The following is a 69,874-nucleotide window of genomic DNA, read 5'->3' on the forward strand; positions in this document are numbered from 1 at the left end:
GGAGGCGGTGGAGATGGCACCCCGGGACTCTGAGGGCGGTTCTCCTGCCCCAGGTTGTCGGAGCAGATGCGTGGCCCGGCTGACAGGGGAGAGGACTGCCATGCCACCTCCTCTTTCTGGAAAGGAGTCCTCAGAGTCCTGAGCCATCGAGGGTGTCCTGGTGTGTTAGCGATGTGCGCAAGGGTCCTGCGGGACTCAGAAAGTGACACGGGGCATAGCTCATAGAGAGGCCTGAGCTCAGAGCTCCCCATGCAGCCCCTCCCTGCCCTCCAGGCAGATGTCAACTAGTATTAGGGCCTTTGTGGAAGGTACTGATGTAGGAAGAGGGGCTAGAACTGCTGTAATGGGCCGAGTCGGGTAACGCACGCCTGCGATCCCAGTAACTGGGAGGCTGATGCAGGCAGGACAATCATAGGTTCATGGCCAGACTAAGCAACTTAGCAAGACACCAGCCACTTAGCAAGACCTTGTTTCAAAATAAAATAAGTCAGGTGTGGTGCTGCACACTTGTAATCCCAGTGCTTGGGAGGCTGAGACAGGAGGATCAAAAATTGCCTGACACTGAAATTTTGGGGAGAAAATAAGGGGAAGGAGTAACAGGTTTTTGTTGTTTTGTTTTGTTTTTATGGTACTGAGACTTGACCCTAGGGGCATTCTATCTCTGAGCTACACCCTCAGCCCTTTTATTTTTTATTTTCAGGTACTAGAGGTTGAACACAGAGGAAATCGAGCTATACCTCCAGCCTTTATTTATTTATTTATTTATTTATTTATTTATTTATTTATTTTGATGGTACTGGGATTCCTGGAAGCCCTTCTACCTCCGGGCTACACTCCCAGACCCATTTTTACATTTTTATTTGGAAACAGGGTCTCCTAAGCCAGCGCGCGCTGCTGGCTTCGAACCTGCGCGATCCTCCTGTCTCCGCCTCCCAAGCGCGGGGATGACGAGCGTGCGCCACCACGCCCGGCCAGCCTTATTTTATTTTATTTATTATTTTGAAAGAGAATCTTGCTGAGTCTCACTTTTGTTGAGGCTGTCCTCTAACCTGCGATCCTCCCGTCTCAGCCTCCCAAGTCCTGGGGTTACAAGCGTGCGCCACCACACTGCCGTCTCTCTCATTTTTAGTGCATATTTTCTAGTCAAAGTGTTTCCCCATCTTCACAAAATGGCTGACAGGGCACCAATTTCCAAGTAGCCACCAAAGGCAGCATCGAAGAGTGAATTCCAGCTCTTTCCTCTCACTCTTCAAACCATTTTGTTCTTCTGCCCAGCAACTACTGTTTGCACTGAACTAACCTGTGATCCCTTCAAGGGAGGCTAAGACATATAACATCTTAGCCAGACACCTTTGCTGCTTATAATAAAATGATTAGAGGAAAGAAATAATAGGTACTGGGTAGGTGTGGTGGTTTTAAAACATGGTCCTCCAATTGGGAGGCATTTCTCCCTTCAAAAGGCAGAGTTCAATTTCCTTCCCTCTAATTTAGGCCAGACTTAGTGTAATGGTTTGGAAACAGAGTGCCCCCATCCCGCACAAAAATGGGGTGGAAATGTTGGAAATGAGACTTGGTTGTAATATCAGCAGATTTATAGATGGATTTACCTAGGCAGTGGCCTAGGCCAGTTTGTTGTGGCTGGAGGGGGGTCCCTGGGGCTGCAGCCTTGGGGGTTATACATGGTTCCTCCTCCCCTCGCCTGCTTTCTTGCTTCTGGTCTCCATGATTTGAGGAGTGCAGCCCATGTGCTCTCTCTCTCTCTCTTTCTCTCTCTCTCTCTCTCTCTCTCTCTCTCTCTCTCTCTCTCTCTCTCTCTTCCACTTCCTGCAGCCATTCCCTGAGATCTGGGGCCCCCCTGGCCTCACATTGACTGATCCTCAAGCCATGAGCAAATAAATCTCCCTTCCCCTAAGTTACATAGTTACATCTTTGGAGTATAGTGGTGAGAATCCTGGCCAAGACACTTAGAAACTCAGAACAGCTGCCTGTTAGAATATGGCGATGCTCTGACACTTGAAGCTCTGCTGTAAGAACACCCACCACCTGGCTCTCCTTGGTCACTTGCCCTCCATCGGGCAAGCTGTATGTTATGAGGACACCCAGGTGACCCTGTAGAAAGGTCTCAGTGGGCAAGAATGGAGTTTTTCAACAACCACAACCAATGTGCCAGCCATGCAAGTCACCACTGTGAAGGTCAGTTCTCCAGCCCAGATCAGGCCTGTAGGGGACTGCACCCTAGCTACCCTCCTGATGGCTACCCCAGGAGAGACCCCAGGCCAGACTCCCAGCTTAGCCACCCCCAGACCCATAGAAACTGTGAGCGTGGCGGTACGTGTTTATCATTCATGCGAACCACTAACTTTGGGGGTGTTTTGTTACACAGCAATGGCGGCTTAACAGTCATTAATTATCCACGGCTGTCATGATGCATAAGAAGAGAAAAAAGTGTCCCGTAAGTGGCCGAAGAGATGGCAGAGGAACGGTTCTTCTCCTGAAGCCAATGGAGATCATCGGCAAAGCTCTACTTTTTATGATTTTTAACACATCTCAGTTTAGATAACGGTGCCATCAGAAGGCTGGCAAAGCATGGGGTTTTGGAGAGTGTAAGAGGGCCCAGGTCTTGGTAGCCGCAGTCTCTATCATCTTCCAGAAGAGAAGGCTGGGTTGCAAAGACCCCAAATGGCAGTGACCAGATAGCATAAAAATGAACACCGCTCCTCACCGTGGAGGAGGCCGAGGAGAGGCAGGGAACTCACTGCCAGGCGCGCGGGCAGCATGAGCCAGAAATCTCAGGTGTGTCCTAAGTCCAACATGGGACTGAACAAATTGCCTTGAAATTTGGAGTACGGACCCCAGACCGAAGGCCATCCTCAGTTCTCCATCCCCCAGGGAAAGAAGGGATCATTTTCCTTTGATTGAGCACTCGACCGGTAGCTTTTTGGCTTCTAGGGTTCATGTTGGTCCAGTTACAATTGCTGCGTGTGTTGGTCTGTTTTCTGTCACTGTAACTGAGTACCAGAGACCGGGTAATGGATAAAAATTAGAGGTTTATTTGGCTCACAATTCTGAAGGCTGGGAAATTCAGGAGCCTGGCACCCGCATATGACGTGGGCCTTCTTGCTATATCACACCATGGCAGAGGGCATCGTGTGGTAAGACAGAGCAAGCTAGTCAGAGAAAGGCTGATTTTATAACAAAGTCAATAGCCCACTAATTTGTTAGCCCATGGTTACTCATGAATGGATCAACCACCTCCTAAAGGTCCCACCTCTCAGCGTGATGCATTGGGGACCACGTCTTCAACCCAGGAAGTCTGAGGTCCCATTTAAATTTATAGCGCTGTGTAACAACCAGCCCCAAAGGTAAAATGGCCTAAGGCATCAACCACTGCTTCTGTGTATACGGAGCCTGAAAGGGGTCTCTGTGAGGTGGTGTGTTTCTGGTCCACCTTGTTCAGGGCTTTGGCTGGGAGACTTGAGCAGCTATGGACGTCTGACCCCCGTGGAGAGGCTTTATTCATGCCCACACACCAGGGGCTGAGTGCAGAGCACTCCCAGGGCCTTGGGCTGGGGTTCCCAGTGGGAATTCCTTCTGGACTTCCAGGAAATGACTTCAGGTGAGAGATGGCAGCTTCTTGGTTGCTCTCAAGTTACCTGAAATGTGATTAAATGTGACCCGTTTTCAGGTTCTCTTTTCCCTTTCCTTGGGGACCCTAGAATATCAATAGCCTTGATCATGTAGCTATGTGACATGTCAACAAAGTTTCAAACCTCAGAGCCAATAGAAAGCTCTGGAACAAAGAGCCTCCAATAGGGAGAATTGAACGTATTTTGAAGTTTTGAAAGTATTTTAAATCAACTCATTAAACTATAGAATCATGCTGAATAGATACCGACTCATTCAATATACCCTCCTACAAAAGCAAGCACAGAGCTCAGAACACCAGGTGAATATGGAAGCTTTGGACAGACAGACCCAGGGTGCTCCAGCGACGCGCTCCACCTGACTTCCAGGTCCTGGAGTTCACGTCCAGCTCCGCCCCCTCAGACCTCAGGAGACCTAAACAAGACGGTCGGTCGGCGCTCACGTCGACCTGAACAAAAAGGAAAACTGCTTCGCTTGTATCTGCCCAGCTCACCCCGGCCAAGCTCAGTCCCAGCTGCGGACGTGCAAACAGCCAAGGACTGAAGGGCGGCAAGCCGACGTCGTCCATGGCAAATCCTCCCAATTCCCCTAATGGGAATGCTCATTAGACGGAATTCCCTGGAGAGCCCCAGTGGACCGACCTCGCTCTTATTTAATTGATTTGATAAATCCTCGCATTAATTAGCTAGCTTCCCGTTGTTGGCGGGAGTGAGAGGGCTTCGTGGGAGGGGAAGACTCTCTGTGTGCGCTCTGCATCCTGCTGGGCCCGGCTCTCCGGGAAAGTCTCTGGGCCTGAAGGAGCCTCTGTTTTCTCTCCCATAAAATGGGAGGGAGCATGGGCACCTTCCACGCTGAGTTCCTCCGGAGTTGGGGGAGCACTGACGTGCTGGGGCTGATGGCTGTTGACCCCGGGCTCAGCAAGAATCCAAGCCCAGAGTGAAGAGCCGCATTTGACCCTGAGCACCCACCCGGGGGAGGACCGCAGCCGTGAATGCAGATGACCAAGGAGTGGGAGGGGGAGGGGGCACGCTTGTCGCTGTGACCCTCCCAGTCCATCCCGGAGGCGGGCGAGAGCCCTGGTCAGGGTGGGGCTTGGGAGTGCAGCCATCTGCTCTCTCTGGCGAGCCTGGCTGGGACCATCCATCATCCTAACAAGCTCCGTCAGCGCGGCCATCGCAGACACTCTAAACATCTCCGCAGCCCGTGGACGGCTCCGTTTCAGAAGCATTTCTGGTTTTAATCTCTCCCCATGTAAACGTGTGCCAGATGTGAAGGCGGCCTTCACCACTGAGGATTTGAATTACTTTGCGCTCTGGGGCACTGGGAAACGGGACACACGACTAGCATGCCAGCCCACCCCCATGACTTTAACAGAGCATGGGTGTTAGTGTCAAGTCACCTGGGACTGAGATCCAGGCTGCGCTCCAAGCCCCTTGCCCAACAATCTGATTCTGAAATGGTCTGATTTCAGAGCAATAAGCCTTGGGCATCAAAGTCCTCTGTGGATGGGATGATCCTTAGTGACATTATGAGTAACTCAGGTGACAGGCAGGGGAGTGGGGGAGCGCGTGAGCCTCAAGGCCTGATAAGTGACCTCCAGGCAGAGCGAGGCCGCGCTGAGACGCTGACGCCCTCGACACACCCAGCCACTGTCCGCTGCACGCCGCCATGGGCCTGAGCAGAGGCAGAGGCAGGGTGGCGGTCGGTGGGAGCCCTGGGAAGAAGGGAGGGCAGTGCTGAGACCTGGCATCTCGCAGCCTGGCTGCCATCGGGAAGCCAGCTCTGTAGAATAAGACTCCAGCACAGAGTCCAGCCCTCGCCCCACCTGTCGCAAGGCCCTCACTTCCTACACTTTCTGTCATTCTAGTTTTTCTTCCCTACCCCCGCCGTCATGTTAGTTAAGGCAGGCTCATCCCCAGTACAAGCAGCCCCCACAGTGACAGTCCGGGTGAGTGGCCAGATGTCTGGGTCCCAGGCTGCTTCTACGTGGTGGTTGCCCTGTCCCTAGAGTTGGTAATCAGAAGCTTCCGGGTGCCAGAGAGGAAGGAGATGTGGAAGGGGACTGCTGTAGTTTGAATCTTGACTGTCCCCCAACAGCTGATGTGTTAAGGCTTGGTCCCTAGGGTGGTGAGATTGACAGAGGGTGAAAGCTTTAAGAGGTGGGGCCCGTGGGAGGTTCTAGATCTTGGCAAGAGTGTAGACTCCGGCCCCTCTCCTTTCTCTTGCTTTCTTGCTTCCTGGACACGGGGTGAGGGATTTTGCTCCACCATAGACTGCTGCCAAAATACGCTGCCTCCCCACGGGTCCAAACAAAACAACAGTGCCACCCGCTCCTGGGCAGGAACCACCAAAACCATGCGCCAGAATACACCTTTTCTCTTTGCCTGTCTCAGGTGTTTGATGTAGCGAGGAGAGCTAGCCCACAGACATAGACTCACCCTCACTGTAAGATGAGTCTAAGGATCGAACCCAGGCGTTCTACCTCCAGCCCTCTTCTACTTTTTATTTTGAAACAGGGTCTTGCAAGGTTGCTGAAAGTCTGATCTCGAATGTTTGATACTCCTGTCTCGGCCTCCCAAGTCTGGGGATGACAGGCAAGCACCATCAGGCCTGTGAGACCTACCTGCTTTAGCCCAGAGGTGGTGGAGCCTCTCCGTTCAGGTGCAGATGTTGGGAACTCAGTCACCATGTGTCTCAGTCAACATTGTCCCTGCAGTAATCGCAAACAACTGACCACCCAACGCAGAGGACGAAGATTTCTCTGAACACAGTTTTTTGGGATTCTGGGTTCAGTCCATGTGAGGCTGAGGTCTGCGGATCTCACGGACTGGGGTCTCCAGTTCGTGTGAGAAGCAGAGAGATGAAAAAGCAAGGCTCTGCCCACACATCGCGGAGAGGGAGCGAGCAAGGGCATTAAAACACACAAGCGCAGCCCCAAGGCCACACCCCAAGGACCCACTCTCTCCAGTCACATCCTACCTGCCACGTTGCCACCCAGTAAACCCACAGTGGACTGGCCCACTGGAGAGCTTATAAACTTCATGGCTCCATTGTGCACGTTAGTACAGAAGCTCTTCAGGGGGCCATTGCACATCTAACCTTAACACCTAAGGGCAAAGGTGTCCGCGAGGTGGAGACAGTCACCACTATAGAAAGAGGGGATGGATCTCAGTGGACAGCTAGTGGTCTCTGACACTTTCCACACTGGCTTTTTTTTTTTTTACATCAAAGTTACATAGATATCCCTCAGGATCTAAAGGGATTTGGTTCCAGGAGCCCTTATGGATGTCAAGATCTGAGGATGCTCAAGTTCCTGATGTACATCCTCTATTCTTGAAATTATCTCTAGATCACTTATAATATTAAATGTGACATTAAATATTAAATATAATATTAAATATGACAAATAATATTAAATATCACATTACTTATAATATTAAATACCATGTAGATGTTATGAATATTGTTGGCATACTATATTGTTTAGGAAGTAGTGGTAAGAAAAAAATCTGCACATTATCTGAAGCAAATTTAATTTTTTTCCCAAAATGTGTGATCTGCAGTTAGTTGAATACACAGATATGGAACCAGGGCACACTGAGGGCCAACTGTACATGCAAATGGCACCTGCCTCTCGTACCCAGCAATTTCCGTGACGGCGTGCATGTTGGTTTGCCCTGGTGTCACTATCTGTTCAAGTCCCACAGGACTAAAACCAAGCCGCATGGCTGTGTCCCTTGCTGGGGCCTGGGGTCTTCGTCCACACCCGTGTCTGTGGCAGGAGCCTCTCGTGTGTGATGGGGGCTGGGTCCTCATTTCTAGTTGGCTGTGAGCCAGGGACCACTCTCAGCTCCCAGAGGCTGCCTGTGCTCCTTGCCATGTGGCCCCTCCAGCGTCAGCCAGCGCAGGGAATCTTTTGCAGCACATCGCCGCTGGGCCTCCGCCTCTCGGACCTCCGGGTCTCTGACCTGTGGACCCAGACCGAAAGGCTTCCTTTGAACACTTGGCTCCACTGAGACGGGCGCCCCACCTTCATGCCAACTGATTAGGAGCCCTAATCACATTGCAAAATCCTGGTACAGAAACACCTCGGTTATTGATTGACGCACTGGGAGGAGGAGTGTGTGGACCAGGCGCAGGATGTTGGAATCGTCTCAGAATTCCGTCTGCCACAGAACCATCACTGCATTTTCATTTTGTGGTGCTATTATTTGACTTTTTCCTTACACAGATGTGGTCTTAGCTCATCTTCCTCCCACCTGACTGCACGTGTCCCTACCCTAGAAGAGCCCATTCCTATATTAGAACCATGCAGAAAAGCTGACTAGGTTCATAGTCAGGGTTCAGTACCATCACTAAGAAACATCATCTGAAGCTGGGTGTGGTGGTGCACATGTGTAATCCCAGCATTTGGGAGGCTGATACTGGAGGATCGCAGTTCTCGGACAGCCTCAGCTACTTAGTGAGGCCCTCTGCAACTCAGTGAGACCCGGTTTCAAAATAAAGAATAAAAAATAGAGCAGGGGGTATATCTCGGAGGTCGAATGCCCCTGGGTTCCATCCCCAGATCCGCAAAAAAAAACCAAAAACAAAAACAAAAAAACACAAAGAAATGTCATCTGCAGATGGGCACAGTGGCAAGGCCTCTAATCCCAGTACTTGGGAGAATCAAAGGTCCAGGGCCAGCCTCTGCAACATGGAAAGATTCTCAGCGACTTAATAAGACACTGTTTCAAAATAAAAAGGGCTGGGTGTTGAAGTTAGAGTGAGAGCGCGCCTGGATTTGATCCCTCGTCTCACACACACACACACACACACACACACACAGAGTTCAGTTTTCTATCCACTTGTTATATGGATCCAAGATTCTTTGCCAGTTTTCTTGGTTTTCTCGAGTAAGATCAGGTGTTGTGGAAACCATTGTTACTTCACAGACTAGCTCAGCTCCTGCCCCGCAGAGACCATGTGGGTCTACTCCTGGCTTCCTGTGAGTTGCAAGGTGTGTCAGGCTCTGTGAGTTGCTATGACAGAACACCAGACTGGCTTGAAGCAACCATTTATTTTTCCCAGTTCTGCAGGCTGTAGGTCCAAGATCAAGGTGCCGGCAGACTTGGTCTCTGGCGAGGGCATCCTAGTCTACAGATGGCTGTCTAACTCTACCCACATCTGGCGGGAGAGGCAAAGGCATTCTCTGAAGTTTCTTTTTAAGGGCACTAATTCCATTCGAGAGGGCTCCACTCTCATGACCTGATTACCTTTCAACACATCACCTTCGAATATCGTGACATTGAGGGTGAGGATTTCAACATAAGGATTTGGGGGCACATAAACTTTGTCTATGGCAGATGATCCTTGCAATCGGTTAGGCGTGAAAGGGATGAGCGTCCATTCTGCACCATGCGTTTGTTTACCAGTGAGAAACCTTCTAGGAAGTCCTATTCCTCTCTGCCATGGTGAATCAGTTTTCCAGAAAGTGGGTACTTGGTCAATCTGGGCACAAGGGCAGTCTCCAGCCAGCCCTTGATACACTGAAAATTAAAGTTTTGGCATGTTAAGTGCCTATGAACTTAGTGTCTATGGAACTACTTGTTACCGTTGTATAACTTAGCTGATCCTGACTGATATAGAGATTGGTAACCATAAGTGGGGCTGCTGCTGCAACAGAAGACAAGACAGGGTGCTGGCTGAAACGCAGACCGAGCAGGCAGGGAGCAGCCAACGACCTGGAAGTCTGGTCACCAGGTATCCAACGGTACACGATTCGGCAAATTGTCACCTGGGAGAAAAGTTCAAAGAAAAGAGATTAAATGTATTACTCTGTCATCAAACAGAGGGTCTCAGAGCAGCTGTGGGAAGCATGTTTTTAAAAGCACTGAGAGTGGCTAATTGGCAGTGCGGCTAAGTAGAATAAACAGACCAGGAAATTTCTCTCTCTCTCTCTCTCTCTCTCTCTCTCTCTCTCTCTCTCTCTTTCTTTCTTTCTTTCTTTCTTTCTGTTGGTGATGAACATGGACATTCTACCTCTGAGCAACATTTTTCCAGCCCTTTTGTAAAAAGGGTTTTTTTTTAAATTTTTTGAAATAGGGCCTCACTAAGCTGCAGAGGCTCTTAGTGTTGCCGAATCTAGCCTTGAACCTGCGATCCCCGTCTCAGCCTCCCAAATACTGGCATTCCAGGCACGTGCCGCTGTGCCCAGCTAGTTAACTACAATTTTGAGAAACTATAATAGTGCCAAAGAAACCATGAACCTGGACTAATACAGTCTGTGGCTGAAAACTTAAAATCACCTTGGCTCTCTAACCGTAGAAACAGAGAAAGTGGGTTGAGAAAACCACTCAGCCCTGGAGTGAGCACACTCCCCAGTGTCTGCTCTCTGTGAAGCAAAGGGGGGTCAGAGCTCCCCCATCCTGGAGAGTGGAGAGAGGGACCAGGAACCACGCCGCGGCTGGGCCTCCCCAGGAGGCAGGACAAGACTATTCAGCTACAATCTCAATCCAGGGAGGAGGGCAATATCTACCCAGCAAGACTTCATGACTGCTTTCAAGGCTGCTGTATGTCTCCCACTCCTCCCCTTGCTGAACTGGGCTGTTTCATGTTTGTTTGTTGCTGTTATTGTCTACTTGAGCCACTGTGCATTGGGAGTGTACATGGGGAGGTGTACTAGTTCTTTTTTGGTTATAACAAAATATCCAATGCTGGGTACTTTAAAAAAGAAGTTTATTTCGTCTACAGCTTTGAAAGCTTAAGCTGGGGTGGCCCCATTAGGAAGAAGTGTGTGGATGGGGGGGTGACATGGGGAGACAAAAGACAGGGTCACTCAAGGGTCAGGTCTGCTCTTTTTATAACAACCCATTCTCCAAGGAACTATTCTGTGAGTCCAGCATTAAACCCTTCTGCATTTGCTACCACAATGACCTCACCACCTTCTTACGATGTCCCCCATCTCAAAGGTTTCTCTCTTAATAACACCATATTAGGGACCATGTCTCTGGCTCATAAAATCTTGGTGGAAAAAATCCATCCAAACTATAGTGAGGGTTGAAGGAGACAGATGGTTCCTGTAGGTCATAGGTCTCTAGGTCAACAGGAGTGACATGACAAAGCCACTGAGCCCTTCACAGAGGTCCTGGACCCCACAGAAGCCTTGGCCTTGCCGGGCGTGGTGGCACACACTTGTAATCCCCGCGCTTGGGAGGCGGAGACAGGAGGATCGCACAGGTTAGAATCCAGCCACGCTGGCGTAAGAGACCGTTTCCAAAAATAAAAAATAGGTCTGGGAGTGTGGCACGGAGGTAGAAGGGCTTCCAGGAACCCCCGTACCACCCAAAAAAAAAAAAAAAAAAAAAAGAAGCCCTGGCCATGAATTCTGGTCACCCTGTCTCTGGCCTCTAGATTAAAAAGGCACAGATGTTAGGGTCAGGCCCGCTTGGGAGAGGAAGATGTGTTTTGTGTGGGGATCGATGCTTCCTTCTCTTCCCCTCTTGTCTTGGCCAGCATCCCCACTGTTATAATCCAAAGCAACTGGCTACACAACGTAGAGGAAGATTTATTTGCTCACAGTTTCTTGGAGATTCTGGGCTCAGTCCATGTGAGGCCGGGGTCTGGAACTCAGAGCGTGGCCGTGAGAAGCAGAGAGAGGGGAGAGAGCGCGGCTCTGCTCTCACGTCACAGAGGCTGGGAAGAGAGCCTGCCAGCAGGGGGAGCCAAGGACACAAGCGCAGTCCCCAGGCCACAGCCCAGGGCCCACCTTCTCCAGCCACAACCCACCTAGGTGACCACCTCGTGAAGCCATTACAGTGGATTTACATGCTGATGAAGGTATAATCCTCATGGCTTACTCACATCAACTCTGAACCTTAATACATGAGCTCTTCAGGGGCGTTCCATATCGGGTCTTAACACCTCTGCCATAGTAACCAGCACGTTCTACAGAGGCCGCTCCATCCACCTGGCGTGCTCAAGCATCCAACTACGGACACACAACATGGCCAGAGATAAATCTCCGAGACTGCGGCCTGGCCCAGTGTCTCCTGACTGGTACAGACACTCTATTACCCTGTTGTGTGTTGCTAGGGATTGAACCCAAGGAAGTTCTACAACTTAGCTATACTCCCAGGCCTGTTTTAATTTTGATTTTGAAACAGGTCTCACTAACTTGCTCAGGCTTGTCTTAAGCCTGTGATCCTCCTGTCTTAGCCTCACAAGTACTGGGATTATAGGCATGAGCCACTCGAACCTCTGGAAGAAGCATCTCCAGGGCCGACTTGTGCCAGCCTGGGCTGCTGCTGCTGCTCTGCGGGGACGGCAGCTCTCACTGGGGCTTCCTCTCTGCTCAGCCTTGTGCTGAGTGCCCCGCTTCCTGGACTGCAGCCCCATTCTTGTTTGGCTTCTTCATATTGGTGAGCCATAACCTCCGGTAGCTTCCTACCATGGGAATGGGTGCACAGAAGGGGAACTGAGACTGTGTGTGCTGCAGAGACAGCAGGTGTATGACGGTGATCCCAGATGACTGCACCGGAGCTGAAGACTTCCTGTCACCTACGATGTGGTCGCTGTCGCATCACGATAGCACAATTCATTTCCCACGTGTTTGTCTAAACCTACAGTGCTTCAATTACAAACAGGGCATAACATTTGATAGCCACAATAAACAATTATGTTAGTGACTTGCGTGTTTACCATCTATTTGTATCATTACTTTAGAGTATATTCCTCCTTCTAAAAAGTTTATCATAAAATACTGTTAGTCAGCTTTGCTACTGTAACGAAATGCCTGGGACAATTTATAAAGAGAAAAGGTTTGTTTGCGCTCATAGTTCTGGAGGTTTAAGTCCAATACCCGTTGGCTTTGGCCCTGTGGTGGTACCGGACATCACAGTGGGAGCGTGAGGTGGGGGAAGGAGCAAAGAGAGGAGGAGCGCGGGCTGGGGTCCCAATGTCCCCTCAAGGGCACACCAGTGATCTAAGACCCCGTGAAGCCCCACCTCGTTAGGGCTCGCCTCCTAGGAGCCCCGTGAGCTGGGAGGAGACATGCCCAAACCACAGAGGTGGCACGCCACCTCCGGAAGCTTCCTGCCTATGTCGACCCTCATTTTCATCCGAGAGGCCACAGGAGTGATTGGCTTTGGCCATCCCCATCCCCGTTTGCATAAGCTCCTTCTGCGATCGCAATGAGTTTCAGTTAAGTGACTGAGGACTGCATTTGGTGTGGTGTACGGTCAGGTCAGGTGAGGGTTGGAAATTTTTCCTTTGGATTCCAGTGCTCTGCTCCCTGGGCGCCTAACTCCCTCTGGTTGCTGTGGGGAAGCCTATGGCTGTCCTGATTCCGGCTTGTATGTGACCTCCTTCTGATGTTAGGACATTTTTGTTCCCAGTATTCCTTTTTCTTTGTGGTACTAGGAGCATTCTACATCCAAGCTACACCCCGGCTCTATTTTTTTATTCTTTATTTTTGGAACAGGGTCTCACTCAAGTTTCAGAAAGCCTCATTAAGTAGCTAAGGCTGTCTGCAAACCTGCAATCCTCCCGTCTCAGCCTCCCAAGTGCTGGGACTGCAAGCGTGTCCCACCGCGTCTGGCAGTTCTCTACTTTTTTTAGTGTCCCTCCTATTTGTCTTTTTGTTGTAATGTTTTGTTCTGCTTTCATGGAGGTCTTTTTCAACTCCCCCTTTCAATCCTTCACTGGCAGTTCTGTCTTTTATACTTTTGATATCTTCTTTTAAATCTCCAAAGACTCTCTCTCCTTCCTTCCGCATGTTTCTTTGTACATTCTCCCTTCGTGGGCTGTGATTTCTATGTAAGCATTACCCTAGAGCCATTACTGGTTGTAGTTTCTTTCTTCTCCTCCTCCTCCTCATTCTTCTTTGACATGAACTTCTCTCTGCCTGGTCTGTTTCTTCCAACTTGCTTTTAAAAAATCTATTGTAGCTTTATATTTCATGACCCAGGCTTTCCTGAGGTGTCAGGTCAGCTCCGGCTGCCCGCTCTGATCTGCCTGGGAAGGGCTGACAGCTGAGAAGTCCGGTGCACACGGGGCCTGGGGGAGGGGTGGGGTGGACTGCGGCCATCCCTAGAAAGGCGGCTGCTCACCTGGGCAACTGCAGCTGGCAGGACATTTGGGCGTTTCCCTTGATCTGGGCGGGCCCCTCCAGAGACTCTCCCGAGCTACTGGAATCCTGAAATCCCAGAAAGGGGCACGTGGGTCTCAGTACCAAGGTGAGTACTTGCATGCTATCTAGTCCTGATCCTAGCATATTGTCTCTGCCCTCTATTGTCCCTGGTTCCCCCCCCCCAGCTGAAGCAGACACTCCCTGTTATCAGCTTCAGATAATAAACCACACGTCCTTTGTCAGGATGGAGAGGAGACCCTTGTGAGGCTAAACAGGGCTGAGAAGGGGATCTAGCACCTGAGCGCTCCTTAAACTGACTTGATCATTCTTTCTTGTCTTGTGCGCCGCGATTGAACCTGGGTACATTCTACCACCGAGCTACACTCCCAGCTCTTTATTTTGAAATGGGGTCTTGCCCAAATCCTGGGATTGCAGGCATTTGCCACCACACCCAGCAGTCCTCCTACTTCAGGCCCCTTCTTGCCCACATCCACGGCTTTGAATACCATGGCGGGAGCTTTCCTTCCTGGCTTCTATCTCGGGATTTCATTTTTTCTCAGCTCGGCCAAATGTTTTAGCTTCAAAAATTTTATTACTGTGACTTCCTTTCTTGCGCCCCCTAATCAAGTGAATTTCTACTTGGTAACAAGTCAGTGTTGTTTCTGATGCCCCAAAACGGAGCTAAAGTCAACACATGCTGTCCACCGACCACTAGCTTGAAGGGGGACCTTCAGAGCCTTTAATTTCTTCGCTGCTGGGACATACCCTGACCTACTTGCCCTGCCTGATCTCTTCACTCTGCTTCTGCCTTCTCTGTCAAAACACATGGTGGCACACGCCTGTGAGCCCAACACTTGGCCTGCTGAGTGGAAGATAGAAGTTCAAGGCCAGCCTCAGCCAGCCCTTAGACTCCCAGCGACCTAGTGCGACTCTGTTTCAAAATAAAAATAAAATGGGAGGTATGGCTTGGAGGTAGAATGCCCCTGGGTTCAATCCCCAGAGCCACCCCCAACCCCCCAGAAAAATCCTAGGTATGAAGGAAAACATGACAAGAAGGAGTAGGCATGGGGAGGTGTTCCCTGGTGGGCTTGAGAACACTGAATCATCCCTTGGTCAGGACACAAGTCTCTCAAATGTCATCAACACAATCTGCCTGGGAAAAAGCAGCCCAATTTCTGCCGAGTCGAGACCCTCCTCCAGGGACTTAAGCCAGCTCGGCAAGCTTTGGAGTCCCCCCAGAGGGCTCCATGGGCTGGGGGGAATTTCTGGGTTTTCCTTTGGAGACATCCACGGTGCTCCTATGCGGGTTCAAGTAACAGCTAGCTCAGCACACCGTGCACCCAGAACGACGGTTCTTCTTGTTACCTGTAAGTCTTTTCCACCTATATTTCAAATTAACTCGGGGAGAACTTGAATTTGTCCATCACTCTTCAAATGCCTAGGTGGCCCTCACGTCCCCACTCCTTCGGGATCCAGGGCAGGTGGCCTACTGGTTCCAGGGCCACTGGGTCAAAGGTTGCGGAGCCCGGTGTCAGTATCCCCAGGTCCGGGGCTCACGGCTGACACAGATCTGGTAAGGGCGACACTGAAGGGCTCGCTAAACTCGATCCCAAGTTACGCAGCGGGCTCTCTGCTGATGGCCTCAGCCCGTAAAACGTGGAGAGGGGGCGGTGAGAGCCTAGAGCAGGCCGTCCCAGCCCAGCAGGGAGGCCGCCCGCCGGCGCAGCCAAGCATTTCCTCCCAGGCGCAGACAGAGGGTGGGTGGGGCGCTGTGGGCGGGGTCCTCGCAGCTGGTGGCGTTTGAAGCCTGGGCGACCGCGGTGGGAGAGGGGCAGCCTAGAGACGTTGGCAGCGGGCCTGGGCAGGAGGGGGAGGAAGGGCCCGTGTTCCTCGCGCAGCGGGGCCCGCCGCCCGGCACGTAGAGCACTCCTGCGAGCTGGGGCCGCGGCCGGGATCGAGTCGGGAAGAGCCGGGTCCCTCCCGCAGGAGTCACCGCTCCTGCTGCTCCGGCCCGGCCCGGCCGCGCCCACGCCCGAGGCTCAGCCCCCCAAGTGCGCGGAGGTGGCGAGGGCCCGAGGCTGCCGGCGCGGCCACCCGGGAAACCGGCGGCGGGGCGGGGCGCGGGTCCCGCCCAGGGCGAGGCCGGAGCCAGCGCCGCCGCAGGCACGCCCCCTCGTCCGCGCCCCTGGCGGGCGGGCCGGCGCGGCTGGAGGACAAAAGGGCGCGCTGCGGAGCGCGGCGGGGCCCCGGCTGGCACCGCACAAAAGCCTCGGCGGGGAAAAGCCCGGCGGGGTCCCCGCGGAGGGGGACAGGGGCGGCGGCCGCGCGCGGAGAGACCCCGACCCGCCGCCCTCGGACGCCGTGCGTCAGCAACGCCCGCGCCCGGCTCTAACTTCCGCCCCTCCTCCCGCCGGCCAGGGGGCACGCCCATTGGCGCGCGCAGGCCCGGCGGCCCGCTAGGCCCCGCCCCAGGCCGGGATTGGGCGGACCCGACGCCCGCCGGCCAATGGCGTCCGCCCCGGCGCGCGGCCACGCCCCCTTCCCCGGCGCGGGCGCGCGGCCGCCCCGCCCCGCCCCGCCGAGGCGCGCTCCAGGCGCCCCGCCCCCTCGGCGCGCGCAGCCCCCGGCCGCCGGCGCCTGTAACCTGCGCCGCCAGGATGTGGCTGGGGGCTGACGTCGGGTCCAGATGTGGCCCCGGCCCCGCCCACCCCCGAGGCCGGGCCGCCCACACGGAGCCGTCCCGCCTGCCACAATGCGCGGCGGAGCGGCGGCCGCCACTTGACGCGGTCCTCCCCGCCGTCGCCGCCCGCCACCCTTAGGCCAGGCCGCGCCCCCCATGCGCCCCTCTCCGGCGCCGGGCCGGGCGGACGCGGAGCCGCGCGGGTGACGGAGAGGCGGCCGCGCGCCGGCCCAGCCCAGCCCCGGAGGAGAGGGCGCGCCGCCCCGCCCGCCGCCGCCGCCGCCGCCCGCCCAGCCGCGGTGCGGATGCGCCGCTGACGCCGCCGCCCGCCGGAGCCGCAGCATGGCAGCCGCCGCCTATGTGGACCACTTCGCCGCCGAGTGCCTCGTGTCCATGTCCAGCCGCGCGGTCGTGCACGGGCCGCGGGAGGGGCCGCCGCCCCGGCCCGAGGGCGCGGCCGCCGCCGCCGCCGCCGCCGCCGCCGCCGCCGGGCCCGCGCCGCCCCGCGCCGACGAGCGCCGCGACGGCAAGGACAGCGCCTCGCTCTTCGTGGTGGCGCGCATCCTGGCGGACCTCAACCAGCAGGCGCCCGCGCCCGCCGCCGAGCGCAGGGAGGGCGCCGCCGCCCGCAAGGCGCGGGCCCCCTGCCGCCTGCCGCCCGCGCCCCCCAGCCCCGCGCCCGGCCAGCCCGAGCCGGCGCCCGCGGCCGAGGCCGAGCCCGGGCCCAGACAAAGGGGCCGGCGGGGCCGCGGCCGCGCCGACCTGGAGTCGCCGCCGCGCAAGCACAAGTGCCACTACGCGGGCTGCGAGAAAGTTTACGGCAAGTCCTCGCACCTCAAGGCGCACCTGAGGACGCACACAGGTCAGTGGGCGCCCCCGCCCCGCCGCGGCCGCGCCCCCGGCACGCCCCCTCCCGGCCGGGCCTGGGCGGCGGGCAGGTGCGCGGGGCGGCGGGGCGCGCGCCCGGCCCCCTCCCCCGCCGTCGGGCGCGCGCGCGGAGGGGCGGGGCGCGGCGGGCGAAGTTCGCGCGGGGACCGGGCTGCCGCCGCCGCCGCCGCCGCACGTTCTCGCCCCTCTTCCTGCAGCGTTTCCAGCGGCCTAAGGTCCGCTCTGTCGTGCCCGGAGCCGCCCGCCGGCCCGGGGTGGGGCCCCGCCCCTCCGCGGCGGGCGCGGGGGTGGGCGCGGTCCGCGGGGGCGCGGCACCTGCAGGGCCGGAGCCCGAGCGCGCCCCCGCCGCCCGCCGCCGCCGCGGCCCGATACTTTGTAGTTATTCATCCGCCCACGGTTTTAGATTTCCATCCCACACCCTTTATCTTTGGTTTTAACCAGGACGCCAGCGTTTAGGCGCTGGTGGGGTCTAAAGACTGGCCCGTCCCTGGAGCGCTGGTGAGTGCTGCGCGACCCTCGGCGAGGCCCGCGCACCGACCCACTACTTAGTGCCGTTACTTTGTTGCCCAGCCTTGAGCCCTGCCAGTTCCGGCGCGGACTAAAAAGCATAAAAACAAACTGGCTTTCAGAGCCTAGGGCCACGGGCCGCTTCTCCCGCTGGTTTGGAATTGAGCCGCGGAGCGCTGCGGGTGTGCAGCCGCACCCCCTCGGAGGCTGCCCTCGGGATCCCGGGCTGGCCCCTGGACCACGTGGCGGGTGACGGGGTCGAGGGTCGGGCCGGGCCGCTCGGAGGCTTCGGAGTCCGGATCGGGTGTGTAGAGGGATCCGGGCTCGCTGGGGACGGCCGTGGCGTGGGTGTGGCCGTGGGGGAGGGGCCTCGCCAGGTTCGGGCCGTGGACCGAGTGCGGACTGGGGCAGCGCTTGGGGCGTGGCTGGGGCTCAGATCCCGGGGGATGGGGGAACCGAGGCCAGTGCCGGGGAGGAGCTCGATTGGGAAATCCTCCCGCAGCCTGTTTACTGCGCCCGCCCGGGAGCTGGCTAGTAGGATCGCGGAGGGGCCGGCCCCGGGGAGGGGCTCCTGTGGGCGGGGCGGCCGGGCGGGGGCTTCAGCCCGGGTGTTTTCCTGCTTGGCTGGCCCGCCCATCTCGCGGACTGCAGGCCCTAGGTTAAACCTTTAGGTCAGAGCCTTGGGCAAGGGGACACTGGGGCCCGCCGCCGCAGTGGAAGGGGGCCGTGCTGTCCTTAAGACTGGAAACCCCAAGCAGGTAGAAGAGAAGAAGCCGAGCCTCTTTGGGTGTCTGTGGAGTTCCTCGAGATCCATTCTTACAATAGGAAAGGTGTGCGGACATCAGAGGGGGGGGGGGTGAGAATGCCCTTGGGAAGTGGGGTCCGCCTTGACTGTGGGGCGCCCAGCATCCCTAGACCCGCCCGCCGCCTCCGCCCCGACATCTGCTTGCACGGAGCTGCCCCGCCGCTTGGAGTCACCGTGGACAGATAACGCTCTGTCAAAACAGATGCGCAGTAGAACCAAGAAACAAAGATCTTGGCAGCTCAAGCCACGTATCGCCTGGACCTGGGGAGTTTGCTGAGCCTGGCGTTGGAAGGCAGCATCGCGAGGGGCGGATTTGGTGGAGGCTGTGAGGGGCTTTGATGTGGAAATTCAAAGAATTCCAGAAGGCCAGGAAAGGCTGGGACCCTCTTGCAGCCCCCCCCCTCCAGCCTCCTGCATCTGGAGACTCAACCTCAGTTTCCAAGAGTGGGGGCCTTTTGTGGAATGGCCATTCAGCCTTTCTTGGCAGATACCCCAAATACATTCCTACCTATTTTTTCCCACAAAGAATTGTTTTCAAAATGACTCTGTGCCCACAGGCGCGGCAGGGCCATCTCAGTGGTTGAGGGGTGAGAATGGCCCCTCTCCTGCAGGCCCCAGAGAGGCCTGTGGCCTGGTGTGGGGTGGGGGCGGGAAGTCCAGGGAACTTGCTTTCTCACCTGTGCTTATTTGGGAGGGGTTAGTGTGAAGCGGTCCTTCCCCACTGGAGCGGGGATTAGACTCTGACTCTGCAGGAGGTGCTTGGGCAGGATGCTTGGCCCCTCCCTCAGCCAGTTTCTAAATGCACTGCCGCACCAGACCTCACAGGTGCTGCCAGATCTGGTGGTGCTGTGGGAGACTCGTGTCCAGGCTCATGGATGGCTCATCAGTGGTCCAGGGTTGTGCCCAGGCCAGTGACACCCCCAGTCCCAGACCGCCTCGGGAAGCTCCTCAGAAGTGCAGAAGCAGCAGACAGAATGCCTGTAAGCCCGCTGCCTCTCCCTTAACCACCCTGCCCTAGGCTACAGTGTCTCACCAGGCCTCCGGAAAGGATTTGCGGCATGCGTCCCGGTGCGTACACATCCACACAGATCCTTTCAAAATACGTAAGACCAGCAAACATTCCGCCCCACCACAGGTATTTGTTGCCTGTGTATACTTAAAGAAGATTGCTTAGCCAGGCATGGTGGTGCACACCTGTAATCCTGGCACTTGGGAGGCAGAGACAGCAGGAGCGTAGGTTCCAGGACAGCCTTGGCAACTTAGTGAGGCCCTAAATAAAGTAAAATAGAAAGGACTGTGCTGTAGCTTGGAGGTGGACTGACCCAGCGTGCAGTCCCCAGTAACAGAAAAATAAGAGCTGCTTGATTTTTTGTGGCCGTGGGGTGTTTAAAGACGTGGTTGGCTGCAAGACTAAGTCATCTCTCATTTAACCTCTTCCCATCTGTTACAAGGATGGCTTTCTTGCTTTGTTTTTCTGCATGTGTGCATACATGCGTGCCTGTGTCTGTCTGTCTGTCTCCTGGGGATTGAGCCCTGGAATATTCTACCTGAGCTACTCCCCCAGCCCAGTTTTACTTTTGTTTTGAAACACACTCTCACTAGGGTGCTGACAGTCTCTCTGTGTTCCCGACTCTGTCCTCGAACCTGTCACCCTCCTGTCTCAGCCTTCAACTCTTGGGATTATTAGGTGCGTGGCACAATGCCTGGCCTGGTTTTTGCTGTTTTAAGGCACGCAGCAGCGGACTCTTGGCATGTGTCTGTCTTGGTGTCAAGGAGCAGCATCTCCGTAGGGTGGAGACGTGGTGGCATTCCTGACGGTGTCCTTGAGTGTTGATTAGATCAGGTGTGGAGTTACCATGTTAACTTAAAAGTATGTTTTTAAAGGAAATGGACTGCAGGTCCTGGTCTCTCCTGTGTTGTCACCTCCTTGCCTTTTAAAAAATCATCACTTCTAGTTTTCCTTCTACAGGTGTAAGTCCACTGAGGCCCACCCCGGCAAGACCACCCTCCACGGGCCTTTCGCCCTGCTCTCCCGTGGTCCTGGGTTCTGGCTGTCTGGGGCCCGAGGAGCGGGCGTCTCCTGGCACAGGGGGCCTGGGCAGCTCTGCTCCCTCGCTGAAAGGCTGGAGCCTGCCCTATGCACCCGAGCTGCTGGGCCAAGTTCCTCCTCAGACACCCTGTGCTGAGACCCGAGGAAGGAGCGCCCCGGCCCGCAGAGGAGGCCCCGACGTCCCTGGGCAGCCCGAGTCTCTAGGCTCCTCCACCCTGCGCCGTACCTCGTGCTCATCCTCTTGATGGCTGGGTTCCTAGATGTGGCAAAGCAAAAGAAGGGTGGAAGTCACTGATAGCAGCTCAAAGTGAGGGGGAAGCAAACCAAGACACGCGCGTGTGAGTGTGTGTGTGTGTGTGTGTGTGTGTGTGTGTGTGTGGCTGAAGGAGGCCCGCCATGCCTTCCCGCTTACAGAGCACATGCTGTTTTTCCCCTGTGCCCACATGTGGAGACCCCGTAGTGACTCACGTTCCACCTGGCAGTTTTGAGAGACCAGCACTCTGTGTGTGGCTTTAAGAAGGCAGTTAAGATGGTCCTTAAGATGCAGCTTCTAGAGGGGCACGTGGCGTCCCGCAGCCATATCTAAGACGTCCAGACTGCTCGCTAGGGCCAGGCTTTGTTCTGTTAGTTTATATGTAGTTGTTTAATCTTCAAAAGGACCCAAGAGATAGGCACGTTATTACTATTACTATTTTTAAAATATGGAGACTAAGTCCCAGATGGGTTGAGAACCATGTCCTAGGTCATAGCAGTGAGGGTGTCGTAGGGCTCACCCCCGAGCAGCCGGTGCCCAGCGAGCCCTACGCGCCCCTGGGGAGCTGCGTGTCCCAGCGCACTCACTGTTCTCTTCAGAGCTTTGTTCTTTGGCAATGCAAAGGGCCGTACAGGGAACAGGTGCCTGCTTTTCCCAGATCCAGTCTCTGGTATTTTGCCACTTTTTGTCCTTTACTTCCTTGCGTTGTCTCTCCTCTCTTTAAGTATTATATATTATCTAATGTATAGACTGTATTCAGTTTCCCTAGTTATTCCCCAAACGACCCACGTGGGACCAGGATCCTGTTGATCATACTGTGTGTTTGGACCACCTGTCTCTCTACTTTCCTTTAGTCTAAAATAGTTCATCTTAGCTGGGCGTGGTGGCGCACGCTTGTCATCCCCGCACTTGGGAGGCTGAGACAGGAGGATCGCACAGGTTCGAAGCCAGCCTCAGCTACTTAGTGAGGCTCTCAGCAACTTAGTGAGACCCTGTTTCCAAATAAAAAAATATAAAATAGGTCTGGGTGTATAGCCCAGAGGTAGAAAGCCTCTGGGTTCCACCCCCAGTACCACCCCCAAAAAATAAATAAATAAAATAAAAATAAAATAGTTCATCTTCTGGGTGCTTGTTACATTTTACATTTGGTCGTTGTTACATCATTTACTACATTTTAACATCCCGCAGTGTGGATTGCTCTGATGATACAGCTTAAACAAGCCCTGATGTAACACAGTGATCTTGGGCATTTGAGGATGCCCGCCAGTCCCCCTTGCTGGGTCCTGTGATTAAGATGGCGTCTGCCAGATCCCCATTATACAAGGACATTTCTTCTCTTTTAATTTTTTTCTTTTCTTTTTTTTTTTTGGTATTGGAGATTGAACCCAGGGGCATTTTACCTCCTAGCTCTCACCCCCAGCCCTTTTTATTTTTTATTTCAAATCAAAGTCTTAAGTTGCGGAAGTGCTAGTTCATGTAGTTGCTGATGTCAAACCTGCAGTGTCTCAGCCTCCTAAGTACTGCCATTGCGGGTGCTCTTCGAGGCTTTCTCCTGCGGCTCTTGGAGGGCTGGGGTTCTCCCGGCCCTGACAGCCAGGCTCTGGACTGGGCGGCTGTGCACCGTTCACCCCCACTTGCCCCTTCTGGGCACCTGGTTGGTTTCTGTATTATTTTCCAACTTCCTTTGACTGGTCAAGTGTTGGGATTTCTGCTTTGAAAGTCTTTTCAATTCAGAGGCCAACAGATAAAACACTTTAATTTTATTGTGAACAGAAAGGCACCAGGGGGTGTCTAGAACCAGCTCAGAAAGCTGATACTGCCTCCTTGGTCTGCGCCACGGCGGTGGCTGTTCCAGTCAGTTCTTCTCACCAACTCTCAGTCCTCCTCTCTCAAGTAAATATCGACCCATCCATACCCTTGAGCCCGCTTTTTTCTTCTTTGCGCACCCCAGGTGGGATCACTTTCTTGAGAAGTTCGCTTCCTGGCTTCCTGTGCCAAGCAGGGATGAGCTGCTCAGGCAGGGGCTGTGCTGTTGTGGCTCAGGCAGTGGGGCCATGGCCCGGGCCCAAACAGAGGCCACAGAAGCTCTGACTTTTTACTTTTTTTGTCAGTGAGTGGACACTAGGCACTTGCTGGAAAACACAAAAGTCTTTACCTGACCTGAAGCTCTGTCTTTTGTTGCTGTTGTTTTGAGGTTCTGGGGATCAAACCCAGGAGCATTTTGTCTCCAAGCTACACCCCTGGCCCTTTTTTAAATCTTTATTTTGAAACAGGGTCTCACTGTGTTGTGGAGGGCCTCACTAAGTAGCTGAGGCTGGCCGTGAACGTGCGATCCTCCTGTCGCAGCCTCCCAGGTCCTGGCACTAAAGGCCCCGTCCCGGTGCAGCGCCACCTTTCCACCACAGGCACACAGAGCCTGCGTTCTTTCCTGGCATCTAGAATGAGGCGGCGGTGTGGACCGGCTGATTCCTAGTTCAGTTTGAGGTCTTAGGGTCCCCATGCACCCCAGCAATTGTGAGCTGTTCATGAGTTAGGCTGTGGGTGGAGGCAGGGAGGCCTGCCATTGGAGCCTGGAACCTTGGTAAAGAGCCCTTTGTCTGCTCCACCCCCGCCCCAGCCCCGTTTTCTTTGCCACCTTTCATGGTCTGGCTCTCGTCTGTCTTCTCCTCCTCTGCAGGGCTGTTCCCTGAGCACCATTTTGCTGTCAGGCCGTGTGTGTGTGTGTGTGTGTGTAAGAGGGTGTGAGACACAACATGGCACCACAGCCCAGAAACAGCCTCGACAAGTCCCTAGCTCTTACCAACATTGTTTGGGACAGAGTGAACAGAAGCCACATATCCACAGGTGGTGTGTGTGTGTGTATGTGTGTGTTGTCCCCTGGAGGGGGTGCTTGTCTGTTGTTCTCCTTACTTGAAGTTCATCACACACAAAGCTTGCTAACCAGGAACTTGGCCGTACACTGTGGCCCTCGGCCAGTGTGTCCCAAGGTGACCTGCTTGGAAGAGCTGAGGCTCGAAGCCTTAGATTAAACGTCCCCGTGCGGTTGGGCTGCCCTAGGGGTGTGGCCTGCTCCATGGGCGGTGACCCTTGGTCCCTGGGCACAGGGTGCAGGCTTATCTCCTTGGAGCCACAGCCGAGGGGCAGCGTGGAAGAGCCCTGCAACCTGGGGCCCCAAATTTAAAGTCACTTGCCAGGGTTGGGGTGCAGCTCAGTAGTGGAATACTTGCATAGCGTGCATGAAGCCTTAGGTGCCACCAGCCCCAGCATCATGTGCAAAAAAACAAAACACAAAAAACAAAGTCACTTGCCCCAAAGAATATGTGTCGCGGCCAGTCCTGGGCTCTTGTCTCAGGACACTTGAGAAGATGGAGTCCGGTCACTGGCCTGTCTCCTGTGGGCCAGTGGGGGGCAGGCAGGCAGTGGCCAGAGCATGCTGTGGACTCACCATGTGGCCCATCCAGACATCTGCACAGACATGGGGGCTGCGAGGGGGCTGCGCAGCCTGGCGAGGGCGGGGTGGCCCTTCCTCCCGCAGTAAGGTGAGCCTGTGAACACAGCAGCGTCCCCGAGGTTTATGGCCCTCAGGGGCTGAGGGTCTTGTGGCTCTGCAGTGGGACTTCGCGTCTCCTCGTGGCCAGCTGCTCTCCGTGGGGGTGGGAGTCCCTGCATGGGTGGGTCTGAGCTGGGGAGCTTCCCAGCAGGCCCGCGGCTCAAGGAGCCCTCTCCTGCGGACTCCTCCTCTGAGCCTTTTCTCTCAAGGAGCCCTCTCCTGCGGACTCCTCCTCTGAGCCTTTTCACTCAAGGAGCCCTCTCCTGCGGACTCCTCCTCTGAGCCTTTTCGCTGTCCTTAGCTCTCTATGGTGTATAAATGCTCGCTGAAAAGAAACAGAACAAAGGGAAGTTGGTTTGGGGCTAGAAGTTAAAGCCAGTGGCTGAGCACAGTAGAGGTTGTGCAAGGAGGCGTTGGGAAAGAGGAAACGACATGTGCGTCCCTGCGTAGCTCCGGCGTCCAGCAGGAACCCAGGGCCCGGCCCGCAGCTGGTTGGCCTGTGGTCAGGAGAGCTGAGCCCGCCCCAGGCCCTTGGCTGGGCGAACTGCCCAAAGTCTAGGCTGCCGTTGAGGGTCTGGGAGCTGGTGGACACGGGGTGCGCCTGGATCCTTCCAACACCAGCCCTGTGTTTTCTTTGAACAGGGATGATAAATGTGGGTTAATTACCTAGTTGCACAGTCATGTGAGCCTTGTGTAGTTTCAGGGAGTACTGGGGGTGTGGGCTTAGAGGTTCACGGGCCTCCCTTGGTCCTCGTACCTCTGCCCACTCCTGTCTGGTCTGCCAGCTGGCCGTTGATGGCACCTGTGTCCCAGTGGTCCTCCCCCCACCTGGTGGGCGGGGCCTCGGCTCTCATCCGTCCCATCACAAAGGGTTTTCCTCCTGGCGTTCTGCTCAGTTGCTGTTTTGGGGACTCGGGGACTCTGGTCCCTGCAGGCTGCTCTCTGCACAGGGCCAGGTTGTAGTCTGGCTGTCTTTTCCTGGCTCCATCTTCGTGTCTGCACGTCGCCAGGTCTTTTTTCTTTCCTAGAATTACTCCTCGGCTTGGCCTCGGGCACAGGCATCCTTGGTGGGGCCAAGGGGCTGTGCAGGAAGCAGCCTTTGCTCAGCAGTGATGTCCTGTTAGCCTCTTGGCCGTGTCCCTTGTGGAGGAGACCTGGCCCCAGAGGCAGCTCCTGAGAGTGCTCCCTGTCGCCACGCCTCCCAGGCTCCGTCAGGAGCTGCGCCAGCGCTGGGCTGGCCGCGCGGCCTGGACAAGTACTGCCATTCTGAAGTTCCCTCCCACTTCACCTTTGAAGAGTCTCAACCTTTAATCAAATCCTTTCCTGATCGTCTTTCTTGCCTTGAATTACGAGCCATGGGTTGATCTGCTTTGCACACCCAGTGTTGCACATGGTCTCAGAGGACAGCTCTTCGTATACTTAGCATGTTTCTCTGCCTGCATGTGTGTGTGCATGTGGTCAGCCATGTAGCCAACGTTCGGGACCGTTGTTCCTTGGATGAAGCCAGCAGGCATGCCTGGCAGAATGGTAAGGTCACAGCAGCGTGCTTGTTGCTCCGGGCGCCATGAACCCCATCGGGGCTGCGGGGCTGGATGGCCAGTGCCCAGCAGTACCAAGGTGGAGGGAGCTGTGTGCCTGTGTCTGTGCGTCCCTGGTGCCCGGCCTGCAGGGTGGAGGCTTGGAGCTGAGCCGGAGCTAGTTACTTTCTCCGTTCCTCCCCGCAGACCCCGGTTCCTGGGGCCTGACATGGGGCCTGGCCAGGTGAATGGATGGGGCCCAAGCGCTTTAGCTGCCAGCACAGGGTGTAGCCGATGCCCAGCCTCTCCTCATCTCCTCTTTGGCCCCTGGGATCCGAGCTGTTTCTAACCTGCCTGTAGTTTCCAGCCCATGGGGAGTGGTGCTGGTGCTGAGGAGGGAGGTACAGGCGCCTCTCCTGTGCTTCGTGGGCAGCTCAGCCTGGAGACCCGTGGGGGAGACTGCGGCTTCCTCCTTCTGTCCTCTGGAGACGCCCTGGCACCATCCCATGGGGTGTTGGGAGGAGGTGGCTTGGTTGTTCCTGGTTGCCAGCAGTCAGGGTCCTCCTACACAGCAGAACAGGAGGTAAACACTGGGTTGTCTTGACAACCGAGCTGAGCCAGGCTCCAAGTACTTGTGGCTGGAGAAGTCCTCATTGTCTCAAGTTTCTAGGATGGGTTTCTATTTTGAATTTTTTTTAATTAGCTAGTATGACTAAGATATCAAAATGCCTGACCTGGTTCCTATAATTTCTTAATAAACATATATATTCCCTTTATAGGAGGGACAGTTCAGTGATTCATTGACTCCTTTTTTTCAGAAGTGGTGAGGCAGGGTGGGGACAGCACAGAGAGCCTCCCCCTCCCCGGCCGACAGCTGGCAGGGCCACGGGGCCGTGGAGTGCTGGCTGAGGGCCAGGGCCTGGGAGCGCTTACGTAAACACCACACCAGGATTTTATTGGCTTTGAGGCTGATTAATTTCATGGAAAATTTTGGGGGGCTGCTTCTCTCCTCCTGGAGTGTCCATTTGCCATAAGTGGACCTTCTGTGAGCCACCAGAAAGGCTGATGAGTGCCTGAGCCAAAGGGTGCCCTCCCCACGCAGGGCCTGCACTTGCTCTTGAGGTCCAGACGGACTTGTTCTGCACCTTGGTGTAGGTGGCGTTTCTGTTTGCTGTTAAGCTGTGTGTGCCGGCAGCCTGGGCACTTTTTCTCCAACTCTATAAAATACACTCCTCAGCCAGGCGTGATGGCCTTGCCTGTAATTCCAGTACTTGGGAGGCTGTGACACGAGGATCGCAGGTGCAAGACCAACCTCAGCAACTTAGAAAGGCCGCTCAGTAACTTAATGAGACCCTGTTTTGAAATAAAAATAAAATAGGGCTAGGGGTGTACCTCGGAGATAGAATGCCCCTGTGCTCAACCTCTGGGCGGGCGCGCCTGTACCCTCAGTGGGGATGGGTGGAAATGCCCAGGTGGAGCCGGGGCCCAGCAGCAGGTCTTCCCACAGGCCTGGCCTTCACCTTGTGTCCCTGGGCTCCCCTGCCAAGTTGCCTCCCCTTGCAAGAAGCATGTGAGCACCCGCAGTCAGCATCAGCCCTGCTCTCCCAGGCCGTGCAGGTGGCCTGTGGGCTGCCCTGCAGAGCCAGCCTGGGGCCTCTTCCTGGAGCAGGCTTGCTGAGGTGTGCTGGGGTGCCTTGTGGATGGACCTGTGGGACATGCCTCCCTACAGCAGCGGCTGCTTGGTTGTGGGGCTCATAGCCCACCAGCGCTAAAGACGGCCTTGGTTTTGGAGGGAGGCCCTGGTGCCTCCTTCCCACACTGAGCTCACCACCTCTCCTGGCTGCCCCGCTGGGCCTGAGCTGGTGTCCCTCTGCATGGCGCTGCGCCCCGTGGACGGACCAGTTAGTGTCCCTTTCCCGTTACTGGGGGCATCCCTCTCTTCCTGTTACTGGGGGAACCAGTCCTATTAGCACGACCCCTTTCAAGGATGTGTATAAAATTTAATGTTTTTATAAAGACTTGCCTTTTTTTTTTCTTCATGGTACTGGAGGTTGAGCCCAGAGGCATTCTACCTCCGAGCTACACCTCTAGCCCTATTTTATTTTTATTTCAAAACAGGGTCTTTTTAAGTTACTGAGGGGCCTTTGTAAGTTGCTGAGGTTGGCCTTGAATTTGTGACCTTCGTGTCACAGCCTCCCAAGTACTGGAAATCCAGGCAAGGCCATCACTCCTGGCTGAAGAGTGTATTTTATAGTGTTGGAGAAAAAAATATGTATCAACGTGACGTTGAATCAAGAGTATGAAGAGTGGCAAGCATGAAGGGGGTGCGTGCAGCCTAGCACCCCGCCCTCCAGGGCTTGCACTTGGGGCCTGGAGCTGCGCCTCCCTTTCCAGTCAGCCGTGTGGGAACTGGACTCCGTAGACACTGTTTTAGTAACCTTCCTTAAGAGCCTCTCCATGTTTTATTTTTGTCAGAGAAAGGTCTTTCTGTTAGATTGTGCCCTGTTATTTAGAAAGATAGGATGGCATATGGATGGGGGTGTTTGGCTGTGGAGTTGGAACAGGCTGAGCCTGGCCCAGGGTTTCCTCCTGTAAAGCGGGTCTGTCTGGTCACGTTGACCTCTGAGGACCGAAGGAGGAGGAAGATGTGGACGGGCAGAACTGGGAGCAGGGGCAGGTACATGCGCGCGTGTGACTGCCTTGGGATGAACCTGGACCCTGCTGTGGAAAGGGGATGAGGACCCTGAAGTCTGTGAGCATCCTGTTGTCATGACAGCACATTGCTGGGTGCCAAGGTGTGCTCAGGGAGTGGCAGCCCCATCTCAGGCAAGCCTGCCTCGTTACCAGGTAACCAACCCCTCCCAGGTGCCAGTAAGTTGTACCGGCCAGACTCTAATTGACAGGAACAGCTGGCTGAGACCCAGCTGCAGGGCTTGGTCTCCAATCACGGCAGCTCGACACAAGCTCAGGTGGGCCTGGGTGGCCAGGCAGTTGGGCGGTGACAGGTGGCCGTGCCAGACTCACTGAGCGACTGCACTGAGCAGAGGCCTGGCACACTCTGGGCAGGACCTCCCCAAGGGTCTGTCTTGAGCAAGGGAGCCCCTCCCCCCCAGCAAGACTCCTGGTGCAGAAAGACTGGAGAAGGCCCAGGTCCCCGGGCGTGGGAATGGAGCGCACTCACCTCCACTCAGCGTCCACCCCACCGCAGCCTGGGAGCCCAGCAGGACCCAGGCTCACCGCTTGTACAGCCGCCTGGGCCTCTCTGCTTTCAGCCGGCATGCATTCTAGTTCTCATTGACGGGAGTAACTGCTTTCTTGAGCTTTGGGCCATCTGCGGATATGCTTCTCTTGTTTTTTCCTTTTGTTTTGCTGTGGGGGCAGTAATTCTGTGTTTGCAAACATGAGAGCTGTTTCCTGAGGGAAGCAAGGGGCCTTCGTAGCCCTCTCCTGCTCTCTCGTCCTCGTGAGTGTATTTGGCATCAAAATACTTCCTGTGTGGTCTGAGGCATATTTGGAGTGACTTTAAGTAAGAGTGCGGCCTTCCTGTCTCCCTCCGCGCATGTTTGTTCCAGAGGATGCCCGTGAACGAGCCACCCCACAGTGCTGCTTGCTGGCTGGGGCAGAGGGCGCCCATGTCCGCCCACACTGGCCAGGCCCCCGTAGACAGAGGAGGACACACGGAGCTCTGGTTCTGCTCTGAGCTGCCGGGTGCGGACAGGTGTCTCCTTGGCACCACGCTGGGAGAAGCCTCAGCAGGCCATATTCAGATGTCCTGCATCTGCAGAGGTGAAGCCTTTGGGCTGTGCTCTTGAAGGGAGATGTGAGGCTGGACTGTTGGAGCAGACGTGGAGGAGGGGCCAGGTCTCCCGCAAAGACCACACCTGCCTGCACCCACGCTGTCTGTCCGGAGTGCACACTGGCCCTCTGCACCCGGCCTCCCGCTGCGGGGAGAAGGCATGGAGACCAGCGGGGTGGCCAGCCTTCTGGGAGGACTGGCTGGCAGGGCGTGGGGGCTGACGATGGGGACCCTGCGTGCATGGTGGGCGCGGCACCCTGGGTCGTAGTAACTCCAGCTGATTCCCAACCATAGCAAATGACCTTTTGGGAAATTTTCTGCTCCTGAGAGGGAACATTCCTACTATTTTTGCCCCTCCCCATTCCTGAGACTCCCTGTGGGAGTTCTCCCCTGTGAGGCCTGGGGTTGGCGGCCCAGGGCCACTGGGGCTCCAAAGCCGGGACTAGCGGCCGGCTCCTGAGCTGACTCTGCGCCCCGGTCCTGGCCAGCCCACTGGACGCCTCTCCACCACGCTCTGGTGTGTGTGGCCTGAGAGGGTCACTCCAAGGCGCACGCGGCTGCTGTGCCCTGGGGCCTCTTTCTCCTGAGTGGGGAGGTTTGGGCCTGGGCTGTGCCATGTCCTCCCCGGCTCCTAGAATGTGGAGAGTGGGTCCTGATTATGGGACCTGCAGATTCCCCCCTAAAAGCAGCATAGTCTTTTTTTTTTTTTTTTTTTTTTAACAAAACTCCTGATTTGTGGTACAGAAAAGAGCACAAGGGTCACTGGCCTGCGGCAGGAGGGTTTTGGCTCTGGAGAGTCTGCCGGTCCGCTCCGTGCTTGCCCTGAGGCCAGCGACAGCAAGATGGCTGGCTGTCCTGAGAGGAGCGAGGGCCTCCCTCTGCCCCTACAGGGAGGGAAAGGAGGGGTCCCCCCACCCCCATCATCCCAGGTGTTGGCCCGAGCTTCTGAGGTGCAGCCTGAGACTGGGCGGCACTGTGGTCAGAGCCAAGGCGGGGAGGGGGCAGCAGGCTCCCAAAGGGGCCACGGTGCAGGTGGAGGGCTCAGGTCATGGTGGGCAGGGCTGGACCAGGCTGCATTCATGGGGTGTCAATGGACAGCATGGGTTAGCCGGTGTAGGGGCTTCACTACTTGTTCCCTGAGCGTGGCGAGGGGCCTGCTCTGGCTGGTGCTTCTGTCCCCGAGGGTGGTCCATGTGCTCCCAGCCCTCCTCCTCCTGAGCTTTGCCTAGGAGCCCTGGGGGTGGGGCAGGTCCCAGCCTGAAGGTGGACAGCAAAGGGGACCTCAGGCAGTGTCCCCAGACCAGTCCTGAGGCCAGCAGGAAGCCCTTGAGGGGGTGGGGGAGTGGAGAAAGCCAGGAAGCAGCTCTCCCTGGCCTTCCCAGCCCCTCCCCTGCCTGCTGGGCTCTGACCGTCCACATTGGCGGGAGCTGCCAGCCCAAGACTGCTGTCCCCACCACTCCCACCCTAACCCACCAGCCTACCGTGGGGTCGTCTGCAGGGATGGCCTGCCAGGGAGGGCCCACGACACTCCCCATCCCCAGCCCGCTCCCGCGGTCCCTGCCACTATGGGTATAGTGTGCAGCCACAGGTGTGACAAGTGAGCTGGTTTCCAGCTGTAAGGGAGCTCACCTCCTGAGCACCTGTGCGTGCCTGCACCCGGGCTAGAAACCCAGGGCTGAACCCAGGGGGTTGGCCCAGACGCCGGCTGGCTGACCTCCATGTTGTTTCTGGGAAGAGTGCTCCTGAGAGGCTTCCAGAATGCACCTCTCCCTTCTTGGAGACCCACAGACTTCCACTACAGCTCTCTCAGGCTCCCTGCCGCCACCTGTTTTGGGAGTCCAGAGAACCCTGAGTCCAGGTGTCCCTCCCTGACACCTCGAGCAGCGCCAGGGCTGAGGGAGCCCCTGGCAGGCGTGTCTTCTTCAGGGTTTTCTGCCTCCTGGCCCGCCCGTTCCCGTGGGGACGGGGAGTGAGGTGGACTGCTCCTGAGCTCCTGACTAGTGTTCAGCCACCTTGGGGCCACAGGCCTGGGTGAGGTCCGGGACACGATGGCCTCGTTCCTCCTCCCGCCCTTCTGCTTCCTCAGTTCCTGCCCAGGTGGAGCCATGCAGGCCAGGGCCCCAGGCCTCCACTCTGGCGGGCTGCCCCTCAGTGTGGGCTTGTGCTCAGGACGGTGTTCACTACTGTATCTTTTCTCTTTCAAAGGCATCACCTTCAACTGGAAGACAAATGAAAACACACACTGCCTGTCCCCAGAGGCTTTGGGGTTCTAGTAGGGGCCTCCCCAGGCTTGGTGGGGCCTGGCTCCCGGGTGGCCGGCGCTCTGACCTCCCCACTCAGCCATGCCGCTAGCTCAAGGTGCAGACTAGGGGGTGGTTCCAGGGGAAGTGGGCCCTGCTGGGGTCCTGGCCGTCCCCCAGCTCCCTGTGCCTTTGCAGGACATCATCAGGGGGTGGGCATGGGAGATCAGCTCTGTGGCGGGGTCCGAGGGTGTGAGGAACTAGGGGTCAGGCAGCGAGTTTGGCTTGGGACATCCACGGTCACCAGGGGTCTCTGTAGTACCAGCTTTCTGGGAAAAAGACCTTGGTTCCTTGGAGACCACCTGGGGAGAACAGGCCCCCAGCTTCTTTGTTGGGACCCACCTGAGCTGGGAAGGCAGTCCTCACTGGGGGCAGCTGGAGGTGAGCCGTGACTGTCTGGGGTGCAGTGCAGGGGTGTTCTGCGTGGGGAGGGCTGCTCCTGGAGCTGGCGCAGCCCCCACCTTGCTCCTCCAACGAGGCGGCCTGTGTGGCAGCAGCGGCTGAGGCAGGGGTGTGAGGGGCCTGACCTCGCAGCGTCCCCTCCTGGCCTCTGGGTCCTGCAGCTGCCTGCCAGCCTTGCGGTGACTTTGGGAGAACACAGATGTGCTGTGTTGGCTTCTCTTACCCGCCCGGCTCACATGCCTAATGGTGGCACTGGCCCCAGCATGCGCAGGGGGAGGGTGTGCTTGTCACGGTGTGCCCATCCCACTCCGACTGCTCCCAGCCAGCCCTCTTGGCCTCCGCGCAGCTCTGCTTTGCCCTCAAGGTCTCCCTGCTCTTCCTGGCCCCTATGTCTAAGGCTGGGGGCGAGACCCCAACCCCAGGTTTCCTTGGTGTGGAGGGGAATGGGAGGCGCTGAGGACTGGGAAGAGAGGGTGCCCTCCATTGCCCAGGAAAGCAGGGAGCTGGGCTCTGTGCTGATGTCTCCTGTCAGGATGAGCACAGGAGGTGAAGTCCAGAAAAGGGTGTTCCCAGCAAAAGCTGAGAACACACAGGAGTGGTGATGCCTCCTGCCATGCACCAGAGATACAGCAGAACCCCAAGGGCTGGGCTCTGTCAGCACAGCCTCCAGTGTCTGCCTGACAGGAAAAGCGCCACACACGTGCACACGTGTGCGCACGAGAACACACGTGTGCGCACGTGTGCATGTCATTATTGAGCGTGATACACTTGCTGCACTGTTTGGCGGATACAGAAACGGTGAGAACTGGAGCGGCACCGAGTTTCACCTGCAGAGAGGACAGTTCTCACTGAAGATTTACACGTGAACAGCCCAGCACCAAGGCGGGGCGGCGGTCACTGCAGATGTGCACCTGCCCGCTGCAGCCGCTGGCACTGCGTGTGGTGAGCCCCGGATTCGCCTCGGGCTGCAGGCCGGGAGCCTGGGTTGCTGGCAGTGGCTTTCGCATCTCCCAGGGCCACTTGTGGAGGCCCGGGGTCTCAGTCCTTTAGGTTGTAGATGTGTAGGAACTGTGGTCTCGCATTTGTTCTGGGGGCTAATGCATGCATCTGGGGAGGGCGGCAGGAGGCGTGTGGGAGGTGTGTGGCTGCTCCCAGCCCCTTCCCTAAGGTGCTGTGGGGCGCCGCCCTCTCCAAGGCCTCCCAGTGCCGTCACATTTGGGGTGAGGATTTCAACGCAGCGTTGAGGTCGCGGCATACTGTTCTCTGGCATCAGGCACCGACGGTGGGTGGATGGTGCCGTGCTCTCTGCATCCTCACTTATGACGGCATCCTTTGTCCCCAGAATGGCTGTGACTGTCACTCCTTCCGAGGGGCCCTGAGGAAAGCTGCTGCCCCACTTAGAAAGGGGAGGCTGACACTGTGTGCCCAGTGTCTTGCCGGGGCGGGTCACCGTGAGGTGCCGCTCCCAGAGCTGGGGATTGGCTCACACCACCACCCTTGTGGTAAGTCCATGCCCTGCTGGTCGGCAATGGACAAGAGGGGCCTGCAGTGTGCTGGGCGCTGCCTCTCTGGGGCCTCCCTGGCAGGCACTGGGAGAAGAGCTGATGGCCGCGGGAGGGCGCGGCCAGGCCCGTGCCGCGTGGCCCGCGTGATGGACGGGTCGGGGAGTGCGGGTTCTCAGGGCCGCCTGGCTCCCGGGGGTCCCGGCTTCCAGCGGCCCTCCTGCCAGTGTGAACTTGGGTGTGAGCTAATTCTACCACATGAAGTGGTAGAATGTGAGGGGCCATGTGTCCTTGGCTGAACCAGCGTCCTCAGAGTTGCTGAAGCAGCCCAGTTCTCAGAGGAGCCTCAGCAGGACTGTGAACGTTTCAAGGGGTGACGTCTCTTCTGCTCCAAGCAAACCCTAGAGAAGCCCCAACACTAAGCCTGACCCTCAGCCATTCCAGGACTTAGAGGTACAGCAGGCAGCATGCATGCGTGCGTGTGTGTGGCCCAGGCTGGCCTCCTCTTCCAACCTCCCAAGCAGCTGCAGCTGGGGTTACAGGTGTGCGCCATTGTGCTCTTTGCACCCCATGTTCTTGAGCCAGTGTGCACGGTAAGGCCAGGAAGGGGACAGGGTCTGCTGTCGCTGTGGGATATAAGGCACCATGGCCTCAGGGATCCTGGACAGATAGACGAAGCCTTTGGGCCTGGGGAGGGCTGGGGAAAGGACCACAGCCCCCATCGGTGACCACTCGCCACGCAGCCCCTTGCTCACGCCCTTCCCAGGCCCCCTCCACCCGGGCCAAGTGAGGCCGCTGTCTTGACCAGGCCAGGGTGCGTGAGCGCATCTTACTGCAGATACCTAGAGAGGAAGCACGCATGGTTCTGGGCAAGGGTCCTCTGCGTAGGCTCCAAAAGAGGCTTAAAATTTGAGAGTGGGGAAGTATGTCCCCAGGGCTTGGGGTAAAGGAGGTGAGGCCTAGGGCCCATTACACCTGTCTCACCTACCAGCTATGCAGAAAACAACTTCCTTGACTTGCTTGGTGCCGTCTGGGACATCAGGACAGCCCAGTAGTGCAGCTTTGGGCCTTGAGGGATCCGCAAGGCAGTTTGGGGCTGGTGGCCCACGCCAGAACCCAGGACAGGCACCTGCCGCAGGGTCCTGGGGTGCAGCAGTTTTGAATAGGTGAGGAGACGCACCTTTCTGTGCGACAGGACCGCGGGTGAGATAGGTGCTGCAGTGAACCTCGTGGACATGCAGGTGGGGCGTCTCCAGAATGACTTGCGTTTAGGTGACCCAAGCCTGCCACCCCAGGTCTGCAGCAGATTCCAGGCTGGGCCAAGGCCTGTGAGGCCCGAGCGGACAGCAGGAAGCGATCGCTCAGCGCGTGCGGCTTCGCCTGGGTGCTCCGGACCTGGCGCGCCTGTTTCTTGCAAGAAGATGCCTTGCTGAAAAACCGGCTGGGATGCCTTACATCTGTCTATATCTGTACAGTTGAGGGCATTTAAATAACATGACCTGGGAAATAAGGTATCAAGAGAAAACTTAGTCGGGAGGGACATCAACAATTCTAATCGCAACACCCACAAGCCTCATCTGTCTTCTGATAGTGCTGGGGAATCGAGCCCAGGGCCTCGCACCTGCTGGGCGAGCGCGCTGTCGTTGAGCTGCAGTCCCGGTTCCGTTTCGTTGTTGCTGTATTTTAGCATGCACGTATTTTAATATGACACTTGGGCTTGTTGCATAGAAGTTATTTTCTGTTTCCCATTTTTCCACTTTAATTGATGAATTAAATTGGTCCTGGGGATTGAACCCAGGGGCGTTCTACCTCCAACTTCCAACCCTAGCCCTTTTTAGTTTGAAACAGGGTATCACTAAGTTGCCAAGGGTCTTGGTAAGTTGTGCAGCCTGGCCTTGAGCTTGCGATCCCCCGTCTCAGTCTCCCAAGTACTGGAATCACCGGCACGCACCACCATGCCTGCCTTCCATTTTTCCACTTTAATGGTCTATGATGTTTTTGGTGGTAGGACTGGGGCTCGACACTAGCACCTCACGCATGCTAGGCAGTGCTCCACCGCTGAGCACAGCCGCAGCCCCTCGCCTTCCGCAGACACCTGCCCCCGCTCCTCGCCTGTGCTCCCGTGACCTCGGGCATCTCCAGTGACTTGGGCCCCTGAGTGGCCCTGTGTGCATCCTCGCTATTCTCAGTGTGAACTCCTAGGAACTGGTGGCGCCTTGTGCTTCTCAGGGGCAAATTTCCTTTCAGAAAGGTGGAAGGCGTCTGATGCCCGTGTCCAGCATGCCGGCAGGGCGGGCGGTGGATATGTTGTGAGATGGCGGAAGGTTTTTGCAAGGAGCAGAAGTTGCTGTTCAAATAGCATTTGTGACAAAGGGGCCCAGACCTGTCCTTTACCCAGATCCTTGAGCGTCTCCTGTGGCGTGGGCTCCTCTGGACCGCCCGGCCGAGGACAGCAGGGTCTTGGGATCTCCAAGTCCAGGGATGAGGATGCACCACAGCGGGGGTCATGCTTCCGCCACCGTGTCCATGCGGAGAGGAGCCAGACACGGACGGACCCTGGGCTCTCCATTTGCCCTGCGAGAATACTGGGCATGCCAGCCTCAGAGGCACTGGGTGTGGGCCTGTCCCAGGCCCTCCTTGGCCTGTGTATTCCCAGACTTCCCCGCTCTGGGTCTTGAATCCTGGGTGGTTCCTTTCCTCTGACACTTGCAGATGTTAGGTGGCGGAGAACAAGGCGGAGAACCTGCTGCACCGCTGATCAAACCCCTTAGGGGTGAGGGAGGAAGGACTTCATTTCCAGGTCTAGAGCTGGACACCAGCAGATAGCAAGCCAAGGCTGCTGGGCCTTGGGGCGTCCAGGGTGGCCACTTGGAGTTCTGTGGGGTGGCAGCTGTGTGGTTGTGGTGCAGGACAAGGCCAAGCCACCCATCCTGGCATCTGTAGCCACCGGGCAGCTGGCCCCGGCCCTGGGCTCTGCTGGCAATTTCCCTGGGCGGGCAGCCTGCTCGGACTGTGGGTGGGCCTTCCAGAGGAGGAGGGGTGCAGAAGGCGGTGACTGGGCCCAGGCGTGGCACCGCTGCTGCTGGCTGTGTGGCCCCTCTGCGCCTCTTTCCTCCGACTTTGACATAGGGCATCTTAACTGCATCACGTTCCCAGGTCAGCGCCCAGCAGAGCCAGGGCAGCGCGGCCCTGGGTACGCGTGCAGTCCTGGGGGCTTTTCCAGCCATGTGCCAGCCCGCTCAGGGAAGGGGAGCCCACCCCCAAGCTTCCTGTGACGAAGACCATTGGTGCCCACAGTGTCGCTGAAGGCTGCGGAGGCCCTCCTCCGAAGTGGGGTGCCCTGGGGGTCTGGGCCAGCCACGGCCCTGCCATCTGGCTGGCCCACCTGGAGCTGGCCGCCTGGCAGCCGGGTCCTGGCAGGGGTTGGGCGGCTTCCAGATGGGTTTTCATTTTCAATTCCCTTTATTGCTAAACCACCCAGGGCCACAGAGAACAAACTGCTGTCCTCAGCTGACCTCGGATTCCTGGCCTCAATTGTTTGCTATTTGCTAATTTTAGCTTCTGATCATTTCCACCCTTACCCTGCCCCCCAAAGGGAGACACAGCCGAGAATAGCTGCCGGGAAGGGGGCTGGCCGCGGTGTTTGCGGCCCGCTGGTGAGGGCGGCTCCATGGTGGCAGCCTGGGGAGCCCGCAAGCCTGGGGAGGCCGGGCTCCCGCAGGCAGCACCCAGGCCTGTACTCTGGGGCTCATGTGCCTTAGAGGAAAATGATTCTCCTGGTGTTTGTTTCTCTTTTAAACAAAAAGCAGACTGCTTCCAGGAGAACAGTGCACTCCCATGGCCCTGCCCAGCACACAGACCCCAGGAAGGAGCGGACCCCACCACCCAGTGCCCTGTACTCCAGGCAGCATGAAGCCGGCCCTGCTCGCCCCCACCCCCGCTGCCAATGAGAAGAGGGTGGGTCAGAGTGGATCACGGCCCTGGGCTACAGTACGGGACCTGGCCGGGGCGGGCAGAGGGCAGCTGACCAGCCCTGAATCACAGCAACAGGCCTGGGGAGAGCCAGAGACTGCAGTCCCGCAGGAGAGTGGCCCTGGGCTGGGCCCCAGGCATGGGATCGCAGTCCATGTCTTACATAGTTTCTGTTGTGGAGTGAGGCATGGTGGTGCATGCCTGCATTCCCTGAGATGCAGGCTCGAGGCCAGCCTCAGCAAAGCAGTGAGACCCCCAGCAACTTAGTGAGACCTTCTTTCAAAATAATAAAAGGGGAGGGGGCTGGAGGTAAAGCATTGAGGTAGAATGCCCTAGGTTCAGACTCTGTGTGTATTGGCACAGCAACGCCCCCCCAGCACCCACCTCCTTTCAGTTGTTGCGAAAGAAACCCTGCACACTGTATGCGTTTACCCATGAGTATTTCAGTACTGCACGTTTTCAGATGAAAGCCTAGTCTGTCTTCATTCTGGTGCTAGTATAACACTGCACAAAACGAGCCCCTCCCACTCTGCGGTCAGCTCACCATCGAAAGATGTGGGGCTGGGGAGGCTGCTTGGAGGCCCGGGTCCCTTTCCCCAGCACAGCCACCATGAAAAAGGAAGAATAAAGGAGGGAGGGAGGGAGGGAGGGAGGGAGGGAGGGAGGGAGGGAGGGGGGGAGGAAGAGAAAATGTGGAGAGGCCGCCTCCCCGCCCCTCAGCCTCAAGTTATAACTAGGTGCAGGTAAAAAAGGCTGCAGCCAGGAAGTGACCCTCTGCCAGTGCAGAGCTGTCTGGACATATATTTTGAAATCAATAGCAATTAACAGTGCTGGGAAGGAAAGGTCGGTGGGCGAGGAAGAGCCCAGCTGCTCGGCCCAATTTCCTTGGGGTGGTCCCTTGCTTTCCCTGGAACTAGAGGCTCAGGGCCTTACCTCCACGTGCTGTAGGGGGACAGTAGGGCCAGCAATCTTCAACAGTTTCTGAAGGGGGCAAAACAGCAGGAAAAATAAATCCTCTAAGGAAAGCCTGCCCTGCTGAGGTTATCACACCCACCCCTTTTGTAAATTAATTGAAAGTTTGATGAGCCGGGTTTGGCAGTGCACGCTTGTCATCCCAGTACTTGGGAGTCTAAGGCAGGAGGACCACAGGTTCATGGCCAGCCTCAGCAACTTGTGAGGCCCTCCATAACTTAGTGAGATCTGTTTCAAAATAAAGAGTAAAATAAGGCTTAGAGGTAGATGCCCGGGTTTAATCCCCAGTACCGCAAAAAGTAAGTAAATAAGTGAACAAATGAAGTTTGATTAAAGTAGTGCGCGCAAGTGCGCCTCTGCCCCTCCCCCGGCCCTTTCCTTTGCTGTGTACCTTCCTCTCTCTCGGGCCTGCTGGACACCCAGTGGGAGGCTATCTCCTGATTTCCCACATGGGAAGCAGATGGGATGTGGCTCAGCCGCCCCTCCCAGGCACCTCCCCTGGCCCTTGTGTGCTTGCAGGATCTTGGGACTGAAGGCCAGCTCTCCTGGACCTTCGCATCACACCACTTCCTTTCCTGGGGATCCACAGCTGCCTTCCTGCTGGGCTCCGAGCCATGCCCGCTGTGCCTCCTAGCGCCTGGGGAGTGTCCCTGAGCCTTCCTGATCCCGCCTGCCTGGCCACCTTGGCTCCTGTGGCCCCTGGGGCTCGTCCTGGTTGGCTCTGGCTTCTGGGCTGACCCTTGCCTTTTCTTATGTCTCCCCTCCTCTCAGAGCCTGCCCATCTTTGTTCTGTGTCTCTGGAATGGTCGCTTCTGATCCTGCTATTGGGATTTTCCTTTCTGCTCCGTTGTCCCCTCTTGCCTTTCCTTTCAGCTCTGGTTTCTGAAGTTCCTTCTTTTGTCTGTTTGTTTAAAGGAGCATCCTGTCCTTCCTTCTGCCAGACCCAACCCTCTTTTATCTCAGGATCCTAGAGATGGCCCTGGAGGCCCCTTCTCTCTGCATGGGTCTGCTTCCCAGTCCCCTCTTCCTGTTGGCTCAGGATCTCTGGCCCACTCTGCCTGGGGTTATCTAAGTTATCCATCCATCTCTGGTGCCCTGTGATACTGCCCAGAGGCCCCGAGAGCTGGCTGGGAGCAAGTGGGCTCCTGTGAGTGGTCTGCTGGGCCATTTCTTCCGGAGTTTTCCCCAGAGAAGTCTCCTGCCCCTGCCTCAGGGGGGGGATGGGTGGTGGTCGAGCTAGGCTGTGCCATTCAGGGCAGCCAGCTGGGCAGGAGAACTGGGAGGGCAACACTGGGCATGCGAGCTGTTCACCAAGTCCCCATTGAGGGGGCTGCCCTGCCCTTCTCATGTCATGTCCTTGTCCAGAGCCCCCTCCCACATGGACTCTTGGACAGTCAATCTCTGCTTGGCGTCCGGTAGATGGAGGAAGGATAAGCAGCCATCTGTGATGGGGAGCAGACTTTTCTAGTGTTCTAGTGTCCCCCGCTTTCAGCCCCATGCACTCCACTGTCACCTACCAGAGGCTCCTCAGTATTCAAACAGAATCTAGGCAGGAGGAAGGGGAATGGTAACGGAAATAAGCCCCTCTTGATCAGAGAAACATACCCAGTGGCTACGGCAGAATTTGTTGGGAGAATTGGTTTGCAGAGCAAATCCTAGCTGCAAGGCACTCGGGAAGGAAGCATTTTGTCTGGGCATCTCTGCCCCCAGCTAAAGTCTCTTTCTTTGGAGAAGGAAGACAGAGAGGATGGCTGCTGGGCCAGTACACACTGACTCGTGGCTGCCACACCACGGGGCGGATCCTGTGCACTTGCCCTTCGTATGGGGAATCACCGATCAGGGAAGCATCCAGTTGGCGAGGGCAACCACGGTGGGATTCTACCGCGGCGTTGGGGGACCTCAGCAATTGCTTCCTCCAGCACGTACTTTCTTTCCATTAGTTGAATCTGCGCTGGCCACTTGCACTATCTTAGCAGTACCGGCTTGGTACTCAGAGGCAAAGTCACAGTGCCATTGTTGCAGTTATTACAGAAAGTGAGCAAAATGGACTGTCTGTAGCTCATTATCTGAACTACAGTTGCCAGGTCTCTGTAGGCTCCTCTTGGATTTTATTTATCTATTTTTTTAAATTTTTCCTTGTTTTTTTTATGACCTTGGCAGTTTTGAGGAGTACTGGCCAAGTACTTTGTAGACTGTCCCTCAATTTTGCAGTTGTCTGGGTTTTTTCTCATGATCGAATGGGATTTGTAGCCTTTTGGAAAACACGGCAGACAGTGAAGGGCCCACTTCGCCTGTCAGTCCGTACCTGGGGAGAGGGAGCGCATGACAGAGGCCGTTACTTATGTTGTTGCTCAGATGTCCCAGCCTCCGCCAGGAGCTCTTCAGGCCAGCCCTCTGTCCCTTTCATTAGCAGTTTACTTTTCTGTCTCCTGGTTCACTGACAGTACAAGATCTTTCAGGCTCATCTTGAGTTCTGCTCACCCCAGCCCTGGAATCAGCCATTCTCCAAGGAGCCCTGTTTCCTTTTCTTGGAAATCAGTGTTAGCAACCACGTCTGGTTGCTGGGCGTGCCCCTTGCGACTGAGGAGTTCCGGCCTGCACCTCACTGCGGCAGAGCTGGGAAGCCCGTGTGTTTACTCGCCCGCTTGTGTATCACTATCACGGCTTTTCCTGATTCCCCTTCTTCAGCCTGTATACTGAGCTAAGCATGAGTCGGCACTGAGACGAGCGTGCAGCCTGGGTTTCACTCTTACCTCCCTCCCGCTGACCTGCACCCCTGGCCCCGGCTCTCGCCACCCAAAGGGCGCCTACCTGTGCTCAGGCCCAGTGGGTGTAAAGGTTTCAGAATTGCTGGCCTGCTCTCACTTGGAAGGGCTTCGCTAACTGGAGCGCAGTGCTCCTTCTGTCTCTGCTCCCTCCGTCTCCTGGGCCCTGCTCCCCAGCCTGCAGGTCTCCTCCCGTGTACACTGAGTGGTCAGCATAGTCTGGGTCCCATCCTGCGACTTTGCTGAGTTTTTTTTTTTTTTTTCCATACAAAACATCCATTGAGCTACACCTCACCTGTGTTTTTGTTTTATTTTGTTTGACAGGGTTTATATATGTTGCCCAGGCCGATCGTGGGCTCCTGCCTCAACCCCTCGAGTAGCTGGGATTGCAGGCATGTACTACCATGCCTGGCTAGGTCTCAGAGTCTGACAAGTGCACAGTCTTGTAGTTACGACTCCTTTACCACAGAGAACAGTCCTGTCAGCCTAGAGATTGCCCTGTGCACCCCATGCCCTTTGTGTTAGTCCCTGCCCCCCTGCACACGCTCGCTCCCTGTGGGTTTACCTTTTGCAGCATGGCACACAATTGCAGCCGTGCCGTGCACATAGCCTTTAGGCTGACTCTTCAACTAAGCAAAATGCATTTGCTTTTTATCTGTTTTATTGTGTAATGAATAGTCCCCTCCCTTTTCCCATTGAATAATATTCCATTGTGTGGATATAGCATAATTTGTCCACTCATCTATAGAAAGTTCTTGCTCCCAGTTTATGAGCAGAGCTGCCACAAACATTCATGTACAGGTTTCTGTAGGAATGTAAGTTTCCAGCCTGCTTGGTGAAGGCCTAGGATTGTATCTAAGACTCTGTTGAGTTTCTTTTGAAATTGGTTGTCTTCCAAAATGGCTGCATCGAGTTACCGTGGCACCCGCAATTAGGAGGTCAAGGAGGGTCCCAGCCGTCTCCCGCGCATGCCTGGGTGCCCTTGGATTCTAGCCTTCCCTAGTCCTACATGGTGTGTGGTGTGTCGCTCCTTCAGTTTGCATTTCCATAAGAACAAGTGAATGAAGGGCCTTTCCCTATTCACTTGACTTCCTGGGTGGAATGAGAATTCAAGTCCTTCATTTATTTTTAGGTTGGTGTTTGCTTGTTATTAAGATGTAAGAGTTCTTTATATATTCTGGGTGCAAGTTGCCTTTATTTATTAATTTATTTATTTTTGGCAGTACTGGGGATGGAACCCAGGGGCGCTGTACCTCAGAGCTACACCCTCGACCCTCCTTTTTAGTCTTTTTATTGTTGAAGCAGGGCCTCACTAAGTAGCTGAGGCTGGCTGCGAGCACCATCCTCCGGCCTCAGCCCTCAGCCTCCCGAACGCTGGAGTTACAAGCGTGCGCCACCACGCCTGGCTTTGTCTTTACTTTTGTTCAGTCTCGAATGAAGAACATTTTTATCTTAAATAAGCCTGGGCTGCTGTCTTCCTTGCTATCTCAGAAACTCTAGAAGCCTGGTTGGCACGCCATTCCTGGCCGTCAGTGATGTCCGTGTGTGGCGGCCACCTTGCGATGCCGGGTGTCCAGGCCAGCCCCTGAAGTGGGGGAGTGGACATTCACACAAATGGCCAACGAGCAGGGCCGGGCGTGTGGCTGCGCCGTGGCAGGGAAGATGCGCCTGGCCTTCCTTGCGAGACCCTCAGAAGGAGAGAAGGGGTGGAAATGTCCGATCTTTGGGTGCAGCTCACCTGCTGGTTGAAGACCCCTGCCAGCACGCAGCAATGGAGATGTGGAGCTCCAGGCTGGGGCAGGTTCACCTCCCTGCCTGTGTCTTCAGGAGGAGCAAGTGTAACTCAGGCCTGGGGGACTCCAGAGCCCTTGACCTGGTGACTGCTGGCTGTGTGCTGGCAGAAACCTTGGGTATTTTATTACCACACTTTTATAGAGGATCTTAGAAACGGAAAATTTCACATGTGCTGTGTAACCCTTAGCAAAAGGAGAGACAACACCTTTATGAGGCTCCTGGCAGGTGGCCCCTCTGACTTTTCCAGGCCAGGGTAGCATGCGTAGATTAGCGCCACTCCCTCTTCCGAGGTCAGGCGTGCAGGTTCAGTGGAGGCACTCCCGGCTGTGAGCTGGGACTGGCCAGAGCATGTGGGGTGGGGTGGGGGTGCACACACACAGCTTTGTAAAGCAGCGTTCTTGAAAACTACGGGCATGCCACAAAGGACAGCTGTGCGTGAATCTCCCCTTCCCCAGTAACCCTTGCGTTTCCTTCCTGCCCTTGTAGCCGATTCCAGATGTGTTTCGTGCACGTGTTTGAGAGTGGGGCGCAGCGGCTCCGTGTGTTTGCTTTGCCATCCACTGATGGCTGCCCCAGCTCCCCGCCCTTCCTTGGCCTCAGCAGACCCAGGCAGCCTCTGGTCGAGTCCCCTGCAAAGCTGGTGGGGAAGGCTCACTCCAGCCCTGGCTTCTGGGGACCCGAGGAGGGCAAGGCTGAGTGTGAGCGTCCCTGGGGGCCTGTTAGTCCAGAACAGCAAAGGGCGTAGGAAATGGGGTGGAGGGCCAGACAGGATGTGAGGGGGAAGGGACCGCGCAGACAGGCCTGTGACTACTACTTGGCGCTGCGTCTCCTGAGGAGGGGGGGCCTCCTGCACAGAGTTCAGAAGCTGCTGGAGCACCTGTAGGTGGGGATGCCTGGTGCCAGGCAGCTGCTTCTCTGAAGTTGGTTCTTTGTTTTGTACTGGGGATTAGACCCAGGAACAGTCTACCTCTGACCTCTAGTCCCCCCAACACAGCTCTTTTTATTGCTTATTTTAAAACAGGGGCTTCCTATACTGTAGAGGCTGGCCTTGAACCCACGATCCTCCTGTCTCAGCACACTGCTAGTGACCGCAAGTGCGGAGGGCCAGTGGGCCTGGGCTCCTCCGGAGAGGCCCCAGGCGCCTTCCTGCTCCCCTGCCGGTCTGGGCAGGGCCCTGGCGCTTCTGTTCTAGAGACGGGCCGCTGTCTAGATTTTTTGTTTTATGTTTGCCTCAGCTCTCAGACATCAGAGGTCTTGGGTCCATGGACGGCAATGATTCTGATTGACTTGCTTTCGGAAATCAGCTCTGAACAGATGGTTTTGTTATCCCCTGCTGGACGCTTAGACTCACCTGGGGCAGGCCCAGGCCGTACGGGCCGCAGCCTCCCTGAGACTCCCTGGCTCCATGCTTGGCATGGGTGTCTATCCCCGGCCGTGCCTGGCTCCCTCTGCACCCTGTGCGTGGCCTCCCTCAGGGACACCAGCTGGCGGCCCTGCCCCTTGCAGGCCTGCCTGTGACACTGGGAATTGTCTAGCACTTCAGTGTGACAGGACCCGTGGAGGGGGAACCCGAGGCCGCTGCGTCGGTACTTCGGGGGTGAGGAGGGTGCCTCTCCTGTGGCCTGTGTCCACCAGATCGGCCTGGGACAGGAACTGCTCAGGATTCCCTGGCCACCCTCAGGGGAGCCTGGGAGGGGTCTTCTTTCAGAAGGCCAGCCCCTCCGGGTATGTGCTCTTCTGCATGGTAGATGGTCTCACACTGACCGTCCCGGCTCTCGGGGGTGGCAGGGCCAGGTGACCTGTGCCCATGGCTGTGGGCCTAGCCATCCTTGTCCTTGATCTTGCCTCCCCCGGGGCGGAGTGTCTGTACAGGGCTAGGTCCAAGTCCGGGCCTACCAGGCCCCCCAGGAGGCCCCCTGGGGGAGGCACAGGAAGAGGAAGTGGGGCACAGTGGTTGCCAAAGTCGGCCCCTCCCTCAGTTGCCCCAGAACAGGAAGAGAATCGTGCTCCACCCCCACCTGCCACCCCTCCCCAGAGGCCCCGGCCAGGGAGGTGTGGGTGGCCCCACCTTGGCAGAGGGCGCGTCCATGGCAAGGAGCCCTTGGACTTTTCTGCCCGTCTCTTGAGACCGCCTACATGGCCTCTGACGGCTGGTGCCACTGCAGAAGGCGCAGCCCAGCACAGCCTGGTGGGGAGTGGGAAGGGCAACCATCTCCACACTGCCGCACCTCCCCGTGCTCCTCGTCCCCAGAGGTGCGCAGCATCTGCTCTCACTCCTCCCCAGCTGGCTCCCCTGACCCGCACTTGGCCGTCTCCAAGCGGGGCTCTAGGGCACGGTCACAGGGTTATGAGGCGGTGCCCAAGGTGGGTTTTAGTGGCAGGACCGAGGCTCTCAGGACTCTGCAGGGGCCTCTCCTGTATAATTTCAACCCTGGACCTGCTGCTGCTGCTTTAGTCTTTGCTGAATTATTTGTCAGCCCTAGTCTTTTTAACTTTTACGTCTGATTTTTGCTAAATTGCTAGTCAAACTGTTTGTCAGGGAGCGCCCTCCAATAGCCTTCTGCTGGGTGAGCTCAGGGCTCCGGAGCTGGGTGGGGTACCACGCGTGCTTACCGTCCCAATTTGAAATCGGCGGCCCGTGACTCGCGTTTTCTAGTTCACTGTGGAGCTTTTGGTGTGTTTCACAATCCAGAAAGTTTTAAGTGGTTTCCCGGGGGAGATCTCACAGCCTTCCTTGGCCTGTGTCCCCCCCTCCCCCGTCCCGGGGCCCACCAGCCTGTCAGCACAGACAGGTGCTCCAGCGGCCGGCCATGCGCACTGTTTCTCTGCCCTTCCATTTGTGTGTCTGTCCTGCACCAGGTTTTCCTCACTCAGCAGTGCTACAGCTTGGAGAGTTTTCCTTCTCAGTTTATAAATAACTGCTAACTGGGGCCAGGCGTGGTGGCACACACTCGTAATCCCCAGGCTTGGGAGGCAGAGACAGGAGGATCGCGCAGGTTCGAAGCCAGCCTCAGCTACTTAGTGAGGCTCTCAGCAACTTATACCATTTCCAAATAAAATATATTCCACCCCCAGTAGCCCCCCCACACACACATACAAAAAAAACCCCGCCTAACTGGGGAATAAAATTGACCAAATTATGTTATATACATGTACAAATATGTAACAAAGACGTCCACTCCTGTATAGTTGTAATATACCAATAAAAATAAACCAAAAAAACGAACTCCCACTTTTTTAATAGTTTTTTTTTTTTAAGTACTGGGGATTGAACCCCAGAGGCCTTCTACCTCTAAGCTACACCCTCAGCCCTATTTTTTATTCTTTATTTTGAAACAGGGTCTCACTAAGTTGTGGAGGGTCTCACTAAGTAGCTGAGGCTGGCGACCCTCCTGTCTTGGCCTCCCAAGTTCTGGGATTGCAAGTGTGCGCCACCACGCCCGGCTTCATACTATTCTTTCTTTCCGTTGGGAGTTCCGTATTTCTTGAAACATGAGTGAGGAACATGAGTGGTTCTCAGGCTACAGGGAAGAAGCAGGCGCAGGTCCCACCTTTTGTAGGTGTTTGTGGACAGGTTACCAAAGGTGCAGCTGTAGAGTCAAAGGAAACACACCTTTGTAGCCTGGCTCCGTGTCGCCAAGGGGCTTGTTGCGAAGTGTACCGCCATCAGCCAAGTAGGAGGGCCTGCTTCCTGAGCCCTGCAGCCCCTTAGGCACAGAGCTGTGTTTCAGTGGGTCTCCTCTGCCTTTTCATTCCCTATGGGGAAGAGCGGTGTTTGGGGGCCATGGATTTCCTGTGTCAAGGCCTGTTTTGCTGTTTTGCCCTGGGGATGGCCGTTTTCACGAGCTTTTCCACCGTCAGAGGCAGCCTTTGCAGTGTGAACTGAGGATGGATTCCCTTGTTCCCAACTCATTGTTGGCCTTTGTTTACCATTACTTCGTCCATGAAATATTTCATACTTCTAGATAGTCAAGTTCATCAATCTTTTCTTTTATGGTTTTTGGACTTTGATTTATATCGAAACAACTCCTTGTAATAGAGAACAACTTTCATGTTTTCTTAAAATGTCTGTGGTTTCATTTTTTACATTTAAACCTTTGGCCAATTTGGAACTTCTCTTTCTTTATTTTTTAATTTTAACCAACATGTACAAATCCTATCTACATATAGGGCGCCGTGTGCCATTTTGATATCGTGTAGCGCTCACCCTGGTGTCATCAGTACCACAGACACTGCTTGGCGGTATTGAGGCCGCCCAGAGTTGGAGGGCTCCCTGTGTTCTGCGCGAGGTTCCTGCTGTCTCAGAGTCTAATTCCACCTCCAGCACCATGGCCTAGGTACTAGCTGCTACAACAATATGTCCAGCAACGTTCTTCATCGGCAGACCTTTTCTGGTTATTTGTTTACTCTTCCATATGAATTTTAGTACCAAGTTATCCTCATAGCCAAAGCAGCAACAAAGTCGCCCCCTTTAAAAATGACCGCTGCATGCCTTGTAGAAACGCAGAGCCACCCCAGGGTAAGGCCTTGGGGAGCTGTTCCAGGCCCCCCGGGCCTGCCTCCCACCTCCTGCACCCGAGAGCGCTTGCTCTGTGTGCGGTGGGTGGGTGATGGCGGTGCACTTCCATGGCAGCTGCAGGCCAGGGCTCCCCTGGGCAGGGCCGGGCCCAGCTGCTTCTGCTGCCCCCTTTCCCCACCCCACCCACCCCACCTCCGGCCCGGGGATGGCGTCTCTCTGAGCATTGCTTGGCAGCAAATGGGCCTTGAAGTTTGCCCGCACGGCCTCCATGGTGGCCGAGAACCAGGCAAGTGGAGGAGCCCAGGCCAGCAAAGCGAGGCGCGGGGCCACCCTGCAGCACCTCTCCTGACCGCCCCTGTTCAGTGGTGGCACAGGCCTCCGGCCGGGAAGACAAGTCGGCTCCGCACTGCTCCTGTGGCTTTGTAAAGCGCAGGCCTTCCTTCCCAGGGATGGGCCAAGCTGCCAAATGGCCTCAGGAATCAGACCCTCCTCTTCTCCCACAAGCCTCAGCACCCCGGGACAGGCCTTTCTGGAACCCAGAGTCTGCGTGCCTGGGTTTCCTTGGCGGCTGGCAGTCCCCGTGTTGGGCCCTCTGCAGAGCTAGGCCAGCCCGGCCTCCCCAGAGGGCAGCTCATGGTGGGCTTGACACTGGGGGCTGGACATGGCGCCAAGCCAGCACCAGGCCGGGCCGACTGCTGAGAAATGGGGCCCCCGGAGGGCTGTTCCTCTGGAGGCCGCCCCACACCCCCTCTGGCTGTCCTGCCTGCCCCAGCACACACACTAGATTGTACCCGCCGAGGTCTGCATTTGTGATCCTGGGGCTCCCCATGAAACTGACAGGTCCTTCTGCCCTTCTGGAGGCCCCTGGTCAAGGGACCCCTGCCGCCTCCCCTTCTCAGAGAGGAGGGGGCTCAATCAGAGTCCGTCCCCCAGCCTGCCCTTAGCCCAAGTCTGAGACCATGCGGGAGGGCTGTGCCACAGAGGCCCTGAGTGCTGGCCCTGGGAGACAGAGAACTTGTACCAATATTGGGAAGAGGCTTCAAAACGTATTAATGTCCCAGTGTAACAGAAATGACCACCCAGACAGCTGCAGAGGGTAAGGCAGGAGTGGCCAGGCTGTACTAGAACCTTGCAGCTGGCGGGCGCTCAGGGCCGCGGGTGCAGAGCAGCTAGGCAGGAGCTGAGCTGCACCCACTGTTGCCCAGGGAAGGGTGGGCACCGTTGTCTGGGCGGGAGCCCCTGTGCTCCTGCTCCAGGCCAGCCTCTCCTAGGGAACACGCCGTTCCGCCCGGCCTGCGGCTTGGGCCAGAGGAGCGTGTGGGACGTTGTGTTCCCTGTTAAGATGAGGCAATCGCTCTCTCTGCGCTGCTCGGCCCCTGGCAGCCTCGCGGCGGCGCCAGGGAACATTTATGTAACCTCCGCCCAGGGCCAAGCGCCCGCCCCACGCCCCCGTCCCCTCTGGCCCCAAGCCGCCTGCCGCCCCGCCCCGCCCCGCCCTGCGTGTGCCCCTGCCCAGCTGCCCTCACGCACCTGAAGCCCTCCGGTTCCGCAGACCCCGCCCCCAGCACACCCAGTGCCCCCAGGGCCGGCCCCAGCCCCCCTTGATAAGGCCTACGCCTCCTGCCCTGACACCACCCCTGCGCGGCAGAGCGCCGTCCCCGCCCTCCCAGCTTCCCAGGACCTGACAGGCTGCTGGAGGGCCAGCTCCTTTTGGCCCGCCTCGGAGCTCTGCCCTACCTGCCCCCCACCCCTTACATGCCAGGGAAGGCGGACACTCACTCACCCCGCAGGCCCCACCGCACCCTCCGGCCTGCTCCTGGCTCAGTCACGCCACCCTGAGGCCGGCCCCAGAACAGCCGGTTTTCAAAGTAGGCCGGAGCGTGCCGCCCCAGACACTGTGGGGCTAGGGGAGCCGGCTGGCCTCCAAGGGGTGCGTTATTTGCACTTCCCTCTCGGAGAGTACAATGCGCTGTCCCAGCTGCTATGCAAGGTATGGTGACCTCATCCCTGGACAGCTACTGGAATGTGTGTTTGGGTTAAAGACTTCCCCCCATTTCTGAAACATAGCCCACATAAGCAGAAGCTCCTAGGTCCCTGCTGAAAGTGCCCTGGTGTACCGCTTCCCGCGGTCTCCATTCTCACAGCTGCTCCTTGCTAGCCGCCCGGGTACCACTTACAGGTCACAACTCAGGGGCCACCTGGCCATACCTGGAGCCAGCTGTCCCTTGCTAGTGTGAGTCGAAGGGTCTGTGTGGGAACCATTGTCTTGGCCGGCGCCTCTCCTGGAACAGGCCGAGGGAGGACTAGACAGCGGGATGGGGAGGGCCATGCGTCTAGGTGTGGGCCAGACACTGAGCATGTGCTCGGCAAAGTTGCCGGGTACTGATGGCTGAGCGACCAAGCGCCCCTCCCCCTCAGCCCGCCCACTGAAAGGCACCTGCAGCGATGCCTGCCCCATCTGCTTCCCAGGGTGCCAGGCAGAAGGAAGCTGAACAGAGCAGAGCCCAGCGAGAGCCCTGAGCTGTCAGGAAGCAGAGTGACTCTGCCGCCCAGCCCAGATCTGACGGGCAGTGGTGGGAACGCCGAGAGCGCATGTGTCAGGAGTGGACATTTGATCATGCCGGGCAGCACACTCCTCTCTGTTGCTGCTGCCTTAACACCCCAGCACACACTGGGTGGCTTAAAAACAACACACCCCAGGCGTGGTGGCACACGCTTGTCATCCCAGCATTCGGGAGGCTGGGACAGGAGGATCGTGGTTCATGGACAGCCTCAGCTACTTAGTGAGGCCCTGTTTCAAAATAAAGAATAAAAAAGAAAACAGGGCAGGGGGTGTAGCTCAAAGGTAGAATGCCCCTGGGTTCCATCCCCAGTACCACAAAAAATTAATTAACTTTTTAAAATTACCCTCATACCGTCACAAGCCAGGTGTCCAAAGTCAAGATGCTGCAGACTTTGTCGGCTTGCCCTGCTTCCTCCATCCTCACAGGACCTTCTCTTCACTCCCTCCCCTCCCCTTCTCTGGACACTTGGAATCCCGCACCTCAACATCCTCGCCTTAATTACATCTGCAGACACCCCTTTTCCAAACAAGGCCACATTCTGGGTTGTGGGGCTGGGACGTGGAATATCTTGGCCCCACTGCAGGCAGGTGCGGGTGGGAGGCCGGGCCATCGTACGAGGTGGAGGCGGCGTCTGACCGGCGTGTCTCACGCAGGACTGTGCTGCCCGACCTCTCCAGGCTCTCTGTGACCAGTGAGCTTGGTGGGTCTCCAAGAGCAGAAGTAGTGGGCAGTGCTTTTCAAATTCTCTTGTTGACAATGTTATTTTTCCTGAAGCCCAATTAGTTTATTCAATATTGACATTTCTTTGAATGTGGTTTAGGAAGTGTTGGGCTAGATATTTAAAAATTATCTCTAAACATTTATTTGTATTGTTATTAAAGGAGTAAATGCACTTTTTTTTTTTTTTTTTTTTTGGTGGTACTGGGGTTTCTGGAAGCCTTTCTACCTCCGGGCTGCACTCCCAGACCTATTTTTATATTTTTATTTGGAAACAGGGTCTCTTAAGCCAGCGAGGCTGGCTCTGAACCAGCCCGATCCTCCTGTCTCCGCCTCCCAAGCACAGGGATTACAAGCCAAGCCTGCGCCACCACGCCCAGCATGCACATGCTTTTTTAAAAAGACTTATGACAGCTGGGTGTGGTGGTGCACGCTTGTAATCCCTGTGCTTGGGAGGCGGAGACAGGAGGATCCCGGTTCGCAGCCAGCCTCAGCTACTTAGGCCCTTTCCGACTCAGTGAGACCCTGTTTCAAAATAAAGAATAAAAAAGAAAAAAAATGGCGCTGGCCGGGAGTGGTGGCGCACGCTCGTAATTCCCGCGCTTGGGAGGCAGAGACAGGAGGATGGCGCAGGTTCGAAGCCAGTCGCGTGCGCTGGCTTAGGAGACCCTGTTTCCAAATAAAAATGTAAAAATAGGTCTGGGAGCCGGGCGTGGTGGCGCATGCTTGTAATCCCTGCGCTTGGGAGGCGGAGACAGGGGGATCGCGCAGGTTCGAAGCCAGCCGCGCGCGCTGGCTTAGGAGACCCTGTTTCTAAATAAAAATATAAAATAGGTCTGGGAGTGTAGCCCGGAGGTAGAAGGGCTTCCAGGAACCCCAGTACCACCAAAAAATAAAAAATAAAAATAAATAAAAATAAATAGGTCTGGGAGTGTAGCCTGGAAGTAGAAGGGCTTCCAGGAACCCCAGTACCACCAAAAAAAAAATGGCGCTGGGGGTGTAGCTCGGAGGTAGAATGCACCTGGGCTCCATCCCCAGCACTACAACAAATACGTAAATAAAAAAAAAAATAAATAAATAAATAAATAAATGGCTTACGACACAGAAAAGCTTACAACCCAAAGCATCTCTCCCGTCCAGCTTCGCTCCCCAAAGACCAGCACTCTTTGATTTTAGTTGTCATGACTATAAATTAAGTCATTATGTGATTTTATTGTTATTTCTTAATTTACCAAATCTGGTCTGTTATCTCCCACCTGGAAACGTAAAGATCTGCCTTACTCCTAGCTCCATCCCTCCCTCCTCCCAAATTGATCAATGTATTAATTTTTTAAATTGTACTCTATGGGCTGCCCACGTAACTCACGCTGCTTCTCAGTTATTTCTGATGACTGTACACTGTATACCTTCCCACCTTTCCCTGAAATCCACATTCTCTGCTGGGAAGTCAGTCCTGTGAGCTCTTGAGATCGATTCTGAGCCCTGACAGCGAACGCTAAGGCTCGCGTGAGCATGACTTTATAAAGTTGCATCTTCTGGGGCCTATGCTGGGATTACATTTCCTTCTGCCGCCTCATAGGGTTGTTTGTGACGGATAATTAATACACAAAAAGCCCCGAACACCGGGCTGGGCCCAGACCTCTTTGCGGCACATAATCTTGGTTCTAATTTGGACCAGTCTCCCTGTGTGCCTTCTGTTTTTCCTGGAGTTTTTAATTGCCTGGTCTTTATTTTCTTAAACAAAGGCTAGCAATGTGCCTTCCCTATGTCTTGAAGTTCATCCAGTCTCATGAACACACATAACCTTTGATGAGACACCCGGCACACTTTCTTCCTGGAATCACGCCCCCCAGGCCTCGTGAGCCCGGGTCAGGCCTCTGCCTCGCTCCCCACCGCGGTGCCCTTCACGGGCACCGTGCCCTAGCTCCTGTCTTCTTTCGTCTTCGCTGGAGGTGGATGTAGACGTGGAAGTTCCCGTTTCTCTGCTTTCTAGCACCGACTGACCGATTTAGGAGAAGCCTCTGCCTGCCCCAGCCTCGTCTCCTCGTGGAAACCTGGCGTTTGCCTATCCCTTTCCTCTCTCATTCGGGGACTGCCTCTTTTCACTGTGCTCAGAAATCCTTGCGTCAGGGGTCACCTTTCCTCTCCTTGCCCACCTCATTGCCAGACCTTCCCAGGATCTCATCTCCTCCTCTTCTTGCCCCTCCCCCTTCGCCCACTCCTCCCCTTCTCCTCTTCCTCCCCCCCTCCCCTTCCTTCCCCTTCTCCCTCTCTCCTGTAACAAATACTTTCATTATCCCTCCTGCTAGCTAGATGTGGAACCTCCTGGACTGACCCCTGTGACCTGCAACTTTTAGCCCCTCTTGTCTGTCAGATAGATTTGCTTGGTGGTTAAGGCATTTCCTCAGACTCCTCCCCTAAAAATGGGAATTAATAAGGAGAGGAGATAGAGCCGCCCGTGACTGGCTTCAGGAGGAGCACCGCAGCATTCACGTAGATTCTAGAACTGTCTTTGCGGTTCTGTTTTCTTGGCTATTTCCTTGGAAATATTCCCGGCTTTTTTATGGGGTTTTTGTTTGCACAATGGTAGTTTCAGTTCCTAAGTGCTATATTTTTTGTCCTTCAGACCCCCCTTTAATGTTACGCTGTTTGCTTTATGCATCAAACTGCGTCTCGGGTCCCACCGAGAATGCCAGTTCGGCGTTGGGGGTCCCGCCGTGCGTCCTCGGGGCTGGCGCTTCGGTGGCTCTTTCCCCACGTGCTGATCATCCTCGGCGGTGCGGCCATCCTTGAGTGCGTCTGTCTCAGGTGGCGGGTGGGTGGACTCCTCTGCTGGGCCTAGGTGGGCCGGCTTCAAGGACTGGCGTCTGCCTTAGGACCTACTCGGGGGGAGTAGGAAGGGTGGCGAGGCGGCACCCAGTGCTGGACGGCTGCACTCTGGGTGCCAGAGCCCCGTGGTTCTCCCGACAGATGACGCCATTTTCTGCGGTTCCTTTTCCCTGGGTAAATACAGAGGGAGCGGACTTGACTTGCTTTCCTCCCTTCCCGGCTGCACCTTGGGTGCCTCCTGCCCACCGCGCCTGCCTGCGCAGACCTCCACAGGGCACCCTCAGTTGCTCACATTAAAGAAGGACCTCTGGGGCCCTGGAAAATGCCCATCCTGACCCCTGTGCTCCAGACAGGAGGGGCGGAGGTGGAGGCGGGCATGGGGGGGCCGCGGCATGCCCGGGGCTGGGGACGGCTGGCCTGTACCCTGCTGAATGGCATGCTTTGCCAGGTGCTGCCGGGACTGGGTTCCGACCATCCCCACCCGTGTGCCCGCCATGTGCCTCAGTGGCCGGGGTGGACCTGTCATGGGGTGGTGGAGGTAGGGCATGGGGGTCTTGGGAGGTGGGTGCGGGGCAGGGACAGGTGCCTCTGCTAGGGAGCCCAGACTGACCTCCACCCCTGTCGCCCGCAGGTGAGAGGCCCTTCGCCTGCAGCTGGCAGGACTGCAACAAGAAGTTTGCGCGCTCGGACGAGCTAGCGCGGCACTACCGCACACACACGGGCGAGAAGAAGTTCAGCTGCCCCATCTGCGAGAAGCGCTTCATGCGCAGCGACCACCTGACGAAGCACGCGCGCCGCCATGCCAACTTCCACCCTGGCATGCTGCAGCGGCGCAGCGGGGGCTCGCGGACCGGCTCGCTCAGCGACTACAGCCGCTCCGATGCCAGCAGCCCCACCATCAGCCCGGCCAGCTCGCCCTGAGGCCGGCAGCGAGCTCGCCCTCCTGCAGCCCTGCCCCTTCCTTTTGTAATAAGAAAGCAGAGCGCGAACTTGACGCAAAGTCCATGGGAAAAAAAACACTTTTCTTCACCTCAGGTGTCAAAATCAATTTGTAAAAAACAAAAAAACAAAAGAAAAAATTTTCCAAAACCACCACCCACAAATTGCACAATGGAGATGCCCACGAAGTTGAGATTCAGCGGTGTTGAACCCCTTTCTCAGGGATGGACGCGGTCCACGAGGTCAGCGCGGGCACCCCTTCCTGCCGCCTTACTCTGTACATAGATTTGCAGCCTGGAGCTTTCTGTGAGGTTGGGACACACCGGGCTGGGGCAGGCCACGCTCAGTGCTCTGCTGTGAGTCTGTCTGTACCCTGCTGGGAGCAGCCATGGTCACTGAAAGTTGTGCCTCCCCTGCAGGTCCCCAAGCAGCCAGGCCTGTGTCCCCTCTTCCTGCTGAGGATGAGATGGAGGGACAGGACGCTTGCTCAGGGGCACCTTAAGCCATGCTGTCAAAGGAGCACTCCCGCCAGAGGACTCCAGAGGAATCTGCCCTCCCTGGGTGACTGGCCCTGCCTGCCCCGGGTGCTGCCCCAGGCCACTGCACTGCCAGATCCAGCGGAGACAGGGCCCGCCGCACAGACCCATGGGGCTCTTCACTTTGACACCATGTTCCCCACTGGAAAAGTGCCGAGGAATTCTGGTCCAGAAGGAATGCAGCAGAAAGCGCAGCCGGTGCACCCAGTTCCCCGCTCCGCGCGCCTTGCCACCCTGGAGACCCCATGGTTTGAAGCCCTGGGCCAGGCTGAGGTGCAGCCTCCTCGGGCAGAGGGCCTGTTCCAGGCCGTGTGTGCCATCTGCGGGCAGGAGACCAGATATCCTGACTTGGAACCTTCCCTGAATGGCGCACCAGACCTTACGGAGCTGCTGTCAGAGAATGTGCGTCCTTTCCTCCAGGGAACACCAGGCGGAGAGTTGGGGGCAACAGTTTTCTGGGACCCTGTTCGTCCCTGGTGCAGACTCCTTGGAGAACCTGCAGTCTCCCTTTGACCAGGAGCTCCTCCCTTCCCCCCCTTCAGCCCCCGGAGTCCTGGCAGCCCTCTTGCCACGCCCCCGGCCTTCTGATGGGGAGGAGGAGCCACAGCCAGGCCCTTTCTCCAGAGCCCAGCCCTGCAAGCTCCCAACTCCTGCAAGCCCCCCAGCAGGCGCTGGAGGCTCGTCCCTCATCCCTCAAGAGGCCAGCGCCCAGCCTTTCCTTTCTCCTGAGAGTTGGGGCCAGTAAAACAAGGCTCCAGGACAAAGCGTATGTGCGTCTGTGTGTGTGCGTGCGTGTATGTGTGCGTGTGTTGGGGGTGGGTGAACTCGGGTGTAGGTGTATTGCAGAGACCTCTCGTTTTGACGAGGAGGAACAGCCCTTGGACTCGGAGGGCCCTGGATGGGCTTCCTGGCCCAGAGTGCCTTGGTTGTAGCCGTTCCGCACACTCCGCCACGTGCGGCATGGGGTGCCGCGGTAGACGGGCGCCCTCGGCAGCCACGTGCAGGTGGCCGCTGCTTTTCTACCGCCCGTTGGCTGGCAGTGCGAATGGCTTGTGGTGGCTTCTGCATGGCACAGTGGCCTGCGGTGGGCCCTAGCCTCGGGCAGGGCTGTCCAGTGGAATGCAGATGTAGCCACCAGCTGCGCGTGGGCCCTGACAGCCCAGCTCGGCTCGCGGGGGGTCTGGAAGAGTGGGGTATGTGGGGGGACCTTGATCCTAGAGAGCCCTGGGTGCTTAGGGTGTGGTGGTCTTCGTGCCCAGTTCCAAAGTGAGGGCCCTCCCAAAGTTGTTTCTGTGTGAGGCAGAGAAAGTTACACTCTGGCCACATTTCATGTCTCAGGAATTCACATTCCAGGTTCAGGAATTTTATTCCAAAGTCCTTTGGTGCACCCACTGCACGGCTCCCAAGGCAGGGAGCGGGGGCGGCCGGCTCCCAGCCCTGTCCACTCCAGAGCCAGGTGTCCTCTTGTGATCTGCCCACAGCATCACAGGAGGAGGTTCACCTCCACACTTGTCTACACGGGAAGGCTAAAGGACTTCAAACCCAGGCATCTTGGAATAAAAGAAAGAGCTGGTTTGTTTTAGAGTGGGGTGGGGGAGGGGGAGGGAAGTGGGCGTAGGCTGTTTCCAAAGAGAGCACTTAACTTAATTTTCCCTCTAAATGACCCAGGGCTGTTCCGTCTGATAGATGGAAGGGTAACATTGCCTTAAAACAGAAATATGCAGGCTTTGGGTATTTTTGGCAAACGAGCGTGTCTTGCTCCCAAAGCGGTTCTGGCAGGGTGTGCTCCTTCAGCCAGGGCCAGCCTGGGACCTGGGGCAGGTGCGGAAGGGCTGGGCACCTGGCTGGGCCCCACTGCATCACCTGGGCTCACATTCATCTCATTGGTGGGCGGGGGGATCCATGCATCTCAGGCTCAGCCCGCGGGGTTCTCATTAGCAAGCTCCCATCTCATTGCGAAACGAGGGATGCCTTCTAAGACACAGGTGTCTTCCCAGCCTGGGTCTGTTTCAGGGTCTTTGATTTGTGAGGTTTACGGCCATGCCCGCTGGTGTCAGCGGGACTGAGGAACCCATAGGGTTCCTGGAACGATAGTGAACAATCCAGCCTTTACTTGGGGCGGACTTCAAGTCCAGCAGGCCACGAAGGTGGGGCTCTCAGAAGGAAGCAGGCCTGAGGGAAGGGGCCAGTTGCCCCACAGGAAGGTCTGGAAGTGACTGAACGCAGCCCTCGGGGAGCTCAGCTCGCCCCACCCAACGCCCCTCTGCATCAGCCATATGAGGGCCTTGTCAGCTCCTCAAATGCCTCCTGAATCTCACAGCCATACAGACAAGCAGCTGGCAGCTGTTTCCACAAAGGGCCGGGGTCCTCTCCTGATGGTGCCACGTGGGGACCAGCAGAGAGGCTCTGGAAGGAGGTTCCTCTGCATCCCACCCGGGCACTGGTGCACGGGATCTCCACCCACCCTTCACTTTATTTTTGAGGCCGTGCAGCGGGGCAGGGGCAGGATTGGCCAGGGCGTAGCGCCAGGTGCAGATGTGCGCAGCTGGCCACCTCGGAGCCGTGAGGGTGATTCAGAGGTGGGGGCATGGGGGCAGAGGCTGGCGGTCTGCTGTGCCCCACATGATGGGCAGAACCCCGTCTCCCTCCAGGACTCTGCCCCAGGCCTGGTGCATCCAGAAGACCCGGCCTCTTTCTTGCCAGAAGCAGGTGCTTCAACGGAGCGCACAGGGTCCTCGCACTTCCTAGGGCACCGTCCAGGGTCTCCACCGGGCGGGCAGGGAGGCCATCGACAGGAACTTGGCCCCCGCTGCGTGCTGTGGCTTTGCGCAAAAGGCTGCGTGAGCATTCTGACTTCTGAGAGGTGTCCCTGCTTGTTTTTTTTTTTTTTTCTTCTTTTCCAAACTCATTTTTAAAAAGTCAGTCAAAACCAGGTCTGGAAAGTTTAAAGGGCTTGATGTGCTGGTCACGTTTTGACCAGTCAGAAATGCCTTGTAGGTCACCACATCTCTTCACTGCCCAGAGTCCCCATCGGTCATCCCGGATGGCCATATCTTCCCAAGCCCAGACCCAGAGGTGGGCTGACGGGCTTTGGAAGCAGGGTGGCCCTGGAAGAGCCGGGTCCTGGGACTCGGTTTCCTGATTACCTAGGCTCCGAAAAGGTCATCCTGGACACATTCCAGAGAGTTTTGTACCAGAATTGGGAAGCACAGCCCAGCTTACTACTGATAATGCGGGGGGGGGGGGGGGGCATTGAGGAAGAGGCCCTGCTGCCTGCACCTCTCCTCACAGAAGAGTGGGCAGGGGCCAGAGCCCACGGCCTGGAGGGAAGGGGTCCCTGTGGCCCCTCCTGAGCTATGGGGACTGCAGCCAGCTGGCCCGCCTCTCCCCTTCTCACAAAGCTTTAAAACTGTACTACTTTTATTTAAAGGCAAACAGGATGGGAGAGTAGTGGCTTCCTCTGCCCTGCGTCACACATTCCGGGGGTGGGTGGGGGTGGGGACAGGAAGGCGCGGTGCGCACCTTCTTTCTCGTTATCTTCCTAGCAGACCCCTTGTCAGCTTCTCGCACACACTTGGAAACACTGTGAGCTGAAGGCCTGTGAGGAGGCCAAGGGTGGTGGAGTCCAGTCACCCTCCCGCCCAGCAGGGAGCCTGTGGCTGGAGGATCCCTCCCCCAGGGGCCTCTTCCTGGGGGTCTAGCCCAGTGTGCAGGGCTCTGGGTGCAAGAGCCAGGAACCTGTAACCAGCCTCCCCTGACGAGGCCCACCTCCACGCCGGCCCCCACCTGAGCTCGTGGCTCTTTGGTGACCAGGAATTGCTTGTGTGGTTTCATCTGGTCCACCCAGGCGACCCCATCCAGTCCAAAACCATTGATGGCGCTTCTCTGGAATCATTTGCCAAAACCCCCAGGCAGAATCCAAAGGTCCAAGAGCATTTCCACCGAGCTCACATTTTCCTTTTCTGTAGCAGCTCTTGTGTGCGTGTGTGTTTTAAGCCAGTTCCCACCGTGCTTCCGAAGGCCACAGTTCACCTTTCTGGATCACTACAGTGGAGTATTACAGTTGTACAGTTCCCAGTCTGGCCTTGGCTTGCTCGGATTAAACTTTGTATGTATTTTGTAAGGCATAGAGTCTATATTGTAATGATGTCCTATGCAAAAAGAAAAAAATTAACGAAATTGTAAATTTTATTGTTTTAACATGTATGCATGTTTAGTGACGTTTACATTTTGAAATAAAATTTATGATTCATTATTTTATTTGCCGGTGCTGTTTGCTTTGAAGGGTGTGTCTGCAGAGGCCACCAGAGGGGAAGGAGGCTGGAGTGGACTTAAACTCCAGTCCTGGGGATTGGCTGGGGGAGCCACGCACTGGCACGGAACGTGCTCACCCTGGAAGGCAGGCTTGCCGATGAGCTCTGTAGGGTAGGTTCTCGGTGCCCGTCCTCTCCCGCCTTCCGGGGATGATTGATCACCACTCTTCACATTCAGGTCCCCCAGAAGAGCCTACTGCTTTTCATTTACCTGAGAGAATACACTTAGGAAAGGCGTGTGGCTTCAGAGAATTCAGTGCGTGGCCCTGTTGCTTTTAGGTCTGTGCTGAGGCCTCCCTCAGGTCACTGAGACTGACAGTGTGTGGTGGATCAAGGCTGTTCACCTCAAGGCCAAGAGGTGAAGAGAGAAAGTCCCACTACCCCCCCAGGGCACACATGACCTAACCACCTCCCGCTAAGCCCCGCCTCTTAAAGGCACCACCGCCCCGCAGCACCACTCTGGGGAGTGAGGCTTTTCCCCATGGACCTTTGAGGTTCACCTAAAATCCAAATGCCAGTGTCCTCCAAAACATCTGTGTTTCCTCTCCTAGCCACATCTCAAGCCCAAATTCCTGCTCCCCTCAACTGTTTGCCCAGTCTAGGAAATCTGTTTCTAACTGTTGAGGTTCCAGCAGTGGACCCTGAGCTGGTTCCTAAGCGTACCGCCCCAGGAAAGGCCATGGCTGGTACGGCGGGGGTGGGGGTCGCCGGCCACTGCCAGAGGCAGGTAGGTGTTGGTAGCTAGCTAGCAGGGCGCGGTGGGTGACTGGGTCTGGCCCTTGGCCTGTGCCACTGCAGCCTGTGGGAGGAAGGTCCAGGTGGTGCTGCGGCCAGCCTTCAGGCAGGTGTAGACCCAGGACTGCGTCTGCACCACACGCTCATCTTACACTAACATCCGTTTGCATGAAAACCCAAAGACTAGAAATACTAATAACACAGGAAGCTGCTGCAGTTGATCAAAGTGGGTTTTCCTGAAGCCACTTGGATGTCAGCCAGCATCCCCTGGTAGACTTGTGGCCTGGGTACCTGAGACCACTGGGAAGAGATGGGAAACCAGCTCACCCAGGCGCGTACTGAACAGCCACAGTCAACAAGGCACTGTTTGTCTGTCTGTTTGTTTTGCAGTACTGGGGTATGAACCCAGGGGGATTCTACTTTGAAACTCCACCCCAACCCGATTTTTTATTCTTTATTTGGAAACAGGTCTCACTAAATTGCAGAGGACCTCACAAGTTGCTGATGCTGGCCATGAACCTGTGGTCCTCCTGTCTCCGCCTCCCATGTACTGGGATGACAAGCGTGTGCCCCTACGCCCAGCTCACAGGCACTGTTTTGAAGCAAAGTCTCATTGCTGTGAAGACAAGAGGTCGCGGTTCTCCCCGGAGACTGCTCTTCTGCCTTCTGAGACAGTTCTTTCTTGCTCAGGAACTCCCCAGACAGCGGCAAGGGCAGGACTGCTCTGCTTCCATATATAAATAGTGGCTGCAGATCCGGGCATGGTGGCACACACTTAAGTAAATAAATAAATATTTTTTAAAAAGGAAAGGCTACTATCAGGGAGCCAAGAGCTCGCCAGTACTGCCCCAGCTCCGCGGACTGAAGGTAAGCTTCCCACCCGCGATCTCACACATCGAACCCGATCCCCAAAGGGGTGCATCAGGGGGCAGGGTCTCTGGGAGCTAATGAGGTCAGAGGGCAGATTCTAAATTTCAGGAATGGGATTTGCGCCCTCATGGGAAAGGTCGGGGGAGAAGATTCCCCTGTGACCACAGGAGGGCACATGAGGAGGTGGGTCTCTGCACCCCAGGAGGCAGGTTCCCGCCAGGCACCAGTCCTGCCCGCACCTTGATTGTGGACTCCCTGCCTCCTGGACTCCAGAGGAAGCAGCGACTGGTAGTTTGTTTTAGCAGCCTGAGCTGACTAATAAATTGTGCGCTCAAAATAGGACATCATGCGGAAGGGTAGCCCAGGGTCTCCTGACTGGCTTAGAGGGCCTGAGGGCTTTCAGTGGTGCCTGCGACACTCCATTTATTTAGGATTTGCAGAGTGGGGTGGTGGGAGCACCACCCCACTCTTGTATTTTTTGCATCCTCTGCACTGGCCCCAGATGTGAAACCTCTGACAGCTTCATGTTGCCCAAGGCTGGGCGCCTGCCGGTCACCTGTGCTCATCCAGTCTGGCTGTGCAGGCAGATGTGTGCACACACAGCTGCGGCTGGGCTGCACCCGGCTGCTCCCTGCCGGGCACAGCTCTGCTCCAAGTAGGGGTGCTGGCTGCCAGGGAGTCTGGCACCCGGATCACAGCGTTAGCTTGGACACAAGCCATTCAACAACATGAAATAAAAATAGGGCTGCTCTGGCTGCAGCTAGAGAGAAGGGGCTAAGCTTGCCGGGGAGCCTCTGCAGCTAGAGCGGGTTTCAGTGGTTTGAGACTGGGAAAGGAGGCACCTGAGTGCAGGAGGGACCTGGCCTGGTACCCGCAGGGACGCATGCGCCGTGCAGGGTCACTGTTCTCCGGAGCCAGCACTGTGCCCTTGGGTAAGCTCTGGAAACTCTTTTCTTTCTGTGTACAATAGGGTAAAGAGCCAAGGCTGGGTCTACATTTGATGACGATCATAAAGCTGAGAAGAACTGGGGAACACGCTTTATTTGCATGGCACTGGGGACTGAACCCAGGTGCATTCTACCTCTGAGCCACACCCTCGACCCTGTTTTACTTGCTTTTTTTTTTTTTTTTTGTGGTACTGGGGATGGAACCCAGGGGCCTTCTACCTCTGGGCTACACTCCCAGACCTATTTTGTATTTTTTTATTTGGAAACAGGGTCTCTTAAGCCAGCGCGGCTGGCTTTGGACCTGCGCGATCCTCCTGTCTCCGCCTCCCAAGTGCGGGGATGACAAGCGTGCCCACCACGCCCGGCTTCATTTCTGTTTTTAAGTATTCCATTGGTCATTCCCCTAAGCCACGATGAAATACTCACCCTCCTGCGTTGTGCTTTATGAGCATATGATAAGATGTACGTACCCCTCCCACAGCCTCCTCCCTCCTCCAGGAGTGTCTCCTAGAAGTTCGCTCTGAAGGGGCTGACCCTCCTCCTCCCTTGTCTCCTGCTCCGCTCTACCACTAAGCCCACATCTCCAGTCCTTCTTTATTTTATTTTATTTGCAGGTCTGGGGGTGGAATCCGGGGCCATTCGACCTCTGAGCTGCACCCCCTGCCCTATTTTTTATTCTTTATTTTGAAACAGGGTCTTACTGCATTGCAGAGAGCCTCACAGACCCGAGGCTGTCTGTGAACCACGATCCTCTGGTCTCAGTCTCCCGAGTGCTGGGATTACACGCATGCGCCGCCACGCCCAGCACCAGTCCTTTTAATCGTTTATCTTGAGACAGGGTCTCATTAAGTTGCCCAGGCTGGCCTCGAACTTGTGATTCTCCTGCCTCAGCCTCCCCAGGCTCTGGGCTGCTGCCCTTTCTGCTCACTCCGTCCAGCTGCCTGCAGCCTTCCACGGTGTACATCAGCTCAGAGTCTTGGTCCCTCCCCACACGGCACGGCAGGCACGCAGGCAGGCAACCTCGCCCTCAGGAAGGAGCGGGGAGCAGTGTCCCCTCCGCCTCTGAGGGTCATCCTCAGGACCTCACAATTAAAGTGCAGAGACCAGTGCTAGCAGGGGTCGTGAGCACTTAAATCAGGGCATCATCGTCACACAGTCCTGTAGCTGGAGGTCGCAGGGTGGTCCCTACACCCTCAGGACCAGCAGCAGGAAGCCATTTGGAAGGTCAGACACTTCTGCAGCCACAGTGACAGCTCAGCAAGGAGTCCTGCACCTGCTCAGGACCCTGAGACCCAGCACTGCGTCCTTCCCCTAGAGGCCAGGTCAGAGCCCAGCTGGCCTGCTGGACATCTGGGATGGAGGTCCGGCACAGGGACACCCAGCGTGCTCACCATCAGGGTCCCCTGGGCGGGGCGGCAGTGAGCTGGGTGAGGGACTGGTTCCCTCATGGTCAGAGGCATGACTCCTGGCAGTCTGCAGGCCTGAGGCCTTACGGTCAGGTCTGACCTCTGCAGGGAACAGCGAGGCGTGTCCCATGCTGCTTGGGCCTATCAGCAGGAAAGCAGTCACCTGCCTGAGCCGTCCTGATTTCCACAGGCAGCTCCCCAAGGCACAGCTCATGAATTCCAGGAATTCACTAGCCCTTGGGAATCTGATTAGGGCCTCCTGGCCTCTCCCACTCCCACTCCCAACTCCGCCCCCACTCCCTGGCTGCCCCCCCAGGCCCTGGCGGTCTGGACAGAGCAGTACCCAAAGGATCACCCTGCAGCCCCCAAAGACTGATGCGCACAGCTCCTTCTGTCCCCCACACCCCTAAATCACCACCCACAGTTCCCAAGAAGGTGACATTTTGGAAATGTCATTTTATTCATTTGTTTATGAACTGTGACACTGGGCATTGAACCCAGGGCCAGTCTACCTCTGAGCTATACCCCCAGACCTATTTTTATATTTTTGTTTCGCAACAGGGTCTCACTAAATTGCAGAGGGCCTTGCTAAGTTTCTGAGGCTGTCCTTGAACCTATGATCCTCCTATCTCAGCCTCCTAAATACTGAGATTACAAGCGTGTGCCACCACAACCAGCTTGCTCATTGTTTTACTTGTTTGGTTACTGTACTGGGGATTGAACTCAGGAACATTCTACCTCTGAGCTACGCCCCCAGCCCTTTTCATTCATTAATTTTTTTAAAAAAATAGGGTCTTTCTAAGGTGCTGCTCCTGGTCTCGAACCTGCAATCCCCCTGTTTCAGCCTCCTAAGTCCTGGGTTTCCCAGGGGCATTCTACCTCCAAGTGACATCCTCAGCCCTATTTTTTATTCTTTATTTTGCAACAGGGTCTCACTGAGTTGCAAAGGGCCTCACCAAGTAGCTAAGGCTGTCTGCCAACCCTAATTCTCCTGTCTCAGCCTCTCAAATGTTGGGATTACAAGCGTGCGCCAACACACCCGGCTCCTGCTTGTATCATTTTAACAGTGGTGGTGGGTCTGCCCAGGCCCCAGAGGTGGTCAGGTAAGGACTTGAATTCATTTCCTTGAACTCTGCCGCCCCCCAAACACACACAACCTCCTTTTCTGTTTGCTTGTTTGTTTGTTTGTTTGTTGTTTTTGTAGCAGACGTGGCCTGTCGCTAACACCCGGTGGCCAGCCTTGTGCCCAGGCTCTAACCCCGGCCCATGGTGAGCTGCCCCATGGTGCCCTGGATGTCGCCACTCGAGACCTTCCGGAGCCCAGGTTCACCTTGCCCAGGCTCCAGCAAGGCCCTGCTAGCTACGGAGATGGGCAACACTGTCCTTTTATCAAAGTAGATCCTACCAGAAGCCTTGCGCCACCTCTGTGCCTGCCGCCCGGGCCACCAGGACCAAGACAGTGGCCACTCTCCGTTCCCACCGCAGCCCTGCCTTTCCGCCGGCCCCACCCTGCTGCAGACATGGGGGGGCTGCTTCCTGCCTACAGTAAGAGGTTGCCAGCCGCCGCGGCCTTGTGGGTACTTTCTGAGCCGGGTACGGAGACGTTCATAGGCAGGTATGGTGGTGCCTGCCTGTAATCCCAGGACTTGAGCTGCTGAGACAGGAGGATGGCAAGTTCGAGGCCACGTGCAGTCATTTACTGTAACTCTGTTTCAAATGAAAAAAAAATAAGCTGGCTGTGGGGGGCGCACGCTTGTGATCCCAGCATTCAGGAGGCTGAGACAGGAGGATCGCAGTTTACCGACAGCCACAGCTACTTAGTGAGGCCCTTTGTAACTCAGTAAAACCCTGTTTCAAAATAAAGAATAAAAAATAGGGCTGGGGGTGTAGCTTGGAGGTAGAATGTCTGTGGGCTCCATCTCCAGTACTGGAAAAAAAAAAAAAGAAAAGAATAAAAATAAAAATAAAATCTGAAAAAGGGCTGGATTGCACTGGGCGCCCTGTGGTGGAAGCCCCACCCTGCATGACCTTTCTCTCCCTTCTCTCTGGAGGCTGGTGTTGCAGGATCCCTACTCTGCTGCCTTCCTTAGAAGCCCCGGACTGCCTTTGAGAGGAGACCTACACTGAGCTGTGCCCCGCTGGAGCACAGGTGAGTCCCTGGGGTGGGGCTTCCAGCCTGTGGCCAGGGAGGGCTGCGACCCCACCCAGCCCCAGTTGCAGCCCTGGCGTGTGGGGACATGTATACAGGGTAGGAGACCCAGGGGTCACAGATAAAAGGAGCTGCCTGGGCTCCGGAGGACTGTGAGTGGGAGACCCCCTTGAAGCTGCTGAGTTCAGGGGAAAAGCCTGGTGGGAGTCCAGGTGGGGGCAGGGCTGGGGGGCTCTAAGCCTGAGCCTTGCACCTGACTGGGTCAGGATCTGATTCAGTAAGTCTGGGGAGGGCCTGGGGATTCTCGCAGGATGTGTGTTGGGGGGGCTACCTGTCTGGCCACACCCTGAAAATCAGTGCTGTAAACCAAGGCTCTGTCCTTGTGTTTCATGAGAAAATAAAGAAAGGAATGGGAGGAGACAGCCAGGTCCAGTTAAGCCTGTGAGGTCCAAGACGGGAAGGACGGTCCCTTCTTTTATTTATTTTTTATTTTTCACGTGGTACTAGGGATGGGACCCAGGGGCATTCTACCTCGGAGCCCAGCCCTATTTTTTTATTCCTTATTTTCAAACAGGGTCTCACTGAGCTGCAAAGGGCCGCACGAAGTGGCTGAGGCTGTCTGTGAACCCAGATCCTCCTGCTCAGCCTCCCGAATGCTGGGATCACAAGCGTGGCCACCACGCCGGCACTCTCCCCCTTTTAACAGTTGTCTCAGGGCTGGGTGGTGGTGTGGGAGGTGCGGGGCCCTGGAGTTCGGGCCTCCTGCCTTTAGCCCTGCCTCAGCCTGTGGCTCTTCTGGACCCTGTCCTTCAGGCGTCTCAGCCCATGGGCGCTGGGCCCTAGCACTGGGCGGGGAGGGCGCTCCGGGGTGTTCGGAGAGGAGAGAGACCACGCCGCGGCGAAGGGCCTGGGTGCAGGCCTTGGCGGCTTTTGGGGGGAGGGTGGCGCAGTGCGCACGCCCCGCACGTCCAGGGCAGGTTCTGAGAGGTCATCTTCCACGCCCCTTGAAATTGACCCAGGCAAGGGGCAGGGGTCAGCGTAGGGCCATCCAGGGGCCTGGAGGCAGAAACGGCAGCCGGTGGTCAAGTGCATGGCGGGCGGGGCAGCCTCCTGCGCCCTGCTGAGCTGGCCCGCAGCCCGGCTAATCACTTTCCCCTGGGAGCATCAGGCCACGCCCCCGTCGAGACACGCCCACCCGCTCGCCCGGGGCACGCCCCCGGGAGCGGGTCTGGGATCTGTGTAATCTCAGCCCCTCCTAGGAGAGTGTGGGCGCCTTCCTCGTTAGGCCCAGTCCTGCCTTTTGATTTTCCGGCTCAGACAGCAGCTAACAAGTCCCTCAACATCCCAGTTTCAGTCTCCCCCCCCCCAAATGAAGATGGATTTGTTTCCAGGGCTAAATGAGCGAACCTATCTATACCCGCGCAAAGCCCCCCCACCCCACCATCCCCGGCCGGCTCTGCCCGGGGGCCAGCAGCTCCTGCCTGGCGCTCACAGCCCTTGGGCTGGTCTGCAGACCCCAAGCCCTGGGGATGCCCCTCCTGCCGGCATTCCTTCCCGCTTCGAGGACTTCTGCGAGCTGCCTCCCGGCCCACCCGAGTGTAACTTGGGTTTTAGCCGGAGCCTGTAATTAGCCTAATAAGGTGTCTGTTGCTCACGCGGCCGTGCTCAGGCTCCAACCACTACTCAGTCGTTTGCCTGATTCCTAGGATAAGGCCTTTGCCTGGACAGGTTCCCGCTACAAAGCGCCCGACGTTCGGGGCGGAGCCTGCTGTTTCCCCGCCACCCTCTGCCCCCTCCCCGCCCTGGGTCCCAGCGAGCTCGGTCCTCGGAGGCAGGGACGGCCCTGGGTGCCGGCCACCCGCAGCCGCGCCCAGCCCACCATCCAGCGCCCTTCCAGGGACTGCCGGCTGCTGCTGCCCCTACCCCCAGGGTTCTACTTCCAGCAAGGTCGGCAGGCTCCTGGGCCCCACGGGAAAGCTCGACCCCTCATCCTAGGACTCTGCAGTCTCTGGGGCCACCAGGCTCCCCCAAGCCACCAAGGTCCCCAAGAAACCATGACTTTGGGACAGGACCCTGCCCTGCCCCGGAGGGACGAAGCAGGAGCCCAGCGCTGCTGGAGCCCCCTCCTGATCCTTGGCTCCTCTCCTCCTCCTCCTCCTCGTCCTCCTCCCCCTCCTCCTCCCCCCTCCTCCTCCTCCTCCCCCTCCTCGTCTTCCTCCCCCTCCCCCTCCCCCTCCTCCTCCCCCCCTCCTCCCCCTCCTCCTCCTCCTCCTCCTTTCCTCCCCCTAGGGTGTGGAGGGCAGGGCTCAGGGCTCGCCCACGCAGCTCGCTTTGATCTGCTTGGCGGGGATGCTGCCTCCGCTGGTGGGGTTTTCCTGAATAGGCTCGGCCTCCCCAGGACCGAGGACGGAGTGTCCCGGGGTGTGGCTCCTCACCCAGCCCAGGTGGAAACGGTGATGCCTGGAGGGCCCGGCCTGCGGGGAAGGGGAGCCGAGGCCCCACCGAGGGCTGCTGGCTCCAGGTAGGGGTAGGTTTTCTGCGTCAGTCTGCCAAACCACCACATAATCCCTTTGGGTTCCCAGCGCCTTCCTGCCCACGCAGGGGCTAAGGCCAGCCCCGGGGATTTCTCCACACCCACCGCTGCAGCGCCAGGCCAGGGCCTGTCTACAGACGAGGTCCAAGGGCGGACACCCGCGGCTAGCTTCCCCTGTGGCTGCAGGACAACGGGCGGGGTCTGAGTCAGAGCTGGCTCACCTGGGTGGGCCGATGGGCCAGGGCGGGGTCCCTGCGAGGCAGAGAAGCCCCAGCAACTTAGAGAGGTTCTCAGCAACCTGGCCAGACCCTCAGCAACTTGACAAGAAAGACCCTTTTCCAAAGGAAAAAAAGGGGGCTGGGGGTGTAAATCAGCGGTAGAATGTCCCTGGGCTCAATCACTAGTATAGCCCCCCCCCCAGCTAAAAAAAACTCCATTGCAGTTTTAAGCATCATTTCCTGGTGAAAAAACTAAATCTTAGTATATTTGGAACAAATAAAAAATGTTCTTAATATGTAAAAGGGCATGTACTACTAACCCAAGATAATCGTATTTAATTCTAAAAGACTCAATGCATCTACCTTAGATTCCACAAGATGGAACGCTCGCCCTCACTTCTCTTTTATTTTAATTAATTAATTAACTTTTGGTAGTAGGGATTGAACCCAGAGGCACTAACTTTCGAGCTACACCTCCAGTCCTTTTATTTTTATTTTTATTTGGAAACAGGGTCTCTCTAAGTTGATGAGGCCCTTGCTAAGTTACTGAGGCTGGCCTTGAACCCGCCATCCCCCTGCCTCAGCCTCCCAAATACTGAGGTGAGAGGTATAGGCCACCACGCCCAGCCATACCTTCATCACTCTTTTCCTCAACATTGTTGACGCTGGATCACCAACATAATAGGATTAAGAGGTGAAGGGGGCTTTGGAAGGTGATTAAGTCATGGCCCCTTCTCTAATTAATGGGACAAGTGTCCTTATAAACGATGCCCCAAAGAAACTTCTTTTCTTCTCCCACCATGTGAAGAGCCAGCAATGATCCCTCCCCTCCGTATGAGGAAGAGGCTCCCCCACCAGACACTGAATCTGTCCATACCTTGATCTTGGACTTCCCAGAATCTGGAACTGAGAACAAAATGCTTCTGTTGTTTATAAGGTAACTGGTCATAACCAAATGGACGAAGGTACCAGTGTAATATGGAAATACAAAGAAATAAAAGATTTTTTATTTTTTTGTTTGTTTGTTTTGTGGAGCCAGAGACGGAACTAAGGGGCATTCTACCTCTGAGCTACACCCCAGCCCTACTTTACT

At 56.4% G+C, this 69,874-nt stretch overlaps 1 protein-coding gene across 1 annotated transcript; it reads left to right on the forward strand.

The window, feature by feature from the left end:
• Nucleotides 1-16,775: 16,775 nt before the first annotated feature.
• KLF13 (KLF transcription factor 13) lies at nucleotides 16,776-55,219 on the forward strand (the record flags this gene model as incomplete). Its single annotated transcript, XM_080692842.1, has 2 exons — nucleotides 16,776-17,295; nucleotides 54,767-55,219. 2 exons carry the CDS (start codon nucleotides 16,776-16,778, stop codon nucleotides 55,054-55,056), a joined length of 810 nt encoding a protein of 269 aa, XP_080548968.1. The 3' UTR covers nucleotides 55,057-55,219.
• Between the last annotated feature and the right edge of the window lie 14,655 nt (nucleotides 55,220-69,874).

This window comes from Muscardinus avellanarius, assembly GCF_963383645.1.
Source record: "Muscardinus avellanarius genome assembly, chromosome: 3".
Taxonomy (NCBI): Eukaryota; Metazoa; Chordata; class Mammalia; order Rodentia; family Gliridae; genus Muscardinus; species Muscardinus avellanarius.